The sequence below is a fragment of the Lipotes vexillifer genome, unplaced genomic scaffold (genome assembly GCF_000442215.2).
Source record: "Lipotes vexillifer unplaced genomic scaffold, Lipotes_vexillifer_v1.1 scaffold1762, whole genome shotgun sequence".
In the NCBI taxonomy this organism is placed as follows: Eukaryota; Metazoa; Chordata; class Mammalia; order Artiodactyla; family Lipotidae; genus Lipotes; species Lipotes vexillifer.
In genome coordinates, this window is record NW_006787493.1 from 1 (window position 1) to 58,868 (window position 58,868).

General features: G+C 41.4%; 2 protein-coding genes across 2 annotated transcripts; both read left to right on the forward strand.

The window, feature by feature from the left end:
- The first annotated feature begins 12,306 nt into the window (after positions 1-12,306).
- On the forward strand, positions 12,307-15,762 carry LOC103090842 (calcitonin receptor-stimulating peptide 3-like). Its single transcript, XM_007460211.1, has 3 exons — positions 12,307-12,392; positions 15,054-15,185; positions 15,603-15,762. Exons 1-3 carry the CDS (start codon positions 12,307-12,309, stop codon positions 15,760-15,762), a joined length of 378 nt encoding a protein of 125 aa, XP_007460273.1.
- Positions 15,763-22,465: 6,703 nt separating this feature from the next.
- CYP2R1 (cytochrome P450 family 2 subfamily R member 1) lies at positions 22,466-46,479 on the forward strand. Its single transcript, XM_007460212.1, has 5 exons — positions 22,466-22,725; positions 30,931-31,072; positions 34,935-35,567; positions 36,307-36,636; positions 46,208-46,479. Exons 1-5 carry the CDS (start codon positions 22,501-22,503, stop codon positions 46,381-46,383), a joined length of 1,506 nt encoding a protein of 501 aa, XP_007460274.1. The 5' UTR covers positions 22,466-22,500; the 3' UTR covers positions 46,384-46,479.
- Positions 46,480-58,868: the final 12,389 nt, after the last annotated feature.

Sequence of the window (58,868 nt, forward strand, 5' to 3'; positions counted from 1 at the left end):
GAGTGGCTGGGCCTGTGAGCCATGGCCGCTGAGCCTGTGCGTCTGGAGCCTGTGCTCCGCAACAGCAGTGAGAGGCCCGAATACTGCAAAAAAAAAAAAAATACTCACTTGGTATCTATTTACTCTGTGCTTACCCATAAATTGGACAAGGATTGTTTCTGTTCACTAGTACAGATTAATGCAGTAAATGTCCAAAAAGAGGCTTTTTATAGTTCTTGATAAATATATAAGAAATATATAAGAAATTTATAAAATATACATTATATAAAATAAATATATATAATTAATTTACAAATACATATTTATATTTACACTCAATAAATATTTTGCCTGTAGATAGGCTTGTAGGTCCCTTACCATTCTACAAAACCATTAAGCATGGTTTTTGTTGTTTTGTTTTTGTTTTGTTGTTTATTTCACTGCACACCAAATGAAAATGGGAGTGGGTAGACTGTTGCAAAAGACAGTTACAGTGACACCAGCAAGAAGTGATAGTTGACAACCTGATGACAAGAAATGAAATAAAATAACTATAATATTATATTAATTTTCAACCTCAAAAAGGAAGATAATATGAGATCAACTAGTGCAAGGCTATTGGCCCTACATGTCTTATAGCCCCTGAGAGTGGATAGTATAAATGTCCAGCACCTTAAGCGATGTTCTTATCATGGTGTTGATGAAATCAAGAAAGGATTAAAATTATATTTGTTATATCCTTTTAAGAATGAAGAGGAGTATACAGTGCATTTTATCTAATTTCCCATAGAAGTTGATATAATTTGGAACTTGATGGGGTAGGGGTAAGCTTTTGTTTTAATGACAGTAATAGCCACCACTCTTGAGTGCCTGCTCCATGCCAGACAATACGCCAGGTGTTAAATATAAATTGTCATTAACCTGCTGGGCAGTGATGCTGCAACATGACCAGGCAGGTATCTGAGAGGTTTAGGGAAGGCAGATTTATTCTGTTGTGGCCTTGGTGATTAGTTTCATTTTGAGAACTAAAAACACAGTTGCCTTTTTCTTAAGAAAGCAGAGGAGTGTGTAATAATTTCAATTAATTTACAATATTAACCTGATGTAATTTGGCACTTGAAGGCATAAGCCTAGCCACCACTCTTACGTATCTGCTTCTTGCCAAGTAATGTGTCTGGTCTTTAACATAAATATCTTTACTACTTCCAGGTAGTTATTATTATCATCATTTTACATGTTGAGGAACTGGTTGAGGGAGATTACTGTTTGGAGGACAAAAAGTGATTGGTAGAGACAACTCAAATCCAGTTGCCTGATACCAAAGTCTTACTCTTCCCAATCCCAGGGGACTCTGGTTACAGAGTAAATCCCCTTATATGCACCTTATGTCTCCCTGACAGTGTCCATAAAGGAGTCATCCCTGTTAGGACCTTTGTAGTACAGTGGGAAAGTTCCTATTTCTATCTCCTCCACAGAGCACTGTTCTCAGCCTGGGAGAAGAGAGACATTGTGTATCTGGTTAAGTCTAAGCTAAGGCAGAATTTTAATCATCTAAGAGGAACCCATCCAGAGTAACTCCTTAACATGACCAGTTGAGTCTTTCCACCTCTCTGAGTGACCAGCCTGGCCCTCCTCAACCACACACAGTTCTTTTCCTGGAAGTTGAAGTCACTCTAAAAATAACATTGTGACCTTGGAAGGAACCTCTCCTGGTGTCTACAGAAAGAAGGAGCCTGCAGCATTGGAAGGAGGGAGCCTGTGGGGTTGGGAAAGCAGCCCCCAGGGCAAGTCACCTCCATGCTACAGGAAAATAAGCTAGGCCCTCTAATTTCCCAAGAATAAGAGGCCAGGAAAACCCCACAGACACAATATCCCATTCCTTCTTTCTGATGAACCACCTCAGAGAAGACTTTCCTGACCACTATATACAAAAGTACATTCTTCTCAAATTACTCTCTATCACCTGATTATTCAGCTTAATTTTTTATTCATAGAACTTACCACTATCTAAAATATATATTTATTATTTTTTCTTTTATTATCTAAGTCCTTCCACCAGCATGTAACTCTATGAGGGAAGTTACATGTATCCTTGGCTGTATCCCTGGAACTTAGAAAATTCCATAGAACATGATAGGCCCTCAATAAACATTTGTTGAGTTAATAAGTAAATTATGAAACTATGTAATGCTCGGACTTCGTTCTCTGAGTTCATCTGTAACCACTGACATGTTTACAAGATGTAAAGATTGCATATTTAAAATAGTCTATAGTTTTTGTTTTGATTTTCACTTTAACTCAAAAGTTATATAGAAGAGTATTTTGAAATTTAGAATAGCTTTTAAGACTATGCTTCACTTATTCAGTTCCAGGTTTTGCACTGAGGTTTGAGAAAGTAGTATCTACTAATTTTTAGTTGAGAAATTTATATTTTTCTATGAGGTTTATTATATGATCCTTTCGCATATACGATTAAGAGATGAAAAAGATTAAAAGTAGCCTTGTAGGGCTTCCCTGGTGGCACAGTGGTTGAGAGTCCGCCTGCCGATGCAGGGGACGCAGGTTTGTGCCCTGGTCCGGGAGGATCCCACATGGCTCAGAGCGGCTGGGCCCGTGAGCCATGGCCGCTGAGCCTGCACGTCTGGAGCCTGTGCTCCACAACGGGAGAGGCCACAACAGTGAGAGGCCCGCGTACTGCAAAAAACAAACAAACAAACAAACAAAAAAGTAGCCTTCCAGGGCAAGTCGCCTCCATGCTACAGGAAAATAAGCTAGGACCTCTCATTTTCCAAGAATGAGAGGCCAGGAAAACCCCATGGACACGATATCCCATTCCTTCCTTCTGCCATAAATGCCTTTCTCATTCCTTGCCTAACCTAAAAATCCACTGATGTTGTGTCCTTGGTTCTAGGCTCTAATGGCAGTTGGCATTCCCACCAAGGGATCAGGGAATCATACATCAAAGCTCCAGAAGCCTGACACCTGAATAATGATCACATGGCTCTTGGGAGCACGGGCACATTAGAAAGTTTCTCCAAGTTCGAGCAGTGAAGTCCCGGGGCTCACGTGCATCTTCCATGTGTTAACAATTCCCTATTGCCTGCCCAACCTGCATGCATCATTAAATACTGGATACAGGTTATAAAAATAAAGTGGGTTTTTTCAGGTGGGCTTTTTAATACAATCCTCACTTAATTAAAAGCCTTGTTTGGTTATTGTCAAAGGGATCTAGTAGAAGTATCTAAGGGATGGGGCTCAAAGTTCAAGCACCAACTTCAGGATTTAACTGCATCCTAACCAATAACCTGTCAAGGCCTGGAGTTATGTGATGCAAAGCAGTCCGTTTCCCACCTCTACTGGAGTTTCACCAAATGTGACAACAGTTCGCTCAATAGCCCCCCTTGCTCTGTAGCACACGTGAACAGGAATATTGAAGAACGCAAACTGGAAGTTGCTAGAGGAGGAACATCTGATACTTGAGATTTCAATGCAGCCAGACATACAGGTTGTAGATTCAGGGAGGCACCATTCTCAAGAAGAGGGACAGAGGATGGCACATGATATAAAGAGTGGTCTCCTCACCCCCTGCCCCACACCCCACTAGATGCACTCTCTTTTCAGGCACTCTGTTACTTCCCCTCTATTTAGCCACTTTCTGGCTCTGGCCCACCTGCTCTGGGCGACTTCCTCAGTGCTCCAGCCCATGGCAGCCTCTTTCTCCAAGCCCCAGCATTCACTGTCCTTGCCAGTCAGCCCAACATTTACTTATTATGGTAGGTACAATAAGGACCCCTGCCCCCAGACATCCACATCCTAATCCTTGGAAATGCAAATTTGCTACTTTACACAGCAAAAGAGACTTTAAAGATGCGATTAAATTGAGGACTTTCACATGGGGAGACTATCCTGGATTATCCAGGTGAGCCCAGTAAAATCACAAGGCTCCTTCCAAGTAGAAGAGGGAAGCAGAGGTTGGAGTGAGGTAATGTGAGAAGGACTCAAGTCGCTATTACTGGTCCTGAAAATGGAGGAAGGGGCCATGAGCCAAGGAACATGGGTGGCCACTAAAAACAGGAAATGGGAAGGACATGGATTCTCCTCTAGAACTTCCAGAAAGCCTGCCAAGATTTTTGCACAGTGAGACCTGTGATGGACGTCGGACTTCTAGTCACAGAAGTGTAAGTTTATAAACTTGCGTTATGTCACTAAAGTACTGATAATTTGCTACAGCAGCAATAGGGAACAAGTACTAACTCCCTCTCTTTTATTGTTCTTTAATTATTTCATTTGTTGAATCTCACCTCCCTAAGAGACCAGTCTCTTAGGAGACTGGTCTTATTCCTCTTTCTTTTTCAGGATCAATTATATATGTGCTTTAGGCTCTAGGTGAACTCACTAAGCAGTCATATTACAAAGCTTCTGCTGACAACTTGCAGAAAGCGTGGCATCCAGGCAAGGACTAGGAGTCAGTTGTAGATCCATTTTTATGACAAAAGAATATGGTGCTGCCATCCAGGTGGCAAGTTCTCTCTCCCGTCTCAGCACTATTACGTATTTTAGTGTCAGGGATACAAGGGCAAGGTATCTGTCCCCCTCTTCCTCCTATCTATTTTGAAAATTATCTGTTCCTCATGTTTAGCAACATTCTCCAGGCATATATATACCTAATTATATAGATATAGATATGTGATATATATCTATATATAATATAGATATATATATAATATATATATATATTATTGAATACACCATTGCTATTATTATTTTGAACAAATTGTTATCTGTTAGATCAACTAAGTATAAGAAAAGTAAATTGATCGGATACTTGATGCCTATTCATATTGTTTTGTCGCCTTTTAATACACATTTAGTACACCAGGTCAAGGGAAACACTAGAAATAGGCCTTTAGTAATGTGGTGGTGAGGTCTGGGGACAGGGAAAGATTTCCATAGCCCTATAATTAGGTCTCAGTCTTTTTGTGAGAGTATGCTACCTGACTGTGAACTTCACAGGTGTTTCTCAGTTTTTTTTTACTCCCCACTTAGGTGACAGAGGGGACTAGTGGGTCCTAGAGTTGGGTGTTTCCCTACTCCCACCTGAAAGCCTAGGAATGAAGTTAATTGGGAATTTCCCTTCTCCCAGGTCACTTAGTCTCTGATAATATAGCAGTAAAGCTAGGCTCTGGTTAACAAGAGTTAATAAGGGGAGGCCTTATTAAGAAATACAGATTGCTGTGGTGTATTTCAGAATGATTCCTTTTCTCCTTACCCAGCTGAAAGCACAAGGGGATTTTTCTCCCCTATTTACTGTGAGAACCTGGTTGAGCTACTGGAGGTAAATCTCAGACACGTGCAGGGCAGGAAGGTGGGTTTTTAAGTTTTAGAAGTTGTCCACACTGAGACTCTAGCAATTCGCCGGTTATAGTTCAGGATTTCTAACTCTGTCCGCTGCTGGTTCCAGGTGAGTTTGCCCTTGTGAGTGCCTGCTCTGGGAAGCCATTACTCTCTGTATTCACCTTTCTGTCTCCCCAGTCTTAGGGGCAGAAATTTGCCCATTCAGTCCTTATCTCTCATAGGGCTCCTAGAAGAGTTGTTGATTTTTTCGGTATGTTCAGCTTTCTGTTATTATGATTTCTAAACTCCTTGTAAGTGGAACCCTGCACAGTCAATTTTCAGTTAAAATTCTCTAGTTAATTTAACAGCTCCAAATTTCACCCAGACTGAAGAGAATGAATTTGTGTTGTTGTTGCTACTGCTGCTGAGGTTGTTACTGTTGTGGTTTTCTTGCTGTTGTTGACTCTGTATCATACACAAATTGTATAGAATTAAAGGAGTAACCTAGAGGAGAACTTTGGCAAAACATTCTTTGACATAAATCGTAGCAATATTTTCTTAGATCAGTCTCCCAAGGCAAAAGAAATAAAAGCAAAAATAAAGAATTGGGACCTAATCAAACTTAAAAGCTTTTGCACAGCAAAGGAGACCATCAACAAAACGAAAAGGCAGCCTATGGAAGTGGGGAAAATATTTACAACAATGCCACTGACAAGGTCTTAATATCCAAGATATACAAACAACACATACAGCTCAACATCAAGAAAACAAACGACCCAATCAAAAAATGGGCAGAAGACCTAAATAGACATTTTTCCAAAGAAGACATACAGATAGCCAACAGGCACATGAAAAGATGCTCAGCATCACTAATTATTAGAGAAAAGCAAATCAAAACCACAATGAGGAATCACCTCACACTGGTCAGAATGGCTTATTCAAAAAGTCTACAAATAATCATTGCTGGAAAGAGGGTGGAGAAAAGGGAACCCTCCTACACTGTTGGTGAGAATATAAATTGGTGGAGCCACCTTGGAGAACAGTATGGAGGTTCCTTAAAAAACTAAAATAGAGTTACCATATGATCCAATGATCATACTCCTCGATATATATCTGGAGAAGACTGTAATTCAAAACGTTACATGCACCCCAGTGTTCATAGCAGCACAATTTACAATAGCCAACATGGAAGAAACCTAAAATTCCCTCAACAGATGAATGGATAAAGAAGATGTGGTACATATATAACATGGAATATTATTCAGCCATTGAAAAGAATTAAATAATGCCATTTGAAGCAACACAAGTGGCCCTAGAGATTATCACACTAAGTAAAGTAAGTCAGAAAGAGAAAGACAAATACCATGTGTTATCACTTATATGTGCAATCTAAAATATGACACAAATGAACTTATCTACGAAACAGAAAGAGACTCACAGACATAGAGAACAGATTTGTGGTTGCCAAAGGGGAGGCAGGGTGGGGGAGGGATAGATTGGGAGTTTGGGATTAGTAGATACAAACTATTATATATAGAATGGATAAACAACAAGGTCCTACTGTATAGCACATGGAACTATATTCAATATACTGTGTAAACCAATAATGGAAAAGAATATGACAAAGAATGTATATATATGTATAACTGAATAACTGTGCTGTACAGTGGAAATTAACACAACATTGTAAATCAACTATACTTAAAATAAATTTTTTTAAAAAGATGTATATATAGTGGGAAATTACCTATAAAAAAGAATGAAATAATGCCATTTGCAGCAATATGGATGGTCCTATAGATTATTCAATATCCTGAGATAAACCATATTGGAAAATAAAATTTTAAAGAATATATATATGTATAAAACTGAATACTGCTGCACAGAAGAAATGAACACAACATTGTAAATCAACTATACTTCAACTGAAAAAAGTTTTGAAACAAAGCACAGGAATCTGAGCTAAAAGTATGGAAATAAACACTGAAGTTAGAGTTTATCAGAATGTTGTAAAAAAATGTTTTTTCCAAACTAGACTGTTTCCCCCTTTTAAACCTTTTAAACTTTTAAACCTGGTTTTCAGGTTTAAAAGTTATGAAATAAGACTGTACAATCAAGTGCCAAATAATCAGGTAACTATTTTTAAATCAGTATTTTCCTTGACTTTCTCAAGATCGATTTCCATTTAGTGCTTCAGTTAAAAGAAGTCTCAGGTAGGGCTGGATGCAACATAAGCAATGTGCACATGGTAAGGTCTAAACTTTGAGTTCACTTGGTAAATCAGGGACGGGCTCAGAGGAGAATGGTTTTGTATCTCATGCTAGGAGACTCTAGACTTCCTAAAGAACCCTAGGGTTAACCTTCCTTTCCCTGTCTTGTTGCTGGAAACTTCCATGGGGAAACCAATTCTGCATGTCAAATAAAATGAGAGGAGTGTCTCAAATGTTTGAGCTCACAATTTTGAAATCCTATTGAAAAGCTGCGCTACCTAGCTAGGTCCGGATTCTCTGCTGGTTGGGATTAGATTAGAGTCTTATAAGAGCGGTGAGACTGGCTGGTAAATCTTCCACAGTAAATTAATTTCCTTTATTTAATAAACATTGGGTGAGTGCCACCTGGTATGCAACACATGCTGCTAAGTGCCAAAGATTTTTGGTTTTTTTTGTTTTTTTGTTTTTGCAGTACGTGGGCCTCTCACTGTTGTGGCCTTTCCTGTTGCAGAGCACAGGCTCCGGACGCGCAGGCTCAGCAGCCATGGCTCACGGGCCCAGCCGCTCCGCGGCATGTGGGATCTTCCCAGACCGGGGCATGAACCCTTTCCCCCTGCATCCGCAGGCGGACTCTCAACCTCTGCGCCACCAGGGAAGCCCCAAATATTTTTTTTTTTTAAACCTTGCCCCCAGCTCAGCACCAGGACTCATTAGAAATTCAGAGTACTTGATGGATGAGTTCATGACAGTCCCTCCCTATCTTGAGAGATTGACTTTTCAAGAAAAGCTGAAATTGCTAGAGGCTACGTTAGCACCCTCTGGGTACAGACCCTGTAACCTGCCTCACACCGCTAGCCCTTCGTAGCCACCAAAGAGTTCAGAGGGGGAATGAATGTAGGCTTTGAAGGTTGATGGCACACGTGACAGCCAGGGGTGGAGTTCTGAGCTCACAAAATGATATGGTTACAAATTCGGCTTCTAAAATAGTCGTTTCTTAACCATTTTGTCATCACCATTGCACTGGTGAAAGCCATGGTTCTCTCAATAGGAAGAGGCAGGACTTCCCCAGGAAAAGGCGGGACTTCCCTGGTGGTCCAGTGCTTGACTCCGAGCTACCAATGCAGGGGACGGGGTTCCATCCCTGGTCAGGGAAGTAGATCCCGCATACCTCCCGCAGGCCACAACTAAAGATTCCGCAGACCGCAGTGACGGTGCGCTCGCGGCAACGAAGATCTCCCCTGCCGCAGTTAAGACCCGGCGCCACCAAATGAATGAATAAGTATTTTTTTTTAAAAAAAAAAAAAAAGGAAAAGGCAATCCATGTACATACGTACCTACAAATGATTTCAGAAGATTGATACGTCAGAAACCTCAGGTCTTGGAAGTCATGTCGGCAGAAGTGCTTTGCACCTGAGTTTTAAAGCCTCCCCAACAACAGTCTTAAGTGGCAGAGCCCAATTTATATGCCGCACAGTATCTGCTTTGCCGCGTTCGCCAATTTACTCTTGCCACTGAGTTCCCTAACCCCGGTCTGGGTCTCAGCCCCCGATTTCTGCCTCGAGACTCCAAGATGCACTGAACCCGCGATCTGCCATCCTGAATCCTTCTCTTGCACATCTTGCCTTTCCCGGCTCCGCGCCCAATCGCACTTGCGCGCTTCCAACCGGTTATTCCATTCCCCGGATCCCCTACCGCCCTGCCTGAGGAGAGCCAGTTTCAGATATCCAGTTCCCCTGCCCCAAGGTTTTATTCGCTTGCATCAGTGCCACCGCTGCGGTTAAGAAGCAGAACATTGGAATAAGGGCATCTTGGAAGTTAGGTGTCCTGAGCCTGGAGACCACCAACCTGCAAGGGGAAGAGATGTGCCGCGAGGCAGCCGCCGTGTCGAACAAAACACTGAAGCTTCTAGACACTGAGGTCTGGGGCGTGGACCTGTGGCTCGGGTCACCTCGTGGCTCGTTTCGGCTAGTTTCTGTTCCGCCTGAGGAAACCAGCTACCTGGGATCCGTGTTTTATTCCAGCGCCCCGCGATGCCGCCGCAGTGCTTGCCACGCTGGAGGGTCTGTACAGGCTGCTTGGATCTTGCGCCATGTGCTCAAACCCAGCGATACTGCGGACAGTGAGAAGCTTCGTTTTCTGCATTCTATCTGCTGGGGACGGCAAGTCAGCACCTCAGACCTTCCTGGAAGGTTTAGAGCGGGAGCTCCGACAGAGAGATGCAGAAACGTGCTGGGCAGGGTGTAGGAGGGTCGAGGTGCTGGGTAATTGGGCTTTACAGAGCACGCTTACTGAGAGTCGGTGCAGGTTTCGTGGATGCAGATCCTAATCATGCCGCTCTGTGCATACTTAGGGGGGAATGAGCACATCACCTGGATGCTGCCGAGCGCCAGTGTCATTTTGTGAGTGCCTGTGGTTTGGGAGTGGGCACATATTTGGAGAAAGTACTGAGTTTGTGTGTGTGCAGTGTATGACTGAAGTGAGAGCGAGGATTGCACTCCGCTGGACTCTTCAGCACCATCAAGCTTGGCGGGCTTTCTAGCAGAGGACTGAACTGCGGTAGACGTGGGTGCAGGGCTGGAATCACAGGTCACTGGAACATCTTGGCAAACAGCAGCCGGAAGCAAGGGGCAGCTGGGCAAATGGTTCGAGAAGGAGGCTGAACTTTAGGTGATGAATGGCAGGGGAGGAGGCATGGGGCTAGAGGTCCGCTTGGAAGCATTTAGCCTTGCACTTCCCTGCTCAGGCCCAGCAGGGCATCCAGCCCCTCCCTAACCCACATGATGGACCAACCAGCATGACTCCAGGCAGCTGCACAGGGTGCTGATTGGGAATATGGATTGCGATCCCACAGAATCCCCTATGAACTTCCCTGGTAAGCACTTCTAGATCCCCACCGGGCAGATAACAGGTACACACTTAGTAATGATAACATTCCTTCAAGATGAGAATATGACCCCCATTTCAAAGATAAGTATACTGAGGCACTAGAAATTACTAGCCCACGATGTTTCCACCTGGAAAAGGCACAGCTGCAACAGAGTTCCAGCGCGACAAACTTTTGATCCTCTGTGTGTGATACCCACAAGCCCTGCCCTCCTGTGTGTGATTCCAGCTGCCTGAATCAGACCCCCTCCTTGGGCACAGAATCATCAACTCTACTGTGCATTAACCCTCGAAGCTGCACTTGCACGGAGGTCTGCGGTCAGACCTAGGCGAGACAGGGTTCCTTGTAATGCTGGACTCTGCCCGACAAGATCGCACAGCTGGGGATGGAGTGGGACACGTGCGTGTTCAAAACCCGCGAAACCAAACAGGTGAAGTTAACCATGACGTCAAACTGTCCCCAAATTCCTACTCACTTTTCCTGTGTTTTTCGTTGGTCCTCACTAACCCCCCCACATCCCCCTCCCGCCCCCGCCATCAATGACCTCAATGCAAATACAAGTGGGGTGGTCCTTCTGGATGCTCCAGGTTCTGGACGCAAGTGATGACACAATCCTTCTGGGGCTCAGATCCTTCCTCTCATTGGTTGCCCAGAGCTCCTGGACCACCCCAGACCCAGAGCAGCGGGAATAAGAGCAGCTGCTGGTGTTGGGAGGCATCAGACGCACTGCCCAGCTCAAGTGTCACTGCCACTTTTGCCACAGTGCCATCGCCTGAAGCCCAAGCTACTGCCACTGCTCCCTCCTCTGCTCCAAGCCACCTGGTTCCTGCTGCCAGGTAAGCCCGGAGATTCCTGCTTAGCTGGGATTCTGTTTTTCTCTCCCCTCTCTTCCTTCTCTCTCTCCATTACTTTTTCTTAGCTGATCTCTTCCAGTCTCAAGGGCTCTGTCCACTTCTGTCTAGGTCATTTCACACAACCTGCATTACTCTGCAATGCATCCCAGGCTCCTTCCACAGGTAACACTGGATGGTCTCAGTTCACTCACTCCCTGCTTCACTCTCCCCGCGCTGAGGAGGGCTCCAGTTTCCTTTCCCGAAGCACACGTGCTTAGGTCAGTTTGGGATGCTGGAGCTCCCCTGGCACTGCGAGCAGATCTGGACGCAGGAATAGTTTTGTGCAGATGGTGCTCTCACGGATCACGTCTTGTGCCTAGCGGACCGCGGGAAATGCTTCGGAACCCGGGCCAGCGCAAGCGGGAGGCAAATAGGTGCAGTGACTGAGGGGCAGGCAGCCATTAAACGCAAGCCCCCTTTGAGGGTTCTGGGAACTTTTTTCCCAGTTTAAGTCCTGGGTTTCAATTTGAGACCCTTCCAGCTTGATTCTTACAGGGCACTCTTTACCAAAGTGTGCAGCAGCTGAGCAGTAGAATGTGGTTCTTCAGTTTCTCAGGGATTCCAACCGCAGAAATTTGTCGTCGGTAATCCCCTCCCCCCTCCATGTATGTGCAAAAGCCCGGCACCAGGAGGACAGCTCTGGGTTGCACAGTGGGAAAAGCTGTAGTGACAGGTACTCGGACTCTGTCCTCCAGGAGTCCTGGCCAACAGGTTGTATGTGAGAGTGAGTGGAGTGATGGGGCAGGGGCTATGGACTGAGACCTCCTCACCCAGTTGTAGCAGTAGGTTTCTTTGCTAAACCAAGCATGCCGCAGCCTTACTGGATCTTCCAGCAGTCCACCTGGCTGAGCAGGAAATGACGGTGAATTGGAGTGACATGACTAGCATGAAACCAGGAGGCAAGGGAGTTAGAGGCATAGGCAGGAGCAAAGCCTGGGTCTGTGGGCTCATGGAATTTGTTATTGTTCCTGGTGCTAATGTTATTCTTCCCTTGCAGAGAGTTGTCATGGGCTTCTGGAAGTTCCCTCCCTTCCTGGTCCTCAGCATCCTGGTCTTGTATCAGGCAGGCGTGCTTCACTCAGCGCCATTCAGGTGAGACAGCCCTGCCAGGAGCACTCCCAACTCCCAATCTTATAATTCTGTGTTCTAAGTTGTGCTGTGCTGAATCTGGCTCTTATGCGGGGGGTAATGTATGAATGTAGACATGTATATAAGTTTATCATTAATTTTTTATGATACAAAGATGTGTATCACACAGTTTACAAACTCACATAAGATACAGGATACTCCTTGTAAATTTCATATACTGTAACTCATTGAACCTCACAGCATGCTTTTGTTGATTGTTACCAAACATTTCTATCTTTAGCAAACCTCTTTACTAATTTAACCATAATTTGATCAATGAATTGCATTCTAATCTACTAATTACCTTGCCAATAAGTTTGTTATTAAATCTATGTGATGTTTTCATCTAATTTCTCACCTTTATTCAAATTACATTAAATTGAAATCATTTTCAGATTCAAATCATTATCATTTAATTTTTAATAATGGCTGTATTTACACTAAGCTCATAAAATTCTTGAAAATCTAACCATCACCTTTCACAAGTCTATATAATCCACTTGGAGCAAACCACTTCTTTTAGGTCACACCAGAGCCTAAATCCTGGTGAAGTGGCATTTTTGGATGGATACATGCCTCATGCCCTGTCCATTGAGAACTGGGCTGGGTTGATAGAGATGAAAAGGGGAAGGGTTCTAGGCCAGAGTTTTCCTGTTTAGAAGACACTCTGAGATTAAAGCCTTTGTGTGCAGTTTATTCATTGCTACTATGTGTATAGATAGTGGACAAACTTAAATCCTTATTTGAATCATCTAGTCTTTCTAGATGTGTAAAAGTGCACAACATATGTTGAAAGTAGAGAGCTAAAGTAATACATTTTAAGTATTTTTTTCTGTTAATTCATAGGAATGGTTATATTTGGGGAGTGGAATTGTTAAACTTGAGTCTTGGAGAGTAGGCTGACTGTTCACTGGGTAGTCGGGGAGGGAAGAGGGGACAGGGAAGGAAGTGCAGAGAAGGGATCTGTGCCCATGAGTCTTTAGGCAAGTTCAGATTGTCTAACCCTTGTTCTATTTGTGTGTTTTAGTTAATATTGCTGTGTATTAAAGAATAAGAAAGTCCTAATGCCCATGAGTCTTTAGGCAAGTTCAGATTGTCTAACCCTTGTTCTATTTGTGTGTTTTAGTTAATATTGCTGTGTATTAAAGAATAAGAAAGTCCTAATGCCCAAAGTATATTAAAAATAGAGTAGTAAAATAATCCCTTAATAAATGCCCTTTTGTTGGTTTTTAGGAAGGGCTGTATCTTCTGGGAGTGTCTATGTTAATCCACATCTTGGAGCCAGATGTAGTCTTGGTACTTAGTCGTTGAAATGCTGGAGAAGGGGGTAAGAGGAAGGGTGAAGGGAAAGGGCTCTTGGCTAATATCTCCGTATAGAAAACAATTTTAGGTTATAACCATAGGTCTATATGTGCATTTTTGTAAAGTACCAATGTTTATTATAGACAAGGTTCATTCACTATTTTTCAACATCTAGGCTTTTTTAGATGTCCTGAAGTGACAATGTATGGTAAAAATGTAGAGCTAGTGAATTAACCAATTTGTAAATATCTTTGTTATAATTCATGAAAAAGCAGCATCTTGGACATGGAATTGTTAAACCGCCTCTGAGAAATGTATGTCAGGACGTGTTCATTAGGTTGGCAGCAGAGGGGCAGAAGGAAGTATAAAGGGAGGGATGTATGTGGATGTGTTCATATTTATATTTTGATGATAACCATTGATGTGTGTGCATCTCTTGGCTGTACTGTAGGAATATATTGTTAAGTAATTCAATGGAAACACCTCATTGCTAACACTTTAAGAGTTTAGATTGGATAATGAATCCTCTTAGAAGCATTATACTTTGTGTACTCTGTTGCTTTATGTCTCATTTTTAATTGAACATTAAGGGAATGTAGTATTTTAATCATAACTTTGCCAATATCTTTGTCTAGAGGCCTGTTGCCATTTTTGTCTTTTCTGAAATTTTTGTCACCAAGAAAGGCAGGATTACATTTTTCTCCTTCCAGATTGAGTTGGTGTAGTGTATTCTTGGTTATCAAAATACTCAGAGCTTTGGGACTTTGAAATGATGTGTTAACAAGCACGATACATAACTGTATGATCTTAATTACATAAAAGTGGATGCTTAGTTGTGTAAATACACAAATGAGATCTAGAAGGACACATCAGTAAACTGCTTGTGATGATGGATGACTTTGTTTTTTGTTTCTTGTGTTTTTTGGTTTCTTATTATGCACATTTTAACTTTTTCTCACTGTTGTGGCCTCTCCCGTTGCCGAGCACAGGCTCCGGATGCGCAGGCTCAGCGGCCATGGCTCACGGGCCTAGCCGTTCCACGGCATGTGGGATCTTCCCGGACCAGGGCATGAACCTGCGTCCCCTGCATCGGCAGGTGGACTCTCAACCACTGCACCACCAGGGAAGCCCTGCACATGTTAACTTTTAAGAAATAAATGTTATTTTTAAAACCTTAAAAAAAGAAATTAAAAAGAGAGAGAGAATTGGGTTGGCCACATCCTCCGTGGAAGCCCCAGAAACCAAGAAAGCTGGCTGCTTATCCTGGGGTGTGGGGGTAGGCAGGGGCTGAGAGCATGAGATGGGCTTCCTTCCCTTCCCTAGGTCGGCCTTGGAAAGTGACTTTGTACCTGCTACGCTCACTGAGGAGGAATCGCGCCTCCTACTGGCTGCAATGGTGAAGTATTATGTGCAGATGAAGGCCAGTGAGCTGGAGCATGAGACAGAGGGCTTCAGGTAAATCTCTGCACCCCTCCCAGAACATGGCTTACCCTTCCCCCAGCTTACCAGGAAGGGGTATACTTAAGAATGAGATTGGATATAGTGCCATAAATCTCTCTCTCATCTCATAAGCCTTGGTTGGTGTTTAATTTACACAGGAAAGATTGGCTGTTACAGTTCTGTGTTCCAAGAACATTAACCCAGAGACATCTTTGGTCTTCTGACACCCCTGAAAATGTCTACAGGGACTGATTGTGGCATTTTCCCTAAAACCCTTTGATTTTCTGCTGTGATGATTGTATTTAGCAGAAACATTTAAGGTTCACTGGTGCCTCTCAGAGTAGTAATTTTCCACTGATGGTCCCATAGGGCAGCATCTGCCCTCAACCTCTCACTGACAGGCCTTCTCATTTTCTCCATCCTACAAATCAGCATCACTGCCCAGAAGAGATCGTGCAACACTGCCACTTGCGTGACCCATAAGATGGCGGGCTGGCTGAGCAGATCTGGGAGCGTGATTAAGAGGAACTTCGTGCCCGCCAATGTGGGCTCCAAAGCCTTTGGCCACCACCACAGGGACCTGCAGGCCTGAACAGTGAAATGACTCCAGGAAGGTGACCGCCCTAGTACTTTGAATGGCATGGCTGGTGGCTGGGTATTATTGCGGGGGTGCGGGTCACACTCTAACCCTCCCTGGGCATGTATCATAAAAAAATCTGTAGCGGCTGGATATAGAACAGAGAGTCTCAATAACTGAAATCCCTCTAACTTGGGTTTATTTTTATTTTTCCAGTGTCTCCTGGTGACACCAAGATCATCTGCCAGGAAATATAGAACCTCTTCACTTAAAACACTGTTCCCTGAAGTTATAATTGTGATATTCTAGTTTTTGAGTTTGAAAGGCAAAGACTCTACCCTTTGGGAGTATTCCCTACAATGTCATGTACATCTGGATTCAGAGAATAGAGTTGGGTTCAAATATTGTGTTTGTCCTCTGCTAACTATGTCACCATGGGCCAGACCCTCTCTGAGCCTCAGTTTCCCCATATAACTTGAAGGCAACTATAGTAGATACATGTTAGCAGCTGAACTCTACTTCTTTAATTTGCAGTGAAAGCAACTTGCAGAAAAAATAGCATGGAAGACACATATATACTCATGCTTCTTGACATTGAAAACACTCTTTTCCTTGAAATAAACTAAAGCTCAATGTAGAATAAAATCATTGTAGTTATCTAGTGTGCATCTTTTTAATATATGATTCCATGTTTAATAAATATAACTCATGTCTCATTGGCTTATCTGGTAGCAAATCAGGACCCTGTCAACCAACCATGCCAAGGGGTATTACATCCATCATGGATTCAAATTAACTTAGTTTTCACAGACATGTTTTGTCCTTATAAGTTTTTTGATTGTGAGATCTTTTAGTGATAACATATCTGACAATGCTTTTTAAATAAGCTTTTGTTTGTTTATTTATTTATTTTGGCCACACCTCGCGGCATGTGGGATCTTTGTTCCCCAACGAGGGATCGAACCTGTGCCCCCTGTCGTGGAAGCACAGAGTCTTAACCATTGGACCACCGAAGAAGTCTTGACAATGTTTACTAAATGGCAACCAAACTCTTGATTTAAAAAAAAAAAAAAAAACTTAGCCAAATCTTCCAAAAATACACCACACGTTTCCCCTGCACACTTAAGTTAGAATGTTCTTAAAATAACTTTAATGTTCTTTAATGAGCATGTTCAATTTAACCTGCTGTTTACTTTGCTTCTTCAAAGTTACCCTTTTCAGAAGCACAGTATAAGAATGTTTATCAAAATCTTTTGCAAAGCAAGAGTAAAAAGGCTTCAAATTAGGACTGAAGTGGCTCTCTGAGCGATATCCACAACTTAAAGAATAGACTTGTCACATCCACTTTCCCTTCTCTTCCTACTTGGTGCTCAAAGCCCCATAAAAGTCCAGTTGCTTGAGAAGAACCGTAAACCTTGCAGTCAACATGACTGTGGAGAAGACAAGTCCCTGGGTATAAGCTAGTTCTGTGCCCCAGGCAGCAATTTCTGACCTCCAACACTGATCCCATTTCCTGTGTTATACAGGCTTATAAAACTGTTTCTTTACATCAGAAAACTTAACTTTTTTTTTAATTGAGAGAAAAAACTGTCAACTGTGAATTGCATATCTGGAGATAATACCCTTCAGAAATGAAAGGGGAAATAAAAACATTCTCAAATGAAGGAAAACTAAGAAATCTGTGCCAGTAAATCTACTCTTAAAAATGGCTTAAGGTATATGTATACGTATAGCTGCTTCACTTGGTTGTACAGCAGAAACCAACACAACATTGTAAGGCAACTATACTCCAATAAGAAATAATTTTTTTTTAATGGCTTAAGAAAGTTCTCTAATCAGAGAAGGAAACAAAAGAAGAAAGTCTGGAACTTCAGGAAAACAAAGAACATCAGAATGGGCAAAATTGATGGTTGAAGCAAAAATTATTACACCATCTGACATGGTGTGCAACGCACATAGGGGAAACACCTAAAACTATATTTAGGGTTGGCCAAAAAGTTCGTTCAGGCATTTCACATTACAGAAAAACCCAAATGAACTTTTTGGCCTATCCAATATTTAAAGAGAGAGAAGGGCAAAGATGCCCAAATGTAGCATGGTTTCTACATTTCTATCAAAATGGTATAACACTGATATCAGTAGAAAACTTAACTATTTGTAATATATATCTATTTTTGATTATTTATGTACACATCCCCCAGTAGACTGTAAATCCCAGGAAAGTGGGGACCATGACTGGTTTTGCTCACCATTACATCTCCAGCATCTAGTCTAGTAGGTGTTCAATAATTCTGTGATGAATGAGTGAAGAAATGTGGCAAGTCCAGAGCTCAGAGTTCTGGTTCCACTGGTGCTGCCTGTGTGACCTTGGACAGAGAATTATATTTCCACTGAGTCTCAGATACCACGTTTGGAAGAGGGTCTTCAACAAGATGGTGACTAAGTGTTCATCCACTTTAGACTTCTAATCTCTTTAAATACAAGAAAAGAAACAAAAGATGTCAAGATTAGAAGATGGACCAGTAGGGTGCTGGAGGAGAGGCAGTGGCAGAGGGTGGTGGGCTGAGCATCCCCAGGAAATGGCAGGAATAACTCCTGGGAGAAGTGTGATCTGTCTGCAGCCTTTGGAAAAATTGTGAAGGGAAGGAAGTTTCTCATTGAAAACCTCTATTTTCTTTCTGTATCCCTTTCTTAAGTCCCCACACCTACCACCATCAACATGACCATGCCAATAACTCCAGCAAATCAGTGTCATCACGCTTCCCATTCTGTTCTGCCTCTAAGAAAATGCTGGAATAAACACATTCACGTGTAAGTGCAGTTTTAGGAACTTTCTAACACTTTGCTGCCATCAGGGTTTACATTTTCCAACTTAGCCTCTTTGGGGGAATGTTTAACTCATATAAATTAAATGATAAAGATTGATCTTTGGGCAAGGTGGGGACTTTTTGTAGTGGTCAAAGGGAGACTTTCATAAAGCTCCTCAAATCCCATGCATAGGTGCCACACTCCACTGGCTTCACCTCAGTACCTGGCTCCTAGGAGCGTCAGGAAAATTCAAGTGCACAAACCCAGTTCCTACATACCACTTTGTCATCAAAATCATCAGTTATGTACCCTACATCTCAAGGCTGGGGCTCCGGTGAGGCATGTGAGGCATTCACCTTGGGAGCAAAATAAGGGGATACCAAAATGCTTAGTAATCAAGATAATATTCTAATGTAACACTTTAAATTCAAAATTAATGCGAAAAAATCCATGATGAACAAGATATCAAATTTTTAATGAGCCAACATCAGTATTGTTGAGTTTTTTCTTTTGCTTCAGGCTCCAATGTGGCTCGGCTAGGCACTTCCTTGACTCTCACTCCCTTCCATTCTGATGAAATGCAACTGTGAGTGCACATAATGAAATGTGCCAAGGAGGCAGCTTGTGCTGATTGCTGATTGCATCACTGTGCGCTGGGGTGGGGGAGTTAGGAAAGCACCCAGGGCTCAGGCCAGGGGAGCAGCCATCCAGGAACGGCATGGAGCCCTCAGAATGCATCCTGGAGGGAGGCTCCCAAAGCTCAAGAAAGAGGCTCTCACTGGAGCACAGACTCTCTGTTGAAACCATTACCTGTCTGCACACAGAAATATCAGAGCCATGTAGAGGGTTTTCACATTTCTCCAGGCACCCATTCAGCCCTGCATACTGAAGATGGGCTCTCTACCATGAAACAGTGAAATCCTCCATTTCCTGTTCTACCAAACATCCCTGTCCTGATAAAGTCCACAGACAAACACAATATTGGTTGTTTTCCATCATGCTCGGAGCAAATGCAGGGAGGGGGAACAAAGAGAGCTATTTCTCTTTGCTGAGCGCTGAGAGAACATGATAAATGATGAAAATGATGACAAGTAAGGATCTGTGCTCTGAAAGACTTTTAGTGAGTCGTGAAGACCTCCCACACACACTGTCCCCAAGGGGCAGTGGAGGTGGGGATGAGAGGCATCTCATCAGTGCCGTTAGTGAGTCAGGCTGCTGTCAAGGCTACAGCCCTCCTCCGCTAACGTAGGCAGGGGGAGAATGCCAAAGGAGAAATGCTCCTTACCTTAAGTGAATGGGAGGATATTTTTGGAATGGAAATCAATCGTTTTTGAAAATAGATGATGGAAAGGGGCCACTCTTGAACCGAGTACCATACTGCGTAACAGCTGTGGCCAGCCAGACAACGCAAGCTGAATGATGTTGGGGAAGGCAGGCAGGGGTGACCTCAGACATCCAGTAGGTGATATCACTCCACTCCTAGTGCCTCGGCATCACTGCGCTCCAGCTGCAACGCCAGTATCCATCCTAGGCCATCTCCATTGACCTTTGGTTAGACATTGAGGACTAAGTTTAGCAATGATCATCTATCATATTATTTTTCCATTTTACTAGAAGATTCTTGGTTAATAAGAGTTTAAAGGAATCCCTAAAGGTAATGTATTAGGCATTTGTGGTAGGCAGTAGGTAGATATTCCATGGCTGGAGATCCTGTGAAATGTACAGGACACTGGAAATGTCCATATACCAGATAGTGAGCTCAAAACAGTTAAACAGCAAAACTTAAGGTTAACTCACTGCCTGGCTTCTGCTCCAGTGTATTTGCATCAGAGATATAGAAAGTGAGAGACTGGAAACACTCCCAGAGGACAAGGCTTGCTTAGTACATGGAGGCCTTTGCTCTCGCTATTCCCTCTTTGGAATATTTTCCCCCATATCTCCCCCTGGTCGCCCCTGCCCCCACCACTTACCTCCAATATGTTCACATCCTAATTCCCAGAAACAGAGTATGTTAGGTTTCACAGCATGGAGAAATAAAATGGAACTAAGGTTGCTAAACAGATGACTTTGAGGTGGGGAGATAATCCTGGATTATCCAGGTAGGCCCAATGTAATCACAAGCGTCCTTCTAAGTAGAAGGGGCAGGCAGAAGGCAGGCAGAGAAGGGGGCAGAAGAGTCAGTGAGATCCAATGTGAGATGTTGCTACCTATGAAGATGAAGATAAGGGAATACGAGTTAAGGAACGTGGGTAGCCCCTAAAATTCGGAAAAGGCCAGGAAACTGATTCTCCTCTAGAGCCTCTAGAAGGAATGCAGCCATACCAACACCTAGCTTTTAACCCAGTAAGTCCCACTTTGGACTTCTGAGCACAAAATCTATAAGATAATAAATTTGTGGTTTTAAGGCACTGTAGTAATTTGTTACGGCAGCAGTAGAAAACTAATATAACTCCTTATCATTTGAGCTAAGCTCAAATGTCATCTTCTTAAAGAGACTTTTCTTGACATCTCTCACCTGCTAAAGGATTTCCCCATGCCCAAGCATTCTCTATAACACACTTTTATTTTCGTCTGCTAATGACTGTCTAAAATTATTTTATGTGTTTATTCCTCCTTCCTCACAAGAATGTAAGTTCTAGGAGGGCAGGGACTTTGTTGCTCTTTTCACATATTATCTCCATTGCTTTGGATAGCACTACATGGTGGACATTTCAAAAACACCTGCAGTGACAAAGTGAGAGAGTGGCATGGACATATATACACTACCAAACGTAAAATAGCTAGCTAGTGGGAAGCAGCCGCATAGCACAGGGAGATCAGCTCGGTGCTTTGTGACCACCTAGAGGGGTGGGATAGGGAGGGTGGGAGGGAGGGAGATGCAAGAGTGAAGAGATATGGGAACAGATGTTCATATGTTCATATGAACATATGATTCACTTTGTTATAAAGGAGAAACTAACACACCATTGTAAAGCAATTATACTCCAATAAGGATGTAAAAAAAAAAAAAACACCTGCAGTGTGAATAAGCCTTAAGCTAATGAGGACCACAACACTCTTGCCACTGCTCAATCACAAAAGGCAGCTGTTAAAAAGAGTCCCATGCCCAGTAGGTCCTGTGTTGCAAGGAACTACCCAATTCAAAACAGGAATAGAAACAGAAACAGCAAGTAGAAATTTCCAAGTAGGCAATCAGTTGCTTAATTTTAGGTGGCGGAGGCAAAAAGTTTGAAGAGTAAGCACTATCCCTGGGCAACAGTAAACCAGAGTCTTCTGTGAGTGCCAAGAAGTAACCAGTTGGGAACGACCAGAAAGCTGTGAAAAGATATGTAATTAACTCAGGTTGCCTAAATAATTGTGCAATTACAATTCATAAGGGATCACATGTAAAAATACCTCATAACATAGGACAAAAGAATAGGTGAGTAAAAAAAGGATAAATAGTGAGGTTATTTTCTTTTTATATTGATGGGTCAATTCTTTAACGGAGATTCTTAAGATTACCAGGTTTTGCTAAAGACTGCAGTACTGATAATCTCCCCAGTTTTCCACTCTGAAATAAGCAGACCTGGTTCCTAAAAAGATACCCACAGAAAAGGCTGGCTGCCGGGGACGCAGGATCCGCCTGACCCAGTGAGGTAGGCGGTGCTGTCATGTCTTCCAGCCCCAAGTGTCAACACCCCGGAAGAGGCCTCCAGGCTTTGTGCCCAACCAGCTGGGGCTCGCCTAGAGCCGCGCCCAGATCCATAGTGCCACCCGCCCTACGCAGAGCGGACTCTGACCAGAACAAAGCCAAGAGTAACTGGCCCGAGGGCCCTACGCTCAGCCAGCCAATGGCCATGGAAGTGGGGCGGGACCACGGGGTACCGGGCCAATACGATGCGGCAGGGTTGGAGCTCTAGCCGGGTCCCGGGGCGGTGGGATTTCGCAGCCCCAGCCCGGGCCATGTGGGAGCCTCACGGTGCTGAGGCATTCGCGGCGGCCCTCGGAGGCGCCCTCTTCCTGCTGCTCTTCGCGCTGGGGGTCCGCCAGCTGCTGAAGCAGAGACGGCCGTCGGGCTTCCCCCCGGGACCGTCGGGGCTGCCATTTATCGGCAACATCTACTCGTTGGGCGCCTCGGCCGAGCTCCCCCACGTCTACATGAAAAAGCAGAGCCAGGTGTACGGCGAGGTACAGCCGACGGGCCTCGGGCAGGGAAAGCTCGGGCCTTCCTCCCGGGGTGAGGGGATGTCCCACGCTCGTGGGTGCGAGCTGTCTGACACCTCTCCGTGTGTCAGCAGCGTGGAGGGGAAGCTGGCTTCCCAGGCCCGGGGTCGAGGTACTCAAGCGGCGCCGCTGGGGGAGGGAGAGCCCCGCCAAGCCGCGAGCCCCTCCCACCTGACGCTCTCGGGATACTGGCCGGATTCTTCCGCCCCAGAGGGCGACTAGGTGCCGCTCCCGCGCCTGCGCAGTGGGGCCTGGGTCCCGCGCCGCCTGCCCGGTCAGGAGTGACGGGCGTAACCCTCAGCGCGACCAGCTTCTGGCGCCCACGGAGCTGCACGAAGTGCGTAGGTTAGCTTCCACCCACGGCTTCGCGAGAAAACCAGGCGTCCGAATTCTAGGACCGAGTTAATGGTTAATAGGAGGTCGTTGGATGTTTGCGATTGGGAACGGCTGGTCTAGGCGTCTGCCGAGAGGCTGAGAGAGCGCAGGTGAAGGCCTCTGGGAAATGACCGTGAAAGAGAGAATGAACTAATGAGTGAAAATCAGTGCGGAGTCGCAGTGCCGTCCTGTGTGCCCGGAGCCGGGAGCGTCCCCGCAGCAAACACGGAGACTGCGCCGGCCGTGGGCCAGCCTCCCTTGCAGTGCGGGGCGCCCGGGGGCAGGTCCTGTGGTCCTCCCCGTTTTACAGAGGAGGAAACTGCGGCACAGACCAGCTGAGTGACTTGCAGGCAGCCACGCCGCTGCGAACTAACAGGGGAAAGGCCAAAACGCTAGCTTGTGTTTGGAAGGGTGTCGTGACCTCGAGGAGGCAGAAGTTTCCAGAACACTGGCACTAACCCGGCTCACTTGTTACCTTTTGAATCCATTCTTTTATAGGAAACGACCAGCCAGGCTCTGCCAGGTGCTGGGATTAGAGAGGTGAAGAAGGCAGTCAAAGCCCAATTTTAGGTAATTACAGTCTAGCCAGAGAAAAAAATTAATCTAACGATCGACCACAAATTGTGTTTTGAAGGAAAAGTACCGCAGGGCTGTCTGGCAATTGCGGTGTTTCAGGTTTGGGCTTACATCCGTATTTAAACCAGCTTTTACAATTATTATTCTAGATTTCTGCAGTTCCCTGATGGTGTATGTCGCTAAAGGGAGGCTGGGCTTAGATAAAACAAATTGTGTAATTCTTAGATACCATTTTCCACCCTCCAGTTCTCAGGAATTGAGTGTATTTCCATGATTTCTATTGAATATATTTGATCTCTGGTGTACAAAGCATCATTAATATTTAGAGAAATCATAAGATGTGAAAGCGCAAGACAAGAGGTTGAGTCCTCTTTCGTCAGGTAAAACTTGACCTTTGTCTGAATCTTAAGTTTTCGCGATATGCGTAATGGTAATAATAATAACTGAACACAGTTAAGTGCTACTCAAATGTTCTTTGAGTAAATGTTAGTTATTAATTACAGAACAACTTACTAGGCCTACAAAGTAGAAAGTGTTTTTAGACCAGTTATGTGAAATGGTGTCATGCAGAATAGGAAATTGTTTTTCATACGTGGATATTTGAACTGAAAGGAACTCTGTATTTACTATGAACATTCTTTTGGGAGAGGGGTAATTTAGTCTTATAATAGACTGCAAATTATAAACGTGTTGGAAGACTGTCATCTTGGCATAGGTAGATCTGGTACATTGGATAAGAATTTGGCATGAGTAACCAGTTTTATTGCTGGTACAACTATATATTTGAGGCAACCTTGGTTCTTTACGAAGAGGTGTTTTTACTGAAGGTGGTAAAATTAAATAGGGCTAACCTGTGCTGTTAGGTAGAAGAGGAGCAGAGGAAAAAGAAAAAGGAGCAGAAATGGAAAGGATGTATGCATTGAAGAGTAGACATGGTTTGAGTAACTCTGTTTTAGACTTAAGTTGAAAACCACCTAATGTATTAACCCTTTAAGCTACTTGCTCTTTATCTTAGTTGTGAAACACCCCTACAGTCCTCCCATTGTCTCAGAGGTATTTTCCAATTCTGACAAAGTCTCAAAGTTGGTATTGTTGCAGGAAGGGGGACCCCTTCCAGGGCCCCAAAGTGGGCTCTTGTCTAACACTAAGAAATGAATTGTCTGAGGAGACATACGTGCTGACAAAGCAAGGACTTTATTGGAAAGGGGTGCCTGGGTGGAGAGCAGGAGGGTAAGGGAACCCAGGAGAACTGCTCTGCCATGTGGCTCGCAGTGTCGGGTTCTATGGTGATGGGATTAGTTTCTGGGTTGTCTCTGGCTAATCATTCTGACTCAGGTTCCTTTCTGGTGGGCGCGCAACTGCTCAGCCAAGATGGATTCCAGCGAGGAGGATTCTGGGAGGTTGGTAGCACATGTGGACTGGCATCTCCTCTCTCCGTTTGACCTTTCCTGTATTCTTCCGGTTGGTGGCTTGTTAGTTCTATGTTCCTTACCAGGATCTCCTGTCATAAAATAACTCATGCAAATGGTTACTGTCTTTGCCTAGCCAGGGCAGGCAGTTTCAGTCAGTGTTTCCGCTAACAGTATGAGTTGTTAAAATACTATGCCTTTTTTGGAAGTGGAAGGAAACTATTATCTCCTGTACTTCTAGAAGGTTGTGGAAAGTTGTTTATATGTCGTACTTATAAATATAGAATCTTATTTTTCCACTGTCTTACGTGATGATCTGGAGTGTGTGCTCAGAGAAAGCAAGCCCTGGACTTTAAAATTGCTTATAAGAAATGACAGTCACTTCAAGTGACACCTACTTTTATGAAGTCTGTGAATTCAATTCTCCTTCATAATTCTTGAAAGGAAGACAACCGGTGCTCAAGACTTATACAGTCATTTTAAAGACAATCTTACATAGAAATGTATCACACTTGAGACTTAGCATTTCCTTGGAGATTCACTCTGAATGTGTAAGCTTCTGCAGTGACTAATCTTAACCCAGATTTTGAGAAGCATTCCCTAGCTAGCAAAGATAGCACAAGGAGTTTTTACAGATTATTTTCAGGTAATGCACGTAAGGATAATAAAATAATTAATTTGAGGCATGTGGAGTTGACAGCCTATAATTTATTTTTACAGTAAGCGTTTATTGAGATTTAAGCAAGGCATTGAATGAGATTCTGTGGAGTGTTCAAAGATGAAAGAGATGAAATCACTGAATCTAAAGAGTTTATAATTTAGCAGGCAAGCAGAAGACAGGAATATGAATGCTTCTGGTTTTAGGTAGTATTAAATAAGTGCCATGGGAGCTTCTAAGCGTGTGCTGTGGTGGTTCAAGGGAGAAAGAGAAAGACAGTGCACCGAGAAAGGCTACTTGGTGGGGTTTGGATGGTATGGCAGTCAAGGGAGGCATTCCAAATGAGAATACAGCCCAAGCAAATGTTGAAAAGTGTGTGGCAGTTATTTATCAGTTTTCATCAACAGCACTTTTTACATTCCTCTGTTATTAGCACTTAGCCCATAGTGTTGTAATAATATGCTTAAATGTGTGTCTCCCCCACTATTCTTTAATTCAGCATATATTTATCAGTTGTTATCATATGCTATGTATTAATACTATCCTAGATGTGAAGATTTAACAATGAACAAAACAGGTGAAAATCCCTGCCCTCATGTAGCTTACACTCTACCAGTGGAGGGGAGGCGGGGAGCAGGATAGGGACATATAAACACAATAAATATATAATATGTTAGAGTACAGAGTAAGAAGTAAACTAAATTAGGGTAAGGAAAATGGAGAATGCTAGGGGGTGAAATTTAAATGGGTTAGAGCAGCCCTCACTGTAAAAAAGACATCTGAGCAAATATTTCATTGAAGTGAAGGAGCAAGGTATGAGAGTATCTAGGGGAAGAACATTCCAGGCCAAGGGAACAAGTACAAAGGCCATGAAGCAGGAGTATGCCATGTTGAGAATCACTTATAAAGAGACAACAGGCTGTTGAGATAACATAGGGGAGAAATGAAGGATTAGAGTGTTAGTGACGGAAGTGGTAAGAAATTCTCATATTCTGTCTGTATTGTTAAAGTTGAAGCATCGTGACTGCTAAGCAGTGATGTGGGGCTTGGGTGAAAAATGGAGTCAACATGGGCAGCTCAGGACTTCCCTGGCAGTCTGGTGGTTAAGAATCCGAGCTTCCACTGCAGGGGGTGCAGGTTCAATCCCTGATCAGGGAACTGAAATCCCGCGTGCTGCAGTGTGGCCAAAAAAAACCCCAAAAAACAAAAACCATGGGCAGCTCATGGGCAGTTTGGGACCAGAATATAGCTTGAAGGATGACTGGAATGGTCATTAGCTGAGATAGTGAAAAATCGTGGGTAGAGCTAGTTTGGGCAAGAGACTTGAAGATCATAGACTGACTTCTAGAAGGTGTTTCATGTGTACCTGTTTCCATCTTTGCCAGCATCATAACTACCCCATAATAATAATAAAAATTATTGAATAAATTTAAAAATATATAAAACTAATCTTGGACCCTTCCATAGATTAAAGCAGCATAAGGATGAATTTTCACAATTTGATTTACAGACTTCTACCAAAAGTCCTTGAAAAGAGCATGTACCTGAATAGATGCTAGTTCAAGTAACAGTTTCCCCAGTTTTCACCATCAAATAGAGGACCATCTCATTTTTGAGTAAAGGTGGATTGTATAACAATTTTCTCAAGTTATGGCTCCTAGTTGTTTTTTGTAATCTCTAGTGTCCACAACCTGACAGCATTACCCTGAAATTAACTCCCCTGTTTGTTCTGCCTTCCTATTAACAGAATTTGTGATCCCATCTTTGTGAAATCAATCACAAAGTTGATTTAATCACAAAGTTGGGGATTTTTTTCCTGCATCAGGACCACTGCCTATTCACTAATACCCTTCGTTATTGTCTCTGCTTGTGATACTGTGATTTTTTAATAAATGTGTATTTGGTCTTTGTACCTTTCCTGGCACAAGCTCCCAAAACCCTTGGAACTTCCTAAGTGTTGAGAGTGGTAGATGCATCTTTTGTTATTCATAATAAGCCCCTTTCACCCACCTCAGAGTTTATGTTAATGTTAATGGAAAGCCCTTTAGGATGGGAGCTTGTTGCCTGGAGAACCAACCAGGATTAAAGGGTTGGAACTTTCAGTTCTACTCATCTTACCTCTGGGGAAGGGAGAGGGGCTGGAGGTTGAGTCAGTCACCAGTGACCAATGATTTGATCAATCATGCCTAGGTAATAAAGCCTCCATAAAAATCCCTGAATTATAGGGCTCTGAGAGCTTCCATGGTGAATTGGTGAACACGTGGAGGTGAGCAGAGGCTAGCATGCCTGGAGAGAGCATGGAAACAGTACTCCCCTTTCCTCATACCTTGCTGTTGGGCTGCATCCCGCAGGCCAGCAAGGCCTGTACTTGCCCAGCTTCAAGACTGAAGAAAGAGCCCGGAGTCAGCAACAGAGACATCAATGGATAGGGATCTTACATATCTGAAGCAAGGTCCTGGAGCGATACCCCACCGTGTGTGGCAGGTGGCAGGCAGGACCTGGCAGCAGGGGAAGGGGGTGGGGGATTACCAGTTACAGGGGAGTTGATTCAGGTTGCTTCATTGGTTATCAGGTACACTAGCAGAGGGGCACGCCCCTCGCTGCCCCTTTGATAAGAACAGTCAGTAGCTGGAGCCTGGGGCAAGTATGTAGGAAGGTCAGTCATGTGAGTAGGGTATAGGTGAAGCAGGCATTGGTTGAGCAGGGGATATACAGAGAGCAAGAGAACAGCCATCTTGAGTGGCCTGACCATACGCTTGCCCTATGCATCTCTTCCATATGGCTGCTCCTGAGTTACATCCTTTTTTAAGAAACCGGTAATCTAGTAAGTAAAATATTTTCTTGAGTTCTGTGAGCCACTCTATCAAATTAATGAAACCTGAGGAGGAGGTCATGGGAACCTCTGATTTATAGCCCTTTGATCAGAAGCACAGGTAACAACCTCGACTTGTGATTGGAGTCTGAAGTGGAGGAGCACTCTTGTGATATTGAGCCCTTAACCTGTGGAATCTGACACTTTCTCCTGGTAGATAATGTCAGAATTGAGTTAAATTGTAGGACACCCAGCTGGTGTCCCAGAATTGCACACATCTGGTGTTATAGGTGTTGTAGTGGAGTACTGAGAGTAGAGGAGACACACAGGAGGAGGAATTTTTCCTTTATATCTGCTTAAAATTACGCTTCTGTGAAAAGATTTTAAAACCATCCCATTACTGCTTTGGGAACTGAAAGAGCCCCATCTTTGCTCAGCTGGTAACCACTTCCTTTGTGCTGAAACTCTTACACTGCCACTTTTGACTAATACCTTTACTTGTGGCAGGCAGTCCATGCTGCTTCCCAAAGTTCTGGATGTACCTACTGCTCAGTTGCCAGGGCCCATCCTTGTGCCAAAGACTCTTCTCAGCTGGTTGATTCTTTACTACTTGGAGGTCTTTATCACTTTTGCTACTGTAACTACTTCTGCTGAACTTCAATTCTCTGCTAAGTCTCCTAGTACCTCCCACCCCACCCCCCAAAGTAGTGTGAATCATGGCTAAATCTGTTCTACCTGTTTGCCCAGAGATGAGGCTTGACTCAGTATTTTGGCTCTCAAAAGCTCTCAGCCACCCACTGAGAGGATGGGGATAAGCAATCTTTGCATCCCACTGATAAGGCAGCATTGTTCCTTCACTGGACTAGGCCTCTATATAGGGCTAGCTAGAATAGACTACAGGAGGTGTGACATTGTAAGTGAACCTGTGGTGAAGCACATGAGAAGCTTCAGCAAGGAATAGGATGGATATTCCATCTTTTATCTGAGGGGCAGCCACCTGTGCCAATGTGGCGGATGCCAGTCCTCCAAGGTCAAATTCCCTTAGGGCCCTCTTTGTTAACTTCGTGGAATTCAGGGGCCCAAATAAATAAGCCTGTGAGTTTCAGTACGTTTTGTTGAGGAGAGGGAAATTTTCCCCTCTGCCCCTCTTGAGTACTTTTGGCTGGACTAATAATAAAATTGACACAAGGCAGATTAACAGGAGAAAAAGAAACACATTTGACTCCATGCACACGGAGGTTTCACAGACATGGGATGGAGGAAGTGGCCAAAGCAGGCAGATTTTCTACTTCTTAGACAAAGAACCAATAAATTTGCAAAGAATTGACAGGACAAAGAAACTTTGGTTTGGAGTGCCCAATTGGTGAAGAATCTAAACAGAGTTTGTGCTTGGGTAGTACATTAAAGAAGTAACAAGATTTGTTTAAAAAAGGATTCTCACCCCCAAATTCCCTATCTTTGGCAATAAGGGTGTCCTACCTCCAGATGCATGGAGTATACCTTTCACATGAGAGATTTATTTCCTGCTTTCAGGGAGACAAAAAAGAGAGAGTGTCCCTCTTTTTTTTTTTTTTTTTTCCTTTTTTTAAAATTTTGGCTGTGCCGAGCAGCTTGCAGGATCTCAGTTCCCTACTAGGGATCGAACCCGGGGCACAGCAGTGACAGCGCCAAATCCTAACCACTAGGCCACCGGGGAACTCCCTAGAGTGTCCCTCTTGTGTTGGCCATTTCTTCAGTAACTTTAATTCAAAATAATATGCCATTGAGGCATATTTTGGGGTTGCATATCCTGGGCCCCAACATTTTATACTTCAAAAGTTGTCTCTCAGGCCTTTGACAATCCCCTCCCCTACCTAAACCTGGAATAATAAATGATGTGTAGATGGAGCCACTTCCTCATTCATCTTGGAAATAAACAGATTCTGAGATATCATTGAATGTTTTGAGTTGGAATGAATTTTAAAAAAGCATAAATATCAAGTATTTTTTGATTTTCTGTGGCAGCCCTGAAGCCCAAAAAGTTTAAGGGTTCTGCCAGGTGTCCTGTATCTGTTTAATGGCAAAGCTTAAACTAGAACCCAGGCCTCCTGAGTCTGGTACTCTTTTCATTACACCATTTATAAGATTATGTCTTGAGCCACTGAATGAGTAATGAAATCATGGTCTTTGATGTGCCTTGTAGAGAGAAGGCACTCTAAACATTGTCAGCTGAGTGATAAATGCCAGCATTTTCAGGGAGTAGCAAATACTGGGAGAGCTGGACTTAGTATATGTAGATTTCTATGGTTATATTTCTCCATATATTTTGCCATTTAAATGTTTTTCTTTTCTTCTCAAAGATCTTCAGTTTGGATCTTGGAGGTATATCAGCAGTGGTTCTAAATGGCTATGATGTAGTAAAGGAATGCCTTGTTCATCAAAGTGAAATTTTTGCAGACAGACCATGCCTTCCTTTATTCATGAAGATGACAAAAATGGGAGGTATGTTTATTTTCACCTAACTAATGATTTACTAAACTATTTTAAATCACATTTCCTTTTTTTTAAAATTAATTAATTTATTTTTGGCTGCATTTGGTCTCCATTGCCACGCATGGGCTTTTTCTAGTTGCAGTCAGTGGGGGTTACTCTTCGTTGTGGTGCACGGGCTTCTCATTGCAGTGGCTTCTCTTGTTGCAGATCATGGGCTCTAGGCACATGGGCTTCAGTAGTTGTGGCACATGGGCTCAGTAGTTGTGGCTCACAGAGTGCAGGCTCAGTAGTTGTGGCGCATGGGCTTAGTTGCTCTGTGGCATGTGGGATCTTCTTCGACCAGGGCTTGAACCCGTGTACCCTGCATTTGCAGGCAGATTCTTAACCACTGTGTGCCACCAGGGAAGTCCCCACATTTCTTATTTTATGTAAATTTAGTACATAGAGATTGGATTCTGTTGTACTGATTAACAAGAAAGTATTAATTAGTTAATTTAGGTTACAGACCCTAATATTTGAGGACCTTTCAGGCTGCATTACATTCATATTTTAGGCCAGTACATGCTAATTCTACTGTTGTAATCCAGTTCTGATAAATATTATAAATAATGTTTTAAAGAATTAGCACTTAATAATATGTGCAGGTTTTGTGAAACAGGTTAAGAATACATACACATGCACACATACTTGAATCAAAAGTATCTTTGAAGCTAGTCTTGAGTGCTTGGTGACATTTTACTGTTATTTTACTTGTAAGTTTATAGACCCTGAAACAGCCTTTCTTTACTAATTAATAAGATATGTAAATGAAGAATTGTGGGTTTGTGTAAAGGACTAGTATTCTCTATGGTTTAGTGTTGATCAGTGTCGGATGATTGCATATTCAACAAGGGAGAAAGGCTGAAAGTTAACAGAACGGATGAGACGAAAGCAGCAACAGAAAGCCTAAAATAGAATGTTGACGTCAGATACATCCGTTTTCATACTTAATAGTATAAGAGTTTTTATCTCCAAAATTTTCCAGTTCAGTGAGAGCTTCACTCTTCATTTGAAAGAAAAATTCAACAGTATCTTGGTTACATAGACTAAAGAAGACATTGATTGAAAAGGAAAAAAATAAAAATTAACCATATATTAAATTGCAAAGCAAATCAATTAATGCAAAGAAAACACCAGTTTTAAAGGTCAAATTCTTAGACCAGGGCATGACGACACTTGAAAGCGATAATATAAATAAAAAGCAAATCTCCAGCTTCTTAAATACTCTTTCAAGTAATAATTAGGCCAAAGAAGAAATTATACCACAATTATAATAGAAGACCTTTAAAGAAATTATGAAAATGTATGATGTGATCAGAGTAATATTTAGGATAAACTATATGTTTTTTGAAGCTATAAACTTATAGTTTAGACTGTTTTTATCATAAAGAAAGAAAAAACATGCATTCAACTTAAGATTTTCAAAGAAATAGTAAGAGAAAAAATAAGTAGAAAATTAGATGTGTTGGGCTTCCCTGGTGGTGCAGTGGTTAAGAATCTGCCTGCCAGTACAGGGAACACGGGTTCAAGCCCTGGTCCGAGTAGATCCCACATGCCGTGGAGCAACTAAGCCCATGTGCCACAACTACTGAGTGTGTGCTCTGTGAGCCACAACTACTGAGCCCACGAGCCACAACTACTGAAGCCCACGTGCCACAACTACTGAAGCCTGTGCTCTGCAACAAGAGAAGCTACCACAATGAGAAACCTGTGCACCACAACAAAGAGTAGACCCTGCTTGACGCAGCTAGAGAAAGCCCACATGCAGCAACAAAGACCCAATGCAGCCAAAAATAAATAAATAAATAAATTTATTTAAAAAAAAAAAAAGAAAATTAGATGTGGTTTCTTTTTTTTTGGCTGCACTGCCCAGTTTGCGGGATATTAGTTCCCAACCAGGGACTGACCCTGGGCCCACAGCAGTGAAAACGTGGAGTCCTAACCATTGGACCACCAGGGAATTCCCTAGATGTGTTATTTTAAGATGCATATGCACTGAACTTGGAAGTGGGAAATCAGAGCCACCATAAACCCACTGTTTGAATAGGAAAAAGTGGCCCTTTAGGCGGGTTCAGCCCATGCCTGGGCACACAGACTGGCCAGTATAGGGTTATAATCAGGCTCCTGTGTACCTTCTTCTGTGTAACTGTATGCATATATTATGCACATGTATCCCATATGCATACATTTCTCTTGGGCTTGCTTTTATCTCAGTGCCTTTGCACTGGTTCTCTCTACCTGCAGTGATCTTTCCCTGGATATCTGCTTGACTCACTCCCATCTCCTGTGTCTTTACTTATGTCACCTTCTCACTGAGGCTTTTCCTGACCACCCTATGTCTCCTTCCTTGCTCTATAATTTGTTTGTCTCTCCTCACTAGTATGTAAGGTCCATGAGAAATAGCCATCTTTGCCTCTTTTGTTCACTAATATATCTAGGACACTTTAGCTCCAGAAATACATTATGTTGAATGAATAGTCATCTGGGAGTATCGAAAAGAGAATGGAATATGGCATATAAAATTGCTGCACAGCGTTAAAGACCCCCTTATTTATGGTTAATTTCATTATAAGTTCCAAATTCAAAAACTGTTGCACAAAAGTTGTTGGAATGTAAATTACATAGGTACTTCATGTAGGCAAGAGAACATAACATTTTTCATCATAGGTATACCTATGTACCAATTATGAATGAAATTCCAAGTAAACTACACGTTATAGAAATATATATGCTGAAGAAGTTTTTTTCTTGATAATCGATTTAAAGGGAAAATATTCCATAGTAGACATATCAGAACAGCAGAGTATACTGTGGAGACTGAGATTTCAAGGCAAGCAATATCAACATTAGAAGTTTGAGTTTCGTGTTTGTCCCCTTAGTTTGGGCTGCTATAACAAAAATATATAGACTAAGTGGCTTAAACAACAGTTATTCTATCAGATCTGGAGGCTAGGAAATTCAAGATCAAGGTACTAGCAGAACACTGTCTGTAAAGAGCCTGCTTCCTGGCTTGCAGACTGCTGTCTTCTCCCTGTATCCTCACATAACCAAGAGCAGTCATCTCTTCCCACATCCCTTCTTATAATGGCACTAAAGCTCATTCATGAGGGCTCATTACATAATTATTTCCCAAATACCTAATTTCCTAATACCATCACATTGGGGATTAGGCTTCAACATTTGAATGTTGTGGTGGCACAAACATTCAGTCCCTAGCACCTGCTTTTGGCTTGAGTATTTCCACTACATTGATACCTCATTCAGGCCATCCTTGCCACTTCCAGTTATAGTATTAGGTAACATATGCCTTTAATGGGAGGAAATTTGTATTCTAAAATCTAGTCTCTTAAAGCAGGAAATTTCTAATTTGAGAAGGATGATTTCTCAGGTATGTGTTTAGTCCAGGATAAAATTTTGCCCATAGAACACACAGTCATTCATCTTTTGTAAATTAGGCTTACAATAGAAGTTGGATAATAAAGTCACCCAAGGCCTTGTTCACCCAGGTTGAATTACAGAAGACAGTTCAGTTTCTTGTGGTGGGAGATTATAGGTCTTTTCTGCCTGTGCCCAGATGAGAAGTATGGATAAGCTTTATCTGTTTATAATATTCCATGGCTAATGAGGAGTAAAGAATAGGGCTTAACTACTGGGTCTAGTTTTAGTTTTATAGAAAATTTGGAGAAGAATGAATAACCATCTTTTTTTTTTTCTTCCCTGCAGAGTATTTTTAGCTGTTCGATACAGGGATGTAGGAATGATAAAATTTTTTAATAGTTTCATAGAAAGATAATTTGGAGAAGAATGACTAACTATCCCTTTTTCTTTTTAGGCTTACTCAATTCCAGATATGGCCGAGGATGGGTTGATCACAGAAAATTAGCTGTAAACAGCTTTCGCTGTTTTGGATATGGCCAAAAGTCTTTTGAATCTAAAATCTTAGAAGAAACCAAATTTTTCATTGATGCTATTGAAACATACAATGGTAGCCCTTTTGACTTCAAACAATTAATAACAAATGCCGTTTCAAACATAACCAATCTGATAATTTTTGGAGAACGATTCACTTATGAAGACACTGATTTTCAGCACATGATTGAGTTATTTAGTGAAAATGTGGAACTAGCCACTAACGCCTCAGTCTTCCTCTATAATGCCTTTCCATGGATTGGCATCTTACCTTTTGGAAAACATCAACAACTGTTTAGAAATGCAGCTGTGGTCTATGACTTTCTCTCCAGGCTTATTGAAAAAGTTTCCATCAACAGAAAGCCTCAGTTACCTCAGCATTTTGTTGATGCTTATTTAGATGAGATGGATCAAGGTAAAAATGACCCATCATCTACTTTCTCCAAAGAAAACCTGATTTTCTCTGTGGGTGAACTCATCATTGCTGGAACTGAAACTACAACCAATGTGCTACGGTGGGCAATTCTTTTCATGGCCCTTTATCCTAACATTCAAGGTAAGGATTCCGGTGATCTCAAGGTCTGTTCTTACATTTAGGGCTCACACATGTTTTAGAGTCTTTGGCCGTGTACAAGGCATTCTATTTAGGAACTCTTAATGTGCTATCCAAAAAGAGAAGCATTGAATAGCTATAAGGTTTTCAGAACTGTTATCTAAATTTGTATAAAAACCTCAGAGATGTCTTATAATACCTATTTTATAAATGAGGGAAAAGGCTGAGTGACTGATTTGCTCACTCCCTTCTAGTGCTGAGCTGGGACCTGAACCCTGGTGGTGGTGGTGGTTGTTGTTTTTCGGCTGCACCACGCTGCATGCAGGATCTTAGTTCCCCAACCAGGGATCGAACCTGTGCTTGCTGCAGTGGAAGCATGGAGTCTTAACCTCTGGACTGCTGGGGAAGTCCCAATCCTGTTTTTTTTTAATTTAAGTTTTGATGCTTCACTCTTTTCCTTGCTGAGAGTGTTGTTATTCTAATTCTAGATTTGTTTAATTTTTAGTTTTATTACTTATAATGTGTTTTTCACAACAAAATTACTTAGAGCGTTGGGTACTGGTTGTATAAGATATGTGTCACATATTTAAATAGAACTCCCAAATAATGAAAAATCTGAATCTGGGTGTACCCATACCTTGTTGGCTTACTACAGGTTATCTTTTGTTTTATCCTAAAGGGAAATTACTTCAGATATAATTCTAAGAAGTGCATAATAACTTGAACACTTTTTCTCTTACAGGACAAGTTCAGAAAGAGATTGATTTAATTATAGGACCCAGTGGGACACCTTCTTGGGATGACAAATGCAAAATGCCTTATACTGAGGCAGTTTTACATGAAGTTTTAAGATTCTGTAATATAGTGCCTTTAGGGATTTTCCATGCAACCTCTGAGGATGCAGTTGTACGTGGTTATTCCATTCCTAAAGGCACAACAGTAATTACAAATCTTTATTCTGTACACTTTGATGAAAAGTATTGGAGAGACCCAGAAATATTCTATCCAGACCGATTTCTGGACAGCAATGGATATTTTGCCAAGAAGGAAGCTTTGGTTCCCTTTTCCCTAGGTAAGAGAACTTTCAGAGGGGCATAACTTTAGGAAAAAGTATAATGCTGATTTGTCATGTATAATATCTTAATCTGAAGCATTCTCTTGTAGAGTTAATATCCCAACTCTGAAAACAGTATTGACTCTTACAGGAGAGAATGGTTTAATTAGAGCTCATTAACACCTCTTTCTACTCAAAATAAACAAGCCATAATTTAGCAGCTAGAAAGAAATTGATGAGAAGCTCTGGCTTTTTCTGAAACTTTCTTGCTTGTGGATTTTGGCTTGTAATCAAAACTTGTAGAGCTAAAAATCAGTAACAGGCAGCTTGAGAGACTGAGACCCAGGGACAGGAAGGGCATCATAACTTGAAGTGAAACTAGAATCTAGCTCTCTTGGCTCTCAATTCTTATACCTCATCTCCAAAAATATTGCATCTCCTGTGAACAAGTACACAGATCACAAGACCCATGAAAGAAGGACTGGAAAAATCCTTTCACTGGGGAAGGGTACACATGCAGTCATTTGAAATGTAATGAACTTCTCCTGGGTCAAGAGAACAAAGTGTCACACCTCATATCTTTCATGGCATATCTCAGGCTCTGTTGCCACATGCAAAGGAAGTGGAGAATAGAACTAATGAGCTTAGAACAGTACATGACCTTACAAAAGAAGATAAAGAAATGGCTTCTGGGAGCCAAAGTGCCAATTTCTATTCTTTGTGGCTTAAGAAAATCCTTTAATAAACATAACTTCTAGGCTTCCCTGGTGGTGCAGTGGTTAAGAATCCACCTGCCAGAAGACCTAAATAGACATTTCTCCAAAGAAGATATACAGATTGCCAACAAACACATGAAAGAATGTTCAACATCATAAATCATTAGAGAAATACAAATCAAAACTACAGTGAGATATAATCTCACACCAGTCAGAATGGCCATCATATAAAAAGCTAGAAACAGAGGGAAGATGGCGGAAGAGTAAGACGTGGAGATCACCTTCCTCCCCACAGATACACCAGAAATGCATCTACATGTGGAACAACTCCTACAGAACACCTACTGAACGCTGGCAGGAGACCTCAGACCTCCCAAAAGGCAAGAAAGTCCCCACGTACCTGAGTAGGGCAAAAGAAAAAAGAATAAACAGAGACAAGGATAGGGACGGGACCTACACCAGTGGGAGGGAGCCGTGAAAGAGGAAAGGTTTCCAAACACTAGGAAGCCCCTTCGCAGGTGGAGACTGCGGGTGGTGGAGGGGGAAAGATTCGGAGCTGTGGAGGAGAGCACAACAACGGGTACAGAGGGCAAAGCGGAGAGATTCCCGCACAGGTGATCGGTGCCGACTGGCCTTCACCAGCCCGAGAGGCTGGTCTGCTCACCCGCTGAGGCAGGCAAGGCTGGGAGCTGAGGCTCGGACTTCAGTCGGAGTGCAGGGAGAGGAGTGGGGTTGGTGGCATGAACACAGCCTGCAGGGGGTTAGTGCACCATGGCTAGCCAGGAGGGAGTCCAGGGAAAAGTCTGTACCTGCCAAAGAGGCAAGAGACTTTCTTCCGTCTTTGTTTCCTGGTGCATGAGAAGAGGGGATTAAGAGCGCTGCTTAAAGAAGCTCCAGAGACGGGCGCGAGCTGCGACTAAAAGCGCGAACCCCAGAGACGGGAAAGACGCTAAGGCTGCTGCTACTGCCACCAAGAAGCCTGTGTGTGAGCACAGGTCACTATCCACACCCCCCCTTCCAGGGAGCCTGTGCAGCCCGCCACTACCAGGGTCCCGGGATCCAGGGACAATTTCCCCGGGAGAACGCAGAACGGCACGCCTCAGGCTGGTGCAACGTCATGCTGGCCTCTGCCACCACAGGCCCCACACTCCGTACCCCTCCCTACCCCCGGCCTGAGTGAGCCAGAGTCCCGGAAGCAGCTGCTTCTTTAACCCCATCTTGTCTGAGTGAAGAACAGACGCCCTCCAGCGACCTACACACAGAAGCGGGGCCAAATCCAAAGCTGAGCCCCGGGAGCTGTGAGAACAAAGAAGAGAAAGGGAAATCTCTCCCAGAAGCCTCAGAAGCAGCAGATTAAAGTTCCACAATCAACTTGATGTACCCTGCATCTGTGGAATACCTGAATAGACAACAAATCATCCCAAATTGAGGAGGTGGACTTTGAGAGCAAGATTTATTATTTTTTCCCCTTTTCGTCTTTTTCTGAGTGTGTATGTGTATGCTTCTGTGTGAGATTTTGTCTGTATAGCTTTGCTTCCACCATTTGTCCTAGGGTTCTCTCCGTACTTTTTTTGGTTTTTTTGTTGTTGTTTTTTTTCTTAATAATTACTTTTTATTTTAATAACTTTATTTTATCTTACTTTATTTTATTTTATTGTATCTTCTTTCTTTCCTTTCATCTCTCCTTCTCTCCCTCCCTCCCACCTTCCTTCCCTTCCTCCCTCCCTCCCTCCCTTCCTTCCTTCCTTCCTTCTTTCTTTCTTTCTCCCTTTTATTCTGAGCTGTGTGGATGAAAGGCTCTTGGTTCTGCAGCCAGGGGTCAGTGCTATGCTTCTGAGGTAGGAGAGCTATCTTCAGGACACTGGTCCACAAGAGACCTCCCAACTCCATATAATATCAAATGGCAAAAATCTCCCAGAGATCCCGATCTCAACACCAGCACCCAGCTTCACTTAACGACCAGCAAGCTACAGTGCCGGACACCCTATGCCAAACAACTAGCAAGACAGGAACACAACCCCACCCATTAGCAGAGAGGCTGCCTAAAATCATACTAAGTCCACAGGCACCCCAAAACACACCACCAGACGTGGACCTCCCACCAGAAAGACAAGATCCAGCTTTATCCACCAGAACACAGGCACTAGTCCCCTCCACCAGGAAGCCTACACAACCCACTGAACCAACTTTAGCCACTGCGGACAGACACCAAAAACGACGGGAACTGCGAACCTGCAGCCTGAAAAAAGGAGACCCCAAACAGAGTAAGATAACCAAAATGAGAAGACAGAAAAACACACAGCAGATGAAGGAGCAAGATAAAAACCCACTACACCTAACAAATGAAGAGGAAATAGACAGTCTACCTTAAAAAGAATTCAGAATAATGATAGTAAAGATGATTCAAATTCTTGGAAATAGAATAGACAAAATACAAGAAACATTTAACAAGGAACTAGAAGAACTAAAGATGAAACAAGCAACAATGAACAACACAATAAATGAAATTAAAAATAGAAGGGATCAATAGAATAACAGGCAGAAGAACAGATAAGTGACCTGGAAGATAAAATAGTGGAAATAACTACTGCAGAGCAGAATAAAGAAAAAAGAATGGAAAGAACTGAGAACAGTCTCAGAGACCTCTGGGACAACATTAAATACACCAACATTCGAACTATAGGGGTCCCAGAAGAAGAAGCGAAAAAGAAAAGGACTGAGAAAATATTTGAAGAGATTATAGTTGAAAACTTCCCTAATATGGGAAAGGAAATAGTTAACCAAGTCCAGGAAGCACAGAGAGTCCCATACAGGATAAATCCAAGGAGAAATATGCCAAGACAGGTATTAATCAAACTGTCAAAAATTAAGTACCAGGAAAACATATTAAAAGCAGCAAGGGAAAAACAACAAATAACACACAAGGGAATCCCCATAATGTTAACAGCTGATGTTTCAGCAGAAACTCTGCAAGCCAGAAGGGACTGGCAGGATATATTTAAAGTGATGAAGGAGAAAACCCTGCAACCAAGATTACTGTACCCAGCAAGGATCTCATTCAGATTTGATGGAGAAATTAAAACCTTTACAGACAAGCAAAAACAGAGAGTTCAGCACCACCAAACCATCTTTTACAACAAATGCTAAAGGAACTTCTCTAGGCAAGAAACACAAGAGAAGGAAAAGACCTACAATAACGAACCCAAAACAATTAAGAAAATGGGAATAGGAACAAACATATCGATAATTACCTTAAATGTAAATGGAATAATGCTCCCACCAAAAGACACAGATTGGCTAAATGGATACAAAAACAAGACCCATATATAAGCTGTCTACAAGAGACCCACTTCAGACCTAGAGACACATACAGACTGAAAGTAAGGGGATGGAAAAAGATATTCCATGCAAATGGAAACCGAAAGAAAGCTGGAGTAGCAATTCTCATATCAGACAAAATAGACTTTAAAGACTATTAGAAGAGACAAAGAAGGACACTACATAATGATCAAGGGATTGATCCAAGAAGAGGATATAACAATGGTAAATATTTATGCAGCCAACATAGGAGCACCCCAATACATAAGGCAAATACTAACAGCCATCAAAGGGGAAATCGACAGTAACGCATTCATAGTAGGGGACTTTAACACCCCATTTTCACCAATGGACAGATCATTCAAAATGAAAATAAATAAGGAAACACAAGCTTTAAATGATACATTAAACAAGATGGACTTAATTGATATTTATAGGACATTCCATACAAAAACAACAGAATACACATTTTTCTCAAGTGCTTATGGAACATTCTCCAGGATAGATCATATCTTGAGTCACAAGTCTAGCCTTGGTGAATTTAAGAAAATTGAAATTGTATCAAGTATCTTTTCCGACCACAACACTATGAGACTAGATATAAATTACAGGAAAAGATCTGTAAAAAATACAAACACATGGAAGCTAAACAATACGCTACTTAATAACGAAGTGATCACTGAAGACATCAAAGAGGAAATCAAAAAATACCTAGAAAGAAATGACAATGGAGACACGACGACCCAAAACCTATGGGATGCAGCAAAAGCAGTTGTAAGAGGGAAGTTTATAGCAATACAATCCTACCTTACAAAACAGGAAACATCTCGAATAAACAACCTAACCTTGCACCTAAAGCAATTAGAGAAAGAAGAACAAAAAAACCCCCCAGTTAGTAGAAGGAAAGATATCATAAAAATCAGATCAGAAATAAATGAAAAAGAAATGAAGGAAACAATAGCAAAGATCAATAAAACTAAAAGCTGATTGTTTGAGAAGATAAACAAAATTCATAAACCATTAGCCAGACTCATGAAGAAAAAAAAGGTGAAGACTCAAATCAATAGAAATGAAAAAGGAGAAGTAACAACTGACACTGCAGAAGTACAAAAGGTCATGAGACATTACTGCAAGCAACTCTATGCCAATAAAATGGACAACCTGGAAGAAATGGAAAAATTCTTAGAAATGCACAACCTGCCAAGACTGAATCAGGAAGAAATAGAAAATATGAACAGACCAATCACAAGCACTGAAATTCAAACTGTGATTAAAAATCTTCCAACAAACAAAAGCTCAGGACCAGATGGCTTCACAGGCGAATTCTATCAAACATTTAGAGAAGAGCTAACACATATCCTTCTCAAACTCTTCCAAAATATAGCAGAGGGAAGAACACTCCCAAACTCATTCTACGAGGCCACCATCACCCTGATACCAAAACCAGACAATGATGTCACAAAACAAAACTACAGGGCTTTCCTGGTGGCGCAGTGGTTGAGAGTCCGCCTGCCATTGCAGGGGATGAGTGTTCGTGCCCCAGTCCGGGAGGATGCCACATGCCGCAGAGCGGCTGGGCCCATGAGCCATGGCTGCTGAGCCTGTGCATCTGGAGCCTGTGCTCCGCAACGGGAGAGGCCACAACAGTGAGAGGCCCACATACCACAAAACAAATAAAAAAAAAAAAAAAACTACAGGCCAATATCACTGATGAACATAGATGCAAAATTCCTTAACAAAATACTAGCAAACAGAATCCAACAGCACATTAAAAGGATCATACACCATGATCAAGGGGGGTTTACTCCAGGAATGCAAGGATTCTTCAGTATACACGAGTAAAACAATGTGATAAACCATATTAACAAATTGAAGGAGAAAAACCATATGATCATCTCAGTAGATGCAGAGAAAAGCTTCCAACAAAATTCAACACCGATTTATGATAAAAACCCTGAAGAAAGTAGGCATAGAGGGAACTTTCCTCAACATAATAAAGGCCATATATGACAAACCCACAGCCAACATTGTCCTCAATGGTGAAAAACTGAAAGCATTTCCACTAAGATCAGCAACAAGACAAGGTTGCCCACTCTCACCACTCTTATTCAACATAGTTTTGGACGTTTTAACCACAGCAATCAGAGAAGAAAAGGAAATAAATGGAATCCAAATCAGAAAAAAAGAAGTAAAGCTGTCACTGTTTGCAGATGACATGATACTATACGTAGAGAATCCTAAAGTTGCTACCAGAAAACTACTAGAGCTAATCAATGAATTTGGTATAGTAGCAGGATACAAAATTAATGCACAGAAATCTCTGACATTCCTATACACTAGTGATGAAAAATCTGAAAGTGAAATCAAGAAAACACTCCCATTTACCATTGCAACAAAAAGAATAAAATATCTAGGAATAAACCTACCTAAGGAGACAAAAGACCTGTATGCAGAAAATCATAAGACACTGATGAAAGAAATTAAAGATGATACAAATAGATGGAGAGATGTACAATGTCCTTGGATTGGAAGAATCAACATTGTGAAAATGACTCTACTACCCAAAGCAATCTACAGATTCAATGCAATCCCTATCAAACTACCACTGGCATTTTCCACAGACCTAGAACAAAAAATGTCACAATTTGTATGGAAACACAAAGGACCCTGAATAGCCAAAGCAAGCTTGAGAACGAAAAACGGAGCTGGAGGAATCAGGCTCCCTGACTTCAGACTATACTACAAAGCTACAGTAATCAAGACAATATGACTGGCACGAAAACAGAAATATAGATCAATGGAACAGGATAGAAGGCCCAGAGATAAACCCACGCACAGAGGAGGCAGGAATGTACAGTGGAGAAAGGACAGCCTCTTCAATAAGTGGTGCTGGGAAAACTGGACAGGTACATGTAAAAGTATGAGATTAGAACACTCCCTAACACCATACACAAAAATAAGCTTAAAATGGATTAAAGACCTAAATGTGAGGCCAGAAACTATCAAACCCTTAGATGAAAACATAGGCAGAACAGTCTATGACATAAATCACAGCAAGATCCTTTTTGACTCACCTCCTAGAGAAATGGAAATAAAAACAAAAATAAACAAATGGGACCTAATGAAACTTCAAAGCTTTTGCACAGCAAAGGAAACCATAAACAAGACCAAAAGACAACCCTCAGAATGGGAGAAAATATTTGCAAATGAAGGAACTGACAAAGGATTAATCTCCAAAATTTATAAGCAGCTCATGCAGCTCAATAACAAAAAAACAAACAACCCAATCCAAAAATGGGCAGAAGACCTAAATAGACATTTCTCCAAAGAAGATGTACAGATTGCCAACAAACACATGAAAGAGTGCTCAGCATCATTAATCATTAGAGAAATGCATATCAAAACTACAATGAGATATCACACCAGTCAGAATGGCCATCATCAAAAAATCTAGAAGCAATAAATGGAGAAGATGTGGAGAAAAGGGAACACGCTTGCACTCCTGGTGGGAATGTGAATTGGTACAGCCACTATGAAGAACAGTATGGAGGTTCCTTATAAAACTACAAAGAGAACTACCATATGACCCAGCAATCCCACTGCTGGGCATATACCCTGAGAAAACCATACTTCAAAAGGAGTCATGTACCAAAACGTTCATTGTAGCTCTATTTACAATAACCCGGAGATGGAAACAACCTAAGTGTCCATCATCGGATGAATGGATAAAGAAGATGTGGCACATATATACAATGAATATTACTCAGCCATAAAAAGAAACGAAATTGAGCTATTTGTAATGAGGTGGATGGACCCAGAGTCTGTCATACAGAGTGAGGTAAGTCAGAAAGAGAAAGGCAAATACTATGCTAACACATATATATGGAATCTAAGCGGAAAAAATGTCATGAAGAACCTAGGGGTAAGACAGGAATAAAGACACAGACCTACTAGAGAATGGACTTGAAGATATGGGGAGGGGGAAGGGGAAGCTGTGAAAAAGCGAGAGAGTGGCATGGACATATATATACTACCAAATGTAAAATAGATAGCTAGTGGGAAGCAGCCGCATAGTGTGGGGAGATCAGCTCGGTGCTTTGTGACCGCGTGGAGGGGTGGGATAGGGTGGGAGGGAGGGAGAAGCAAGAGGGAAGAGATTTGGGAACATATGTATATGTATAACTGATTCACTTTGTTATAAAGCAGAAACTAACACACCCTTGTAAAGCAATTATACTCCAATAAAGATGTAAAAAAGTTTTAAAAAAATCTAGAAACAATAAATGCTGGAGAGGGTGTGGAGAAAAGGGAACCCTCTGGCACTGTCGGTGGGAGTGTAAATTGATACAGCCACTATGGAGAACAGTATGGACATTCCTTAAAAAACTAAAAATAGAACTATCATACAACCCAGCAATCCCACTATGGAGCATATACCCTGAGAAAACCCCAATTCAGAAAGAGTCATGTACCAAAATGTTCATTGCAGCTCTATTTACAATAGCCAGGACATGGAAGTAACCTAAATGTCCTTCAAGAGTTGAATGGATAAAGAAGATGTGGCACATATATACAATGGAATATTACTCAGCCATAAAAAGAAACGAAATTGAGTTATTTGTAGTGAGGTGGATGGACCTAGAGTCTGTCATACAGAGTGAAGTAAGTCAGAAAGAGAAAAACAAATACCATATGCTAACACATATATATGGAATCTAAGAAAAGAAAAAAAAAGTTTGTGAAGAACCAGGGGCAAGACAGGAATAAAGGCGCAGACCTACTAGAGAATGGACTTGAGGATATGTGGAGGGGGAAGGATAAGCTGTGACAAAGCGAGAGAGTGGCATGGACATATATACACTTCCAAACGTAAAATCGGTAGGTAGTGGGAAGCAGCCACATAGCACAGGGAGATCAGCTCAGTTTGTGACCACCTAGAGGGGTGGGATAGGGAGGGTGGGAAGGAGGGAGACTGAAGAGGAAAGAGATATGAGAACATATGCATATGTATAACTGCTTCCCTTTGTTATAAAGCAGAAACTAACACACCATTGTAAAGCAATTATACTCCAATAAAGATGTTAAAAAAAAAAAAAAAAAACCCCCCCCCCTGCCAGTGCAGGGGATATGGGTTCAAGCCCTGGTCTGGGAAGATCCCGCATGCCGCGGAGCAACTAAGCCCATCTGCCACAACTACTGAGCCTGTGCTCTAGAGCCCACGAGCCACAACTACTGAGCCCATGAGTCACAACTACTGAAGCCTGTGGGCCTAGAACCCATGCTCCGCAACAAGAGAAGCCACTGCATTGAGAAGCTTGCGCACTGCAATGAAGAGGAACCCCCACTCGCCGTATCTAGAGAAAGCCCATGAGCCGCAATGAAGACCCGATGAGGCCAATAATAAATTAATTAATTTATTAAAAATAAATGAATAAAATAAACATAACTTCCTCTAAGTTTCTTTAAATTCCAGGTTTCCTGAATGGTACGTATTAGACATAAATTTTGGTAAATATTGTGGATTTAGAAAAATTATACCTGTTTTTTATGTTGAGGGAGAAGACATTGTCTTGGAGAACAGCTGGCTCGGATGGAAATGTTCCTGTTTTTTACAACATTGCTTCAGCGATTTCACTTGCATTTTCCACATGAACTGGTTCCAAATCTGAAGCCCAGGTTAGGCATGACGTTGCAACCCCAGCCCTACCTCATCTGTACAGAAAGACGCTGAAAGTGCCTGGCTGTTTTGTGAAACCAGGTGTTTGCCTCACCCCTGAACCTTGTTTATACAGTGTGTGTGTTTGTATAAGGATCACAGCATCATAAAAACCAGATGAACACAGATGTGTCTTTAAAAAGTGTAATAGTAAGCATTAGCTATTATTTTTTCCAACCTTTTATGACTTATAAGGTAGAATTATCTGAGGAAAACAGAGGTACAAATGACAGTTGTTGCTTAAGATACTAAGAAGGGCCATCGATGACCTGACTTTTCAGCCTGTTGTTGAGCACCAGGTACCCCTCATCCCTTCTTGACTCCAATTTGCTCCTTTCTGGGCTCTTTGCTTCCAAATGTCAATGCCAGCTCCTTTCTGATCAGGTATTGGCATTAATAGATTGTGTGGTACTAGTCCAGTTTAATAGTGGACTAAAGAAGAAATTAAAACCCAAATGAGTTTGGACTACAGAGGTATTTTAGACATGGTGGCAGATGATAGAATAGATAGCTATACAGTATATTTAATGTAAAACCTGCCAGTGCTTTCAAATCTTGCTTCTTACTATAGCTTCGTAAGAGTTGCGGCGTTATTCTTCCTACAGATGAGGGTCCCTGTGACCCTCATAGCAGCCGTTAAGTAGATAGGAAATTACAATAAGGTATTTAAAAATGACACATATGGGGCTTCCCTGGTGGCGCAATTGTTGAGAGTCTGCCTGCCGATGCCGGGGACACAGGTTCGTACCCCAGTCCGGGAAGACCCCACATGCTGTGGAGCGGCTCGCCCGTGAGCCATGGCCCCTGAGCCTGCGCGTCCAGAGCCTGTGCTCTGCAACAGGAGAGGCCACAACAGTGAGAGGCCCACGTACCGCAAAAAAAAACAAAAAACAAAAAACAAGGCAGAAGATTGAGTGGTCTTCCGTCTCTCTCAGTGAGTAAATAGATATTACCAATACTGTTCAGTTGTTTATTCAGAGTCAATGCCAAGTTTGAAGATTTAACCTTTGTGAATAGTCTGCCTATGACAAGTACGGAAGAGGTTATTTTCAAAGACGATGAGAAAACACTGATTTCAGCACAACCTAAGATGGAATCTGCTAAGATTTGTTACAATTGATAGTAAAAATATATGTGGAGCATTAAAAGGCATAGTTGTACAAATTGTATTATCAGCAGGTACTTTGCAGAAAGTGCTTGAATCTATCATGTGTTATAAAACCAAACCATCATCAGTTTTGTGCATTTTTGTCAGAAATAGGAGCTGAATATCCTGACCTGCTCTACCACGCTTCAGTGATTTAGCAGTGATAACACTTTATTGCAAATTTTTTGAGCTCAGGGCCAAGATTGTAATATTTCTGAATGAGGAGAACCACCTTTAACTACTGTTATCAAGTACTGAATGACTGTGGACATTAGTCTTTACAGCAGGTAAAGTCATTTCAACAACAACCTAACACTTTCTATACTTCTTGTGGTGTCAACAGTTAAAACATGAAATTAGGCCTCCATTCCCATGCAGCCTTTCAGCAGATAAATTTTGTGAGCTCAAACTAAAGTTCCAGAAGCTCTTTTTTGGACCTCAATGCAAATGCAAAAAAAAATCCTTACTTCAAAATTTATTTAACTGTGTAGTTGAGGAGCTTCCACCTAACCTTCAATTGCAAGTGTTTAGTCTGCAAAGTAATGACATGCTAAAAGGCAAATATCAGAGAATTTAATAGAATTCTATAAATGCCTTCCCAGGGATTAATATACTTAATTAAAATCAGATGCTCATGGATTGATATCAGTATTTGGCAGTACCCATCTGTGTAAAAAGGCACTTTCAGATATGAAACATGTAAATATCATTACAGATCAACATTAACTGATGAACATTTGTAATGTTTTGAATGACAGGAAACACACACTTTGAACCCCAATTAAGCAAAATTTTATCTCCTAAAAAAGAATTCCCTTTTTCTCATTAGTGGAACAATATTACTTTTTTTTAAAAAAAGTACTTAATATAGTATTACTATATTATTTTATGAATGTCATCAATAAAAATCTTGTAGAAAATTGTTTCTCTTTTATATAAGTACCTACATAATGTGCTTGGTCTGCAAAGCCTAAAATATTTACTGTCAGCCCCTGTACAAAAAAGTTTGCTGATTTTGGAGTTAGAAAAACTAGTAGCTAGGGGTGACAGCATAAACACTCAAAATACAAAATAACAGAATAATCCAGAAATAGAATTTTAATAATCATAAGAAATTGATTTATACAATTAAATGCAAAGAAGTTTGAAGACCTGAAATGGATAATCTCTATGAAAATATAATTTACCAAAGATGACCCTAGGAAGACAAAGCCTTAACAGACCAGATTTCATTAAAAAAAAGTTGCCAAAGATGTGACCCCCAGAAAACTATTTGAGCTGTTCTAGAGCATAGAAACAAAAGGAAAAATTTGAATGCTATTTTAGAATTAAACGAGCAAACATGGATATCAATTTTAAAGTCCTAAATAAATTATTAAGAAAAGATCCAGGGCTTCCCTGGTGGCGCAGTGGTTGAGAGTCTGCCTGCCGATGCAGGGAACACGGGTTCATGCCCCGGTCTGGGAAGATCCCACATGCCACGGAGTGGCTGGGCCTGTGAGCCATGGCCGCTGAGCCTGCGCGTCTGGAGCCTGTGCCCTGCAACGGGAGAAGCCACAACAGTGTGAGGCCCGCATACTGAAAAAAAAAAAAAAAAAAGATCCAACACTACATTTAAAAATTAATACATTATGATTAAGTAGAGTTTATTCCAGGAATATGTGAATGGTTCAGTATTAGAAAACATTAATCATTTACAGAGAAAACTCATGGACAAGCTCATAGATGTTAAAAAAGCATTTGACAAAATTCAACATTTAATAAAATACAAATTGATAGAATGAATACATGCATATATACATACATACACCTCTAAAACATACCATGTGTACATATGCAAATATGTGTATATATAATGTGTATTATATATACACATTCCAAAACTGATGTGAAAATATTGGAGGTATTCCCTTAAAGTTAAGAACAAGAAAATGAGTCCTCTTTCACCATACTGTTTTCTCGTATTAAAGGTATTAGCTAGCACAATGACATTAGATTGCAAGAATTGAAAAGAGTAAAACTTTTTATTTGCAGAAAATATGACTATATTCCCGTACAGCCCATGAGAATAAATAGTTAGATAATTTAATAAAGTAATAGGATATAAAATTAAAATACAAAAAATCAATAGTTATTATATGTACAGCAACCATTAAATACATGGAAGAGAAAGTACCTTTTTACAAAATCAATAGAAATAGATGAGTGGGGAAAACATTAAAACATTCTTGAAGGAGCTGTAGAGGAGGAAGAAATTTTCCTCTTCATTTTGAAGTTCCTCTGGCTGATCTAAGAATTTAATTGACATTAGAGAGTAACAGAAAATCAAACAAAAATTAACGTGTAAAGTCTGCCTTTTCTCAGAAAATAACCAGCCTAAAACAATATGCCATAGAGACATATTTTAGGATGGCAAATTCTGCTCCCCTACAGAGCCAAAAGGAGACTTTGACAAATGGATAGATATGTTCTTGGATAAGAAGACAACACAAAGATGTTTGTTCTCCCTTGGCTAAGGTATGAATTTAATGAGATCAGGTATTTTTTCCCTATAAGACCAGACAAGCTGTTTCTAAAATTTACATGAAAAGTAAAAGAATAGCCACAAACAAATAACTGTATGGGGGTTTTAGCCCCATCAGGTATTGAAATATACTATAGAATTTGAATAATTAAAATATTGTAATAATGGCATGAATAGACCGACAAATAGAATTGAAAAGAAAGTCAGAAATAAATTCAAATACATAGAAGAACATCAAGTCTGTGGAACAAAGATGGACTTTTTAATAAATGGTATTGGGAATAATTTTCAGTTATTTGAAACCAGTTAAAAATTTGAACCCATATCTCATAGCATATGCCTTGATATACTACTGTCAACTGAAAAAAAATGCACAACTAAAAGTTGAGGATTATGCTTTATTTAGGGACATTATGAGGATTTAATCCTGGGATACGTCCTCTCAAAGATAAGGGAGGAGTCAGGATATATAGGAGTTTTTGCAAAAAAAAAAAAAAGGTAGTCGAACTTCAAAATATCAATATTACTGCTAATTAAGGAAAAACCAGACATCCAAAGTTAATGAATTTAGCATTTTTCTGTGTATGAGAAAATGCAAGAGTCTGGGCTTATTTAAATTCTTTCCTTGACATGCACGTTAACTGTCTATGGCCAGTATCCTGTTTTCTCTCCATCCTGAACCCCCTCAGGGTGTGCTGTGTGGGTGAGGGGAAGCTGCTGCAGTGGCTGAAGGTTGAATGACTGTAACATCCTTTGTTTACATTCTTTTTTTTTGAATTTTATTTTTTTTATACAGCAGGTTCTTATTATCCATTTTATACATGTTAGTGTATATATGTCAATCCCAATCTCCCAATTCATCCCACCCCCCCACCCTCCCCGCCACTTTCCCCCCTTGGTGTCCCTACGCTTGATCTCTACATCTGTGTCTCTGTTTCTGCCCTGCAAACTGGTTCATCTGTACCATTTTTCTAGGTTCCACATATATGCGTTAATAAACAATATTTGTTTTTCTCTTTCTGACTTACTTCATTCTGTCTGACAGTCCCTAAATCCATCCATGTCTCAACAAATGACCCAATTTCGTTCCTTTTTATGGCTGAGTAATACTCCGTTGTATATATGTACCACATCTTCTTTATCCATTTGTCTGTTGATGGGCATTTACGTTGCTTCCATGACCTGGCTATTGTAAATAGTGCTGCAATGAACATTGGGGTGCATGTGTCTTTTTGAATTATGGTTTTCTCTGGGTATATGCCCAGTAGTGGGATGGCTGGGTCATATGGTAATTCTATTTTTAGTTTTTTAAGGAACCTCCATACTGTTCTGCATAGTGGCTGTATCAATTTACATTCCCACCAACAGTGCAAGAAGGTTCCCTTTTCTCCACACCCTCTCCAGAATTTGTTGCTTGTAGATTTTCTGATGATGCCCAATCTAACTGCTGTGAGATGATACCTCATTGTAGATTTGATTTGCATTTCTCTAATAATTAGTGATGTTGAGCAGCTTTTCATGTGCTTATTGGCCATCTGTATGTCTTCTTTGGAGGAATGTCTATTTAGACATTTCTAAATACACATTTCTAAATGTCTATTTAGAGATGTCTGCCCATTTTTGGATTGGGTTGTTTGTTTTTTTAATATTGAGCTGCATGAGCTGTTTATATATTTTGGAGATTAATCCTTTGTTCATTGATTCGTTTGCAAATATTTTCTCCCATTCTGAGGGTTGTCTTTTCGTCTTGTTTGTAGTTTCCTTTGCTGTGCAAAAGCTTTGAAGTTTCATTAGGTCCCATTTGTTTTTGTTTTTATTTCCATTACTCTAGGAGGTGGATCAAAAAAAGATCCTGCTGTGATTCATGTCAAAGAGTGTTCTTCCTATGTTTTCCTCTAAGAGTTTTATAGTGTCCAGTCTTACATTTAAGCCTCAAATCCATTTTGAGTTTATTTTTGTGTATGGTGTTAGGGAGTGTTCTAATTTCATTCTTTTACATGTAGCTGTCCAGTTTTCCCAGCACCACTTATTGAAGAGACTGTCTTTTCTCCATTGTATATCCTTGCCTCCTTTATTATAGATTATTTGACTTTAGGTGTGTGGGTTTATCTCTGGGCTTTCTATCCTGTTCCATTGATCTATATTTCTGTTTTTGTGCCAGTACCATATTGTCTTGATTACTGTAGCTTTGTAGTATAGTCTGAAGTCAGGGAGTCTGATTCCTCTAGCTCTGTTTTTTTACCCTCAAGACTGCTTTGGCTATTTGGGGTCTTTTGTGTCTCCATACAAATGTTAAGATTCTTTGTTTACATTCTGTAAACTCTATTTTTGTTTTGTTTAATATGATTTATCCTGGAGATCTCTCTATATTGCTACATAGAAAACTTCTTTATTCTTTATATAGCTGTACAATATTCTATTGCAGGATATACTATAGAAACATAAAACACAACATAAAAACAATATAAATCCTCTACAAGGCAAACAACACTATAAGTGGAAACAACCTGGGAAGAAATATGCAAATCTTATTGCAAACAAATGGCTAATCTCCTTAATAGAAGAACACAGGAGAAAAAGTTTTAATAATGCATTAGAAAACATTGGTCAAAAGTCCAGTTATGACAGTTCACATAACATACACCACATTGTAAACATCTATAAAGATAACTAAACTAAACCTTAATCAAAAAAAGAAATGCACATGTAAACTTTACTAAGATAACATATCTCATCTATTGTATTGGCAAAAATCCTAGAACTTGACTGTAATCACTATTGAGAAGGTTGTGCTGAAACATGCACTTTAATACATGGGTGGTGAAAGTACAAATTTACACACATTTCCTACGGAAGGGAATTTGGTATTATCTATCAAATAATAGATGTATTCACCTTTTGACTGAACAGTTCTAATTCTTAGGAATTTCTCCTGCAGATACACTTGAACACTTATGAAGAGACATAAGTGCCAGGTTATTATTCTCTGATGTGTTATTTCTAATAGCAAAATGAAACAAAAAAGTCAATATAACAATACATATCTATCAATAGCGGAATAGTATATCCTGCCATAGAATATTTTACAGCTTTCTAAAGAGTCAGGAAGTTTTCTATGTAGCGATATGGAGAGATCTCCAGGATAAATCACGCTAAACAAAACAAAACAAAAACAAGGAAAAGCAACGTACAGCCTGTGATAGCCAGCCTCCAAAAATACCCATAATGATCCTCACCTGGTACACACAAACTTGTTAATCACAGCTAGTTTGTGTAATGAATAGAATGCGATGAAAGTGGTGGTGCGTGAATTCTAAGGCTTGTCTAAAAGTGTTGCAGCTTTTCACCTTGGTCTCCCTGACTGGGGAAACCTGTCACCATGCCATGATGACACTCAAGCAGTCCTGTGGAGGCCCACATGGAGAGAATGTGAGGCCTCCCACCAATTGCCCGGATCAACTTGCCAACCACGTGAGTGAGCCACCTTGGAAGTAGATTCTTCTCAAACCTTAAGATGACTGCAGACCCAGCTAGCATCGGATTGTGACCTCATGAGAGAGATCCTGAGCTAGAACTGCTCAGACAAGCCATTTCTCAATTCCTGACTCATAAAAATTCACAATAAATATATTTGGTCTTCATCCACAGTTCCTGGCTCACAGTTCCCAAACCCTTGGGAGTTTCCTAAACTGTAAGACCAATGGAGCATGTTTTGTTACAGTATTTTGTCTCTTGTCCTCAATTCCTGAAGAAATGCTTCAGAGCCATAGAAGTGAAATGGGTGCCTTGTTATTCGTAACAAGCCTCTTTCCACAGCAGTTGGGTTTATGTTAATGAGGTGATTTTGGAAAGTAAGTAAGGATGGGGGCTGGTTATCAGGGGAACCACCTTGATTAGAGGGTTGGAACTTTCAACCCCACTGCCTGATTACCCAGGAGGAGAAGAAAGGTTCTGGAGGTTGAATTAATCACCAATGCCTAAGGATTTAATCAACCATGCCTGTGTAGTGAAGCCATCATTAAAATCCAAAAGGAGGGGTTTCAGAGAGCTTCCAGGTTGGTGAATCAGAATGCCTCTACATGCCGCCGTGCTGGGCTCCAAACTCCAAGAGGACTGAAGTTTCTTTGTTCTCAGCGTCACCCTGTGAATCTCTTCATCTGGCTGTTGATTCCTGTGCTTTAATATCCTCGGTAATAAACCACTCATCTGGTGAGTAAATTGATTTTCTAAATTCTGTGAGCTGGTTTAGCAAATTAATTGAACTCAAAGAGAGAGTAGCAGGAGCCTCTGATTTATAGCCGGTTGGTCAGAACAACATGGACTTGAGGCTGGTATTTGAGTGGGGGCCGTCTTGTGGGACTGAGCCCTTGTGGAATCTGATGCTATCTCTGGGTAAATAGTGTCAGAATAGAGTTGACTTGTAGGGTACCCAGTTGCTGTTGGAGAATTGCTCGTTTGTGACATGGGGGAAATCACACTCCCACATAGGTATTGGTTCCAGAATATTTAGGTTTAATTTAAAAAATAAAAGTTAACATTTAAAAACAATCTAAATTTCTTGTAAAATCCATATTTTCAGCGTTTCTTTTTTAAAAATGTGATATTCCATAAATGCTGGGCTGGCCTTTTGACTAGCAAAAAACAATTAGAGCTGAGTTGTGGCTTTTTACATGATATATACATGTGTACTACACGAAGTCCACATTAATTTGAATGTTCTATCTGGTCTTGTAGGTATTTAAATATGTGGCCCCCACTTCAAACATTGAAAGAAAGCTTTCACTTGGGTTCCCCTGTGAGTCTTTGCTTCTCCAGGCTAAAATATCATAGGTTCTTTTCTAAATTTATTTCTCTTTTTGTTTCCTTAATTTTGGTCTTGAATTCCATCAAACGCTTGCAGAATATTCACCCTCAGGTAACCAGTAAATTTGTCTTTGGGGAGCCGCTTAGGGAATCAGACCCTGGCTTCATGTTATCAGAGTCAGGAAACCTGCATTCTAGTCTTAGCCTTGAAGCTGTTCCACTCCTTGCCATGCAAAGTCTGGTCCATGAGCCAGCAGCATTACCTGGGAGCTGATTAGTAATGCAGAATCTCGGGCCCACCTAGATTTGTGAATCAGCATCTATGCCTTAAGATCCCCAGGTGATTCATATGCACATAAAAGTTTGAAAAGCACTGGTCTAGATGATAAACTCAAGGAAGGCAGGGTTTTTTCTGTCTTCTTCCTTATTATTTTATATCCACAGGACCTATCTAAAGTTTAGCACATGATGGCTGCAAAATCCATGAATCTTTCTCTGACCTTGAGCATGTCCAAACTTCTAGGGACTTTGGAAACTTCCAGGGACTTAATTGTAAAGTGGTGTAGGGAGAGAGGTGGTGAGTGGAGATGGGGTCAACTTTCAATGGTTGAAAAACTGACGTGAACATTAGAATCACAAGTGGTAGTGGTGGTTTTTATATGGTTGTCTTTGACCTACTAAGTCAAAAGCTCTGAAGATGGGTCATAGGATTTGTATGTTTTAAAATTTCCCTTTACGTTCAATAACGTTTATTACAATAGCATATATTAAAAAATCTTTAAATGTCCCTCAAGAGGAAATGGATAAGTACAATGTAATGCAATTCAGAAATTTAAATGAATGGAATAGAGCTACACATGTAAACATGAATAAGCCTAAAAAATTTTTTGCAAGAAGAAACCTGCAGAGAAGGTGTGAAGTATGGTGCTGTTTATTTAAAGTTTTAAAAGTGCATATGTTTGTAATAGAAACATACTTATGTAGTAAAAGTGTAAAGTCCTAGATGGGAAAAATAAACACCAAGTTCAGGGTAGTTATCATATGTTCTTTATCTGATTTGGCTCTTTTCACTCTTCTCTGGACTTTTAATTTACCAATGTTCCATTTATTTTATCTGGCTATTTCAGAATGGGGTGGATGCAGACAGTATATTCTGAGGAATGCAATTTATGACACCCTTTGCCTTTTTTTTTTTTTTTTTTTTTTTTTTTTAACCAGAGAAACATAGGTAATTGATAACAGCTTCCAGGGCTATTATCATAAGATGGCTTATTAAACCAGCCCTTCTCCATTTAGCCTTTTCCAAAAGCAGTTATTTGAACTTAATTGCAGTGAATCATACTAACTCTTCTAGTGGTGAGTATTATATCTCTTTGGATCTTCCTTGTCTTCATTTAGGCTGATAGTATTGAAACGGCTATTAAGGGAAAATAGACTGAGATAAAGTGTTAGCAACCGGATCGCACTTACACTGTCTTCCTGATGACGTTTAACTGTGAATATCCTCTTTAAAAACTTTCCTTTAAAAACAAGCAGGGAGCCCCCAGCAGGGAATTTTGACTATGTGTGAAGACTCAAGAGAATTAAAGTATGCCTGGGACCCTGAACTTGGGGATCATTTCTAAGCTACAATTGGTGACAGCAGAATTTGATGCTGTTCTCTGAAAATGCAATAGAAATTTGTGTATTGATAGTATATGACAATAGTGCTAAACTTTCTATTTTGAAAAATATAATTCTTTTTCTCAGTTCTTTGGGATTTTCCATTAGACAATAATATCGTCTATAAATAATGACCATTTTGTTTCTTCCTTTCCAATTATTATGGCTTTTATTTCTTACCACTCTGGTTAGAACCTCCAGTAGCGTGTTGATGAAAAGTGATAATAGTGAGCATTCTTGTCTGTTTAAGGGAATGACTAACATTTCATCATTAAATATGTCATCAACTGTTATTTCTTTTGTGCATACCCCACAAACCTAAGTTCCCTTATATTCTAGGTTTATCTCTTTTTTTCCCTCCCATGCATCCATCCTTCTTTCATTCCTCTTTTGTTTCTTAAATGAGTGACTTTTATTATTTTTTGCATCTATTGAGATAATAATTCTTTTTTCTCCTTTAATTGGTTAATGTGTTTAATTACATTAATCAAAAAAAATTTTTGGGGGGGTGTGCCATGTGGCTTATGAGACCTGAGTTCTCTGACCAGGGATTGAACCTGGGCCCAGAGCAGTGAAAGCGCTGAGTCCTAACCACTGGACCGCCAGGGAATTTCCCATTATTCAATTTCTAATGTTAATCCTCCCTTGCATAACTGCCCTCTTGGCCTAATTACCAACCAAAGGCCCCACCTCCAAACACCGTCACACTGGGGATTAGGTTTCAACATATGAACTTGAGGGAGCACAAAAATTTGACCCATTGCAATGACCTTTTAAGTCCAATATCTCTACTATCTGATAGTGTGGTTCTTAATCTTGGTTTCTTAGTTTACTAGTTCAAATTCTTGAGGAGGAATGTGGTGGACTAAGCTTAGTCTATGGGTTGGAACTTGGGTTCGGTGTAAATTCTTGGATTAATCAACTCTGGCCTGAGGGGTGGGTCAGAACCGTTGTGGTTCCAACAAGGTGGTCTAAACCACATGGAGATAGAACTTTTTCCAGAAAGGGGAGGTAGGCCATCAAACCTATCTTCTGCCTCCCATTCAATCCTTAAATTGTCTTAGTGTTGTCTTCAGAAGGTTAAGGCATTGCAGGTATCACTATCTACCTTTGTCCTGCCAAGCTCAACTGTAGGCGTGGGGGGAACCTTCACAGGCAAGCTCAGTACCGCCCATTTTTGAATCAATGTACGCAGTGTTAGCAGTACGTTGAGGAGTGTCCCATGTCTGCCAGCAGGTGGAGTCTAGAAATTAGTCGTAAGCAAAAAGTGTGTGTGTCTACCATGCTGGTCTCCCCTCACCACTTACTAAGGTTTTTTTATAGATATAATTGATATATTAATTAGTTTCACGTGTACAACATGATGATTAGATATTTGTATATAGTGCAAAATGATGACCACAATAAGTCTAGTTAACATCAACCAGGGGAATGGCCACAGTCTAATTCTCTTTCCTTCCAGAAGTCTCCTCCTTGCATACTGCAACTTATATGGTCGCCAATGACCAAATGAACATGAACTTGAGCATATTGACAAGGGGATCTTGTCAGTGCCACCTCTGTGGCATCTGAGCTATAGCTCCAGTGAGTGTCCCGCCATGTGCACATATTTCTCTGTGCTGCTGGGCTGTACACAACTTGTAGAAGAAACATGGGATTCACCTTGTTTGTGTTGAAAAGAAATATTTATTGAATGAGGGAATTAATAATGGATAATCAATGCTGAGCAGCAACTCTCTTGATGGAAAAGTTTATGGGCACGGAAAATGTTCCCTGGTCACTGAGTCCTCAGAGTCGTGGTTCCCAGGGAGGCACCAGTGCCAGGTAGTATCAGGCATCTTAATCTTAGCTGAGCCCAGAGCAAGGGTTTGGAACGGAACTTCTCTCTTAAACTGAGTAGGAATAAGGCTCCAGTGAATCTTTTCAGACACTAGGGCAGAGCAGGGGTGAGGGTGTGAAGGGGTGGGAAGAAGGGGAGGAGGAAGAAGGATGTAGGAAATCAACAGGGAAGAGGGGGACCCCCACCCCCTAGTCACCTCCCCTGGGGCCCTTTCTAATTGGAAATCCCACCCTGGAGCCTGGGTTCTGTATGACTCTTGGCTGCATCTCTCACCAAGAGTGGTTAGTTTACAAGAAGGATTTGAAGCCTTCAGTGTCTCTCACTTAATACAGCAGCTGCTGTGACACCTACTCCATTTGGACAGCTCATTTCTGCTCCTGCATCCCATTAGAGGCAGCCCTTGCTCACCTCCATTTGTCTAAGGAGACTGGGCTCCTTGGTGGGGGAAGGGAGACTATTTACTGTAAATTATTCCATTAGAATCAGGAGTAAGAGCGGATTCTGCCATTGGCTGACAGGATAAT

Bases quoted from the DNA above. Each gene is read 5' to 3' on its own strand.
- LOC103090842 (XM_007460211.1), top strand. From the start codon at position 12,307: ATGGGCTTCTGGAAGTTCCCTCCCTTCCTGGTCCTCAGCATCCTGGTC. The intron at 12,393-15,053 runs GTGAGACAGCCC...TCCCTTCCCTAG, and splicing joins CTTCACTCAGCGCCATTCAG to GTCGGCCTTGGAAAGTGACT. The intron at 15,186-15,602 runs GTAAATCTCTGC...CCTACAAATCAG, and splicing joins CATGAGACAGAGGGCTTCAG to CATCACTGCCCAGAAGAGAT.
- CYP2R1 (XM_007460212.1), top strand. From the start codon at position 22,501: ATGTGGGAGCCTCACGGTGCTGAGGCATTCGCGGCGGCCCTCGGAGGC. The intron at 22,726-30,930 runs GTACAGCCGACG...TTCTTCTCAAAG, and splicing joins AGAGCCAGGTGTACGGCGAG to ATCTTCAGTTTGGATCTTGG. The intron at 35,568-36,306 runs GTAAGGATTCCG...TTTCTCTTACAG, and splicing joins CCTTTATCCTAACATTCAAG to GACAAGTTCAGAAAGAGATT.